Genomic DNA, 71,936 nt, shown 5'->3' with positions numbered 1-71,936 from the left:
CAGTGCTCTTTGCTTAGTAACAGGTGCACTGCAAACACATGCAGTTGGCTATGCATCATGTCATTTTCGAAAAGAATGGAAGATATTTACATTTAGGATATTCAAAGGATGTAGTAAAAACTGCTACTGTACAACAATCTAGCTGGTCATCTTCAGTTAATAGCTATATTTGCGCGGGAGGGTCTGATCCGTTAATGGGGGAGGGGTGGTGGGGGTTATGCACAACGAACTAGAACTTGATCGAACACGTTGCATGCTCACGAGAACAGAGGGCTGGCGTCGTTTCGGTGTGTTCATTTTAAGCCAAGTAGAACTATTCTATTTTTAAAGTTTTCTTTTTTGACCCAACCCAGGTGTTTAATGCACACATGCACTTGTGGTCTTAACCGAAGGTTAATCAAATGTAAGCTTTCCTGCACACGAAGTCAAAGAACAACCGACCTAGATAGAGTGCATATAACCTGAATTTAAACTTTGCACAGGGAATTGGATGAAACATGTGGGAATAGTATCCTATTTATTGAAGTGCATAGCACTTTTTTTTTTACTTGCACTTATGGTGCAATGCAAAGCATGCACTGCCTTGTCATCTCGTTTTACTTAGCCTATATCTTCCTCTTTTAAGTGGAGCATTGTTTACAAGTAGCCTAGTTTACAGAATGCATGCTCCTCATTCACGAATCCTGTGCTGTTTATAAATGCTTCACCTCACCAATTCCTCCTTTCTTTCTTTCTTTCTTTAAGGACTTCTGGCACAGCGGCCTGCACTGTTCGAAGTCTGTAAGGTAAGACATTCAATGCTGATTGTCTTTAAGGTTTTTAGTGTGTGTGTGTGTGTGTGTGTGTGTGTGTGTGTGTGTGTGTGTGTGTGTGTGTGTGTGTGTGTGTGTGTGTGTGTGTGTGTGTGTGTGTGTGTGTGTGTGTGTGTGTATTTTCCCTAATGTTTATGATTTGACAATCCTTTGGGCTCTTTATGTCTTTTCAGATCAGTGCTGAATTCAAAAGAATCACCACAGTCCCCCTGCAATCCAAGCAACTGTTGCTGAATTGGCTGATGTAAGTTTCTGTATTTTTTGCCTGTCTACTTGATGGTTCCTGAGCAGAAAGCCTTTTTTTTACTATTAAGTTACACCCCTGCATGTTATAACCCCATAGAGAGGATCATGATCTGCCTTAGTAGTCATGGTACCAGTACATTCATATGCCATGTTTCTTTTGGTGGCAGTCAGCTTCCCAATGTTGATGCCATTCATAGAATCTCAAAACAAATCAGTCCCACCACCATTTTCGACCGTAAACATGGGACTATTTTCTTTATACTTCTCCCTTGGCTACTATCACACATGCTTGAAACAATCTAAAGCAAATGTGTTCATCATGGTTTCATCAGAGACAAACAGAATTCAGATATGGATTGCTGGAACCATGTCCTCTGGTCTGATGACACCAACATGAACACATTTTTTCGGATGGTGTCAAGCATGTGTGATCTTAACCAAGTGAGTAGTACAAAGTAAACTGTCCCATGCTCATGGTCAAGTAGTGGTAGTGAGACAGACATGGTTTTAGGCGTCAATATTGGAAATCTGAATTTCACCAACATGTACCATGACAATTGAAGCAGATCATGATACAGTCTGTGATTTTAAAGGTGCAGAGAGTGATTTTTTTCAAGTGATTTATTTCCAGAAGTCATGCTGCACAGGTTACAAATGTTTTTTTTTCTTTCTTTCTTTCTTTCTTTCTTTCTTTCTTTCTTTCTTTCTTTCTTTCTTTCTTCCTTTCATTAAGTTGTACAAGATGCACCATTTCTGAGGACTTCTGGCACAGTGGCCTGCACTGTTTAAAGTTCGCAAGGTCAGACATTCAATTCGGATTGTCTTTAATGTTTTTTTGTGAATTACAGCGTTTTATCTCCTTTCTTGAATGTGTGTGTGGCTTTCTCCTAATGTTAATGATTTGATTGTTAAATCCTTTGGGCTCTTTATGTCTTTTCAGATCAGTGCTGAATTGAAAAGAATCCCCACAGTCCCACTGCAATGGCCTGCACTGTTCCAAGTCCACAAGGTAAAGCATTCACTTTGGCCACAACCCTACCCAGTGCACCTTAACAACTTGACTCCTGCTTTAAATTAGCTGTTACCTGAAAGGGGGTGACTAAATATTCCAGTGATATAAGGAGCTGCTTCTCGAATTTTTATATTTAAATTTTGTCGTACTCTGACCAGTGAATATTAGATTATTGCTTAGTACTAGAATTTGAGTTATCTGAGACGAGATGATCTCATCTGAGAAGTGTTGATGACTACCTCCCTGGTGTTCCCACGCTCAGTGTGGAGTGTGACACTAGTTAGTTTGTATGCATTGTGCTATGCTCAACATGACATTGAGAAGCTTCAGTTGAAAGTGAGCAAGCTATCCCACGCTTTCCTTATTCCAATACACTTACTACACAATGCATGTGCAGCTAAACAAAAAGAAATATTAATATCTTCTATGTAGAAACAAAATGAGCACTACAATGAAGGATATAATATCTGAGAGCACTTTGTTGACACATGTTTTTCACTTTTGGGGGGGGGGGTTAGAAATCAGAGTCGACAGAGTGCACCAGCTGTGTTACGCATTTCATTATATTGTCCATTGTATGTATGCCTAGAATATTGCACGTTTTATTTTTAATCATCTTAAGTTATCAGGGAAACTTATTGAGATGGGGAAAACTATAAGAACTTATTATTTCAGCCCCTTGACAGACAAGCCCTGCATGCCATATTACTGCACGCATGCACAAACGCCAGAGAGGTTCTCAATTCATCTCAGATCAGAGAGCAGAGAAATGCAGTAGACTTTTCCTTCAAAGTCTCCTCGCAAGGAACAGTATATACCGTACCTGTATATGCATAATGAAACTTGTTCTCTTAATTGAGACGAACTGATCCTTACATCTCTGTGCTCTGAAACACCTTAAACAGAGGATTGGCATCACTGGTTGTCTACTACAAGCTCCTTGTAGATCCCAGCGAAGGACACAGTAGACCTGGGGTGTTGTTCCATATGAGAGTGAACTTTTTCATTGGCCTGGGCCCACTGGTATTCCTGTGACTCACCAAGTTTCATGTCAAAGTCTTGTCATGCTATGCAATGATCTTGCAGGCCACATAAAATTACTTCATGGGTCACAATTGGCCCTGGGTTTGAGTTTGACATCCCTGCAGAATGAAGGCAACTACACATCTTTGGCTCTGGTATTTGACGACCTCAGGACAATTCACACCAGCGTTAAATCATCATCCAGGTCCCACATCAGAATTAGAACTGAGAATCTTGACAGTGAAACAGAGGACATGCTTTGGACTTCGCAGTAACCTACTGCCCAGCTTAATGTTGATTTATTTGTTAATTCAAATGGCTTGGTTAATTTGTGTTTATTTACTTTTGTCTGTGTTGAATAGGTCATGGATGAAGTTGCCGTAGACGAAGCAAATGAAGACATCACTATTGGAATCTGCTCTGACAGAAGATTGGGCATCCCACCCTTAGGACATTGTCAGTTTTAGTGTATGTCTGTCACACACGTGACACCCAATCGGAAAGGACTCTTTTTTTTTCAGCAACTAAAAAACTGTGAAATGTTTAAGTGAAATGTACCTTTTTTCTAGAGATCTATTTGCTTGTATGCACTTCCAGCTCCTTGCTGGTTTAAGAATAGCACTTGAGTGTGCATATGTTTTGTACATACTGTGTTGATTTTGACCCAAACTAAAGACAAACAAAATACCAAGATTAGACTTAAATAAGACTGGGTAATGACACAAATGTGGTCACCAAAGAGGACAACCAAATGAATGGTGGACTGCCAGATGCACGTGCACATGCATACAGTATACGCGCATGAATGCACACACGCACACCTACTAGTGTGGACTAATGCACTTAGTCAATGAGCTAAAAGAACTGTATGTAGAGTGAATTTTATTTGTGTCCGATGTGTTCACATGAATGCTAATCCAGCCAGAGAGCACTTTTTCACAGCAACCAAACAAATCATTTTCTTAAAGGTGCACTGTGTAGGATGGTGACCAGAGTAGGCAACTATGCTGCACATTGAAACGGTGCTGCCTATTACCAACTTTGTCCTTTTCATGAATATTTACTTAGTAATAAACGAAAATGTGTTAGTATGACCAAAGTTCAGTAAGTTTACTAAAAATCTGTATTTCTAGAAATTCAAAATGGCAGCCAGTGGAGAAGATTCCTCTCTTTCCTCCTCCCCCTTTCATGTATGGAAAGAGCAATTTCCCCAGTCATAACGACAACTTAAAGTTTGGTGGTAAATATTCATGAAAAATGCAACATTTGTGCATGGGCAACATGAAATCTCAAAAATAAACTACTGAAAATAATACACAGTGCACCTTTAAAGCGAATTGGACTTTCTTTTTGTTCACAGACTCTGCTCGTTGTATTTCCTGCTCGTTGATTGGTGTAAGAGTAGCAGTTATTTGTGACTGTCCTTATGTTTTGTATATCTGTGTGCATTTTACATGCGTACAGTGAAAGTCAATACATTTACAAAATTGTGATCTGCAATGCATTTGTATAGCCTAGACCTAATATGTTTACCATGTTTTTTTTTTTTGGGGGGGGGGGGGGGGGGGGTGGATTGAGACTAAAGAATCATGTTACTGAAATGTAGCTGTATGCATGATTCCATCACCTTCAATAAACATGAAAAACATACTTTCAAACTATGTCAAAGTTTTGTGTTTTTCCAACATATTTTCTCGTTAATGGAATACCAATTAATTGTTTAGGATTAAAGTGATTTCATCACCTCTGATTTAGGTGAAAAAAACATTTTGTGACTATTTAAAAAAATCACATTGTTCCAACACATTTTTATGATGCTGGAACATCAATAAGTTGTGTTAGGTTGAGGTGATCCAATCACCTCCGTTTAAGGTGATAAAATCACTTAAACCTTACACAATAAAAATAGGGGAAGAAATCATGTTGACCTTACACAATTGGATTGTGTGGGACCGATGTACACATTAAAATCATGTAGATCCAACGAATATTTTCTTTCAGTGTACAGTGTAACCCTATACAGCAGCATACCGTCAAAATCGCTTGATTTAAAATACAAATAAGGCTTCATAGACCAAACGTTAACAAGTTTGTTCGTATAGAAGGGGTTTGCTTAAAAGAGGGTTTTGTCAGCATAGTTTTGATGTGCTCAGCAGTGCATTCATGCGTTACTTCCGTGTTGTTGTTGCCTAGGTAGGGCCAACGTCAAAGTAGATATTTAAGTAATGTACAGAAATAATATTCACAACAATGGTCAAGTTCATGTACAGGGACCCTGGTGATACTTGCGCCAAAGTTTCACGTTGTGTCGAGATTCAGTAGTTATACTGTATATAATAACAATGTCCTCAGCCGTGCATTAACGCGATTGCAGACAGTACAACTGTAGGATGAGTCTGGATGCTCGTAGGATGAGTCTGGATATTCATAGTATGAGACTGGACGTGACTTTAAATCGCAGGGGGAAAGGACCTTATTAGCGAGACAGAAATAATAACTTAGTGGGCAAAGTTATGTTTTCACAGTATAGCATACTTAGAGGTGGCAATTAAGATTTGACAAGCTAATTTCAAGTTATGACAGAAACCTAACTTCATTCGTTTTCAAAGTGCAGACAGGAGTTTTTGAGAGCATGCCATCATCATGACTATTTCTTTCAAAAGTAAAGTAAAGTCGAAGGGGGAAAAATACATTTACCTCACACAACACGGAGAAATCTCCTGCTTTCCGGTTATTAATTCTGACCTTTATATTCCATAAAGGGGAGTTTATATCCGTGTATGTCCCAAATCCTCCTTTTCTGTCACGAGTGAAACGATGCTGTTTTTTTCTGTTTTTTTTTCCCCTACAGCCATATGCACAACAGCCATATGCACAACAGTTTGTCATAATAATAATGTAATAATATTATAGTGAAGCGTTATTTTTTATATCTGATGATGCTCATTAATGGGAGTGTGGGGAACGAAAATGGCGTCCATAAAACATGTGACCAGCCCAGAACCAATCAAAATAGCTCGAACGTTCGAACCCATAGTTGACCAGACTCTCTTTATATATGGCTCTGCCCCCAACAGTTCTCTATCGCCCCCACGGGCTGGCAGCACCCACATTGAGAAACACTAGTTTACAGTGTACTGATCTCTTCTTCACCTGATGAGCTCGTCTTGGTGCACTCACTGAATGTGTCTCCACCTGAGAATTCTCACCTCATTTGAAGATCTGGAGTGGGATTCTTCTCTGTCCAGGGAGCTTATCTGAGTCTACAGTGCTGTGTACAGTGAAGATCTTCCACTAATCTATAATAATGTGTGTTTCTTCAACTAATGCTGGTTTACACACAGTGTCCATGGTGTGGGGGCGGTAGACATACACTTGTGCTTGACTTGCAAGACACTGCCAGCCACCCAGCTGTTGGTGTGAAAAGACTGGCGTTGTCACAGAGAGAGAGAGAGAGAGAGAGAGAGAGAGAGAGAGAGAGAGAGAGAGAGACAGACAGACAGACAGACAGACAGACAGACAATGTTCCAGAGCTTCTACAACTTCATACTACCCTACAAGTGGTATAAGCCCTGCAAAGGATTTAAACCAGATTCACCTTGGATGATAGTCTCTTGAACAGATACAGTATCACTGGTCCCCAACTGCCTATTTGTGGCCATGCACGATTTGCGATCACAAAAACGTCAGTGATCTCTCCTAAGCATTCACATATAGTTAAATCTTATGCTAACAGTTTCATGACAGACATTGACAATGAGGGAAAATGGTGAAGGGCACATCTGTTGTCTGCTAGACATCTAGACTAGCCGTTATTTATCATTGCCTCGACCTCGGACATCACACCATTCACAATTGTGCGGTGTCGAAGCACTCTCCTCTCTTCTGGTTGAAAATGAGGACAGTTCTCTCCTTCCCTATTTTTATGTATTTATGAGGCCAGATACATTTTGCCCTTTGTTTACTCACATTTATTTTAAGTTTGGATGCCAATTATCCCGAAGTATCATTTATGCAAGGTAACCTACATGTGAGACGTTAACGCAACTCAAGCTCCAGAGAACAGTCACGACCAAAAGAACGGAGGACAAAAACTAAACCAGTTCCTTAAAAATGTCTTGGAAATATAGAGCCAGGTAGAAGATTTGCTGAGTATTCCTGAAGGGCAACGTTGCCTGGGTGCAGCCTGCGCGCCGTGGTGAGCCGCGCCCTTTCTATTAAACCTGGAGAGTCATGAGGCGCGAAGCGCACAGTTTTTTAAGCCGAGTCATCTGAGTTTTCTCAACTCTCTTCTGTTTGCAGATGTAAAGGATTCTCCTTTGCTTCTATTGTATGTCTTTGTTATATCAGCTTTGCTTTGTCTTGCACTCGTAATATTCAAGGTCTGGCTGACCGTATCTGTAGTAAGGAAGTGTCGTATGCGAGGTAATTTATCTGAGAGCAACGCGTCACGCGAGCATCTTAGAACAGTAGGCTAACTTGTCCCACCCTACCCCTAACCCGAATTTCAGAAATGTCCAGGAAACATACGTAGGCAGAATAGGGTTTAATATTCCTAATGGCCCACCTCATCTCCCCGACAGCCCGTAATCTGCACGCAAGGTGAGCGCGTTTCCCTCTGTTCAACCAGAAGAGTCTTGAGTGCTCAGTTATGCAGTTAGGGCACTCTGCCCTCTGTTACATGTGGACAATTCTCCTCCCCTGCACTGTTTTTGTGTATTTGTGATATCATTTTCTTTGCATTTTAGCCTGCTTACTGTAGTATTCTAAATTTGGAGGATATTTTTTCTGGTCTGGTCTGGCCCGCGGCCTCGCTTGCTCTACATTATTTGGCCCTTGGGAAAAGTTAATTGGAGACCACGGCAGTACATGTTAGTCTGCCACTCTATTCCAATAGGGTGACTTGTCTGTGATGTCTGCCACTCTATTCCATTAGGGTCACTTGTTTGTGATGTCATTATGGAGATGGTTCTTAAACCTCACCTGAGTATACAGACATTCATTTAGCAGCAGGTCACTGAAGAGTACAGTTGGAGTACTGTTTCCTCCATTTACACACGCCTCACATAGTATGGTACTCAGATGGACAGCAAAAGTCAGTGGTGCAGGCCAATCATCATACTGTAAGTACATGATCATCAACACAGCATTATCTCATCAGTAAGCATAGGTTTTATAGCTCAACTTCAACATAAAGACGCACACACACACAGACACAGAGAGAGAGACAATAAACAATGTTCCAGAGCTCCTACAACTTTTTACTACCCTGCAAGTGGTATAATCTCTGCAAAGGATTCAAACCAGATTCACTTTAGGATGATAGTTTCTTGAACAGATACATGTTAGTCTGCCATTCTATTCCAATAGGGTCACTTGTCTGTGATGTCTGCCAATCTTTTTCATTATGGTCACTTGTTTGTGATGTCATTATGGAGATGGTTCTAAAACCTTACCTGAGTTTACAGACACTCATTTAGCAGCAGGACACTGAAGAGTACAGTTGGATTATTGTTTCCTCCTGGACATTTCCACACGCCTCACATAGTATGGGACTCAGATGGACAGCAAAAGTCAGGGGTGCAGGCCAATCATCATACTGCAAGTACATGAACATCAACACAGCATTATCACACCGGTAAGCATAGGTTTTGTAGCTCAACTTCAGCATGAACACACACACACACACACGGACAGAGAGAGATAGTGCATTCATGTGGTCTTGTTTTTATCATAAATACCAAATGCTGACATGGAAAGCACACATGAACGCCACCGCTTCTGGTATTTTCCACTGGACAACTCGTAGAATTTTTTGACACACGAGTTGACGAGATGATGACGTATACAACATTTTCAAGATGGTGTCAAGCAGTGCGATACAATGTAACGACGGTAAGCGGTGTTTGCTACTAAATCTTTTTTTTTTTTTACTGAAACAAGTGGGTAGTTTTTTGTGTCTACACAATTTTGTGTCTTTAACAATTAAAATACAACTAGTGCAGAGCCCGTTGGGCCTATTTACCCGGGTTGTGTTTTGTAATTTAGGCCTGTGTAAAAACTGGGGGCTTCCCTGTGCTGTCCTAATGTGCTCCTTCAAAGACATGAAGACATGTTGCATAAGTAGCCTAACTGTTATTTTTTCATGTAAGCTATAATTTTCTACCAGATAGATAGATAGATAGATAGATAGGCCTAGACAGATAGATACCGTAGATAGATTTTTTTTCTCAGACCTTACATAAAATAATTGTAGCAAATCTCTTGACTAACCACCATTAGGCACCAATATGTTTCAGTGGAATCTGAGGTGAATTCGTAGGCCTATTTGTATTTTCACATTTTGAAGGCACAACCTGTCTGTCTGTCTGTCTCTCGGTCTAAATTTAGACTTGCTATCAAAAATCTCGAAAGGGACTCGCGTTAGACTTGTGATGACATAGGCCAGCCCATTTTGGCCAGTCCTACTCGCAACTGATTCTAAATCCGGAAAGATCAGTTCTCCCCGTGGCTGTTTCTATCAGTGGTTGATGCTGTTTGTTACTAAGCGCAATGCATGTAAACTGAATAGCGAAATCAAACATAAATCTAAAAAGCGTCGGGTACGCCATCAGAGGTTTGTGATGCTCACAGACCTATTAGATGGACCGGTGCAGCAGGACCTTTTATACTCGCTGGGACGTGACGTCATCACACCCTGTCCAGTTTCATTCTGGTTTTAACAAAACTGCTGTCTTTGGCATTGTGACGTGGCGCAAAAGAGGTAAGGTTCCTGCCAGCGGCTTCAATGTTGGGTGGACTGCTGATTCCATGAAAATGTTCATATCTTCATTATTTTATGTCCAAACAGCGTGAAACTTTGCGTTGCAATCCACGGTACCACTGCCAAGTCACCTTCCAAGTTTGAGATGTTTTGGTGCTGTTCTGCGGGAGTTACGCAGGTCACAGAGACACCGATAGAACTTTCTTGAATGATTAGATAGATACTTTAGAACTCTGTGTCATATTAAAATACATGTTGTTACGGTTTGTTTACCCATCCAGACACTATTGCTAACTAGCAAACTGTAACGGTACAATTCCATATTTAGACGTATTTGTTTTTATTTTATGTATTTCCATGCTATTGTGCTGTTTTGTTCTTTGACAAATTAATTTCTTCTTGATATTCTTTTTAATATAAACTGTCAGGGGGAGCTAGAATACTTTTGGAGGGGTTGGCAGCCGGAACCGGCAAGTTAATTGGAGACGTTAATAACTTATCTAGTGCTATAAAGGTGAACAAATAACCAGTGTAGCCTATTTTCACTCGCCTCAGTCAAGACTGGTGTTGGGAATCACGGTTAAAAATGTAAGGAAGTACAGTTCGCGTGCCTGATATGCACATCATCACTGCCCTGCTCCTTCCGGGCCTGTTTTTGCTTAATTAATTTTGACAATTTAAATGGTTATTTTAAAGATGATCCCAATGAGTTCATATAATTAACATAAACTGATACTTAGATACAGTAAGATTCATTAAATACATTATCTATTTAACAACAGAAGGGCTGGTATTGACGTCACCAGGAAGTTGACGTGAAACTTTCCTCGTGAACGTTCTGTTTACAGTTTGACAGTTGACAGACAGTTCATTCATTCACGAAGCTAAAGACATGACTATGATCGCCCTCCGTGGCACAATTTAAATCCTACAGAAAGCATAAGTCTGTAAGTGACTTTTTAAAAGTACCGTACATGATTTGAAAGAAAATATGTAATGAGTAGCCTAAAGATTTGTGACTTTGTAAGTAACCTGCAATGTTGTTCACGGTTAGATACTATGTCCGAGCTCAGTAACTACGGCAATGTTCAACTGTTTTGTCTTTTCTATTTCTCTTTAGTTTCACACCATCTTTAATGGAGCAATAAATGAGCACGGCTGCTCGTATCTTCTTCAAGAGGTGTTTAGCTGACTGTTCATTCCTAGTTCAAGAAGAAACACTTTGAAGGGAACAGAATAATATGACATTAAGAGTTCATCACGTAACACCACAGCACAGTTGATGAGCTGTTACTGAATGTACTTAAAACGAAAATTTGCCATCAGTGGCGGAATGGCCTACTGGGACGAGATGACCAAACCTGTCAGTCAACTGTACCAGCGTGAAGAGGAAAGCACGCTGTACACGGAGGACTACAGGACAGTCGTACAGCTGGTCAGCCCTACGAATGGTGATTACCTGGATTTATTTGTTACATGTATAGAATTACAAACTTGAAATAAGTTGTAACAGCCACACAATATTGTAACAGCTATGCCACCACGGGAGCGTACCTATGTTCCCATGCCCCATTGGTCCCACAGCCCACTGGTCCCACGGCCCACTGGTCCCACAGCCCATTGGTCCCACAACCCATTGGTCCCACGTCACTAAGACTTTTTTTCATTATTTAGGCCCATTGGTCCCACAGTCCATTGTTCCCACAGCCCATTGGTCCCACATTGCTTTTTTATTTGAATTTTTAGGCCCATTGGTCCCACGGGACTCACTAGTTCGACGCCCTTTCGGTACTTACCGCTTACGTCATACGACCCTAAACCTAACCCTTACCCTAACCTTAACCTTAACCCTAAACCTAACACTAACCTTAAATCGCTTGTTTGAAATGTTTGATTACCATGTGAAGTACAGAGAGGGCGTCAAACTAGTGGGTCCCTTGGTCCCACAGCCCATTGAACTGTTTGTGATGTGGGACCAATGGACTGTGGGACCAACGGACCTAAAATTAAATTAAAAAATCTTAGTGATGTGGGACCAATGGGCTGTGGGACCATTGGGCCTAATTTTGAAAAAACACAAAAGTCTTAGCAATGTGGGACCAATGGGCTGTGGGACCAATGGGCCGTGGGAACATTGGGCTGACCCCGCCACGACTATTGTAGAGCTTACATGTACATGTAACATTATTTTTACTGCAATAGTTAAGTACATTCAGCGACCTGTGGTTGCATTACAAACCTGCGTGCTGCTAAAAAAAATGACCGCTTTATGATCTGTGTGTACATGTTACATTATTTTTACTGCAATAGTTAAGTACATTCAGCGACCTGTGGTTGCATTACAAACCTGCGTGCTGCTAAAAAAAAGTGACCGCTTTATGATCTGTGTGTGCATGCCTGTCTTATTTCTAGAGTGCTGCTGAAGAGATGCCCCTGAATAACATCTTCACCAGGGAGCACACCCTTTTCCTAATTGACCTGATGAGGGACCACCTGCTTTAAGACGAGGCAGATCTCCCGACCACTCTGAAGGAGCTAAACAACGGGTGAGGATGGCAATGGGGAAGAAAAGGTTTCTGTGGAAGGAGATGGCTGAAGAACTCACTACGCAATTTAAACGTTTCAAAGTCGAGAGGGTTGCCAGGAAGTGGACCACACTGGAGGAGAGCTATAAGAAGGCAGTGGATAACAACTCCTCGAACGGGAAGGCGCCAACTAAGTTCCAGTTCTTCAAGGACATGGGGGAACATCTGGGGGGAAGTCACGGTATAGATTTCCCCATCGTGGGCACTGCAAATGGAGTTGTGATCAGGCGGCAGGAGCCATTAAACCTACGAGGCAACCCCTCTCCTCTCCTCCCCTCACCAGTTCTGAGGGAACACCAACCTCACACCCACCCAGTGCCCGTAAAAGAAAGCGTGGTGGGGAGGAAGGCATGTCAGAGGTAATAAAGACCTTGTGTGAACTGGCAGCACGTCGCCACAACGAAGTCATGGACCAAATTAGAGCAACCAATGTTTCGACAAATGCTGCTGTAACCCCCATGAATCTTTGCACCACATTTACACGCTGATTATTAAGAGCACCACACTTACACACTGATTCTTATTAGTTTGTAGGCACTCTCTTAGCCCCCCCCGCGTTCTTATGGAAGATAGGCATTCGTTACGTTGAAGTGAAGAAGTGAAATTAAATTCCTAATCGCTTGTCCACGGTTGCGCAGGCTGTTTTTTCCCCCCTTCCCGAGTGCCGGTGCCTGCCTGTGCCCTGCCGTCCATCGTCTGTGAGCCCGCTGCGTTGACGCCATCGCTGCCCGTTAGCTCTACTCCCCCTTTCCCCAGAGACTGTTGCCGACCAAGGACCAGACACTGAACCGTCAACAACGGTCATGGACATACTGTGGTGCTCTCACCAATGACATAATTCACTTACTATATGTTCTGTTAAATGTTATGTTGTGTGGTCCGTCATCTTCACTGTTGTGCGATACCTGTTATTGTTGCGGTCCCTTTAAGTATTCCGATGACGTTTCATATTGCCGGCTTTTCTGTCATGCGCGGCGCCATGTTTTTAGTCAGTTACATTAAGTTATTAAACGCGACTCACAAAGTCTTAATGTGAGAAGTTGTGCGGCTCGTTTCTTCGCCTTAAGGCAACTTCCACAATACGGTATTTCTGAATCGAAGGACTGAACATTACTTTTTTCCCCTCAACGGACGATTTCTTCTTTTGATTTTGTTTCCTTTTTTTCCCTGAGCTCAGAGGACTTTTTGTTTTATTTTGGGGTTGTTGGATACAACACACTAGGTCAGGGTTTAAGCTAGTTTGTGTTCTTAAGATACACCTTGGTTTTTGATTGTGCTGTCCTGTCAGTTATTGAGTGTAAATGTTCCCCCTGGTGTTAACATTGGGTACTGCGTCTATCATTTATTATTTCCTGTTGTTTACAAAATCTACTTCCTGTTCTTTCGACCTGTTGCTATGCTTCTGCTGACCTTACTTGATTCAACAGAGTGGAACTATCAGTAAGTACACCTTTGTAAAAGTTGTTTAAGGACATAGTAATGTGGAAAGTAGTCTTGAAAACGCTAAAATGTAGTTCTTGTGAGATCGCTATTAAAGGTGTTAATATGCTAATCGACGATCGTTAGCAACGGTGCTTAGCTATATTGTCAAGCCTCTCACGGTAGGGACACATAGGAGGCGAAGCCAGGCGAAGCGAAGAGAGGCGAAATCCAACCGTCATCAGGTCGTCGCGGCGAATCAAATGGAATGGAACAGTTATGTTGCTAATTTGATTGGGCCGTGGCAGGCGAATTCGCTCCTCATTTGCATAACATTAAACTTTCTTTAATAATTTCGCTTCGCTTCGCTCCTGTTCGCTTGCTTTCGCTTGCCATCGCTTGCCTTCGCCTCTCTCATAGGAATTAATGGCAAAGTTCGCAAATTCGCGTGTATGTGTCCCTACCGTCAGCTCCTGTTAAGCTTTATTTTGCCTTAGTTTATGTCTTGCATTTCACGTATACATTTTTCTAGTTATTGTATTTTTAAACACTTGCTTGTTTACTTACATGTGTTTAGTCCTTATTGACAAAGATATTTCATGTTAAAGTTCGCCATTCACACTTGATTTACCTTACCTCATCTTGTGATAACCTAATAAGTGAAGACATACAGTGCCTACTTACTTGACTTAATTCCTGTGAAAGAAAATAGTCATCTCTTTTAACACCCTGTAACATAGATTTTAACATGTTGCATTCAATTTATTTGTGTAAGCCTAATTTTGTACCCTATATGTTTCATTCTGTTACAGTTTTGCAATGTAATTAAGACCTTAAGAAGATTTCAGTAAAGCTCTCAACTGGGATCCTGCCTTGAGTTTTGATTCTTGTTCGCTATCTGTCAAGCATGCAAGGAAAAATGCCAGGACAGAATATTGATATACACCTGGTATTTTGATATATTGTACATTTAATATATATTGATATTTTGATTGTTTGATCATTTATTTGGTTATGACACACTGATGACATACTGATATTGACACACAGACACTTGTGATAGCTCAACATCAAATACACATAACTCAGCGAACCTTTTGTGACGCCTGCCTGTGACCGCGTTCAGTAAATGTGAGAAATACATGTGTGCGTGAGTGCTGTAGACTGAATGAGTGAGCGTCTTGTGAAATGTATCGTGGTGAGAGCACGGCCTACTAGCCTCTACATCAGCAGCAACTCCTTGACTGCAAACTTAGTCAGTGGAATACATTTGCAGTTAACCATGTATTTTCTTTTATTTTGTTGGTGTTTGTGTGTTTGTTTATTTTAGTTCTTAGTCCTACACCTTCTGTTTGTGGTGCTCATCCACAGTGTGATTCACAATCAACATGCTGCATGTATTTTCCCTCATGAATGAGGCCATTGTACAGTTTGTAAACTGCATTTGTTGAACATTCCTCAGACTGGGTATTGTTAATAATGTTTGCTGACTGCATATTTGCACCTGCCCTGGGTTGGACATCTTAGTACCCAGACTTGTGTACATCAGTGTGTGTGTGGGCCTGTGCATGGTCATGAGCAAGCGAGTGAGTGAGTGTGTGTGGGGGGGTGGGTGTGTGATGGGGGAACATCCAACTGATTTTAATGTCTAAATGTGAATTGTCAATTAATATATTTTTGTTACGGAATCCACGTCTACTCTTTAAATGCAATAGAACTTGTGTGGGGATTAAACCTGTGGTTCTTGTGGAGTCCCTGGGCTGCAGTTCCTAATATTCTCCCAGGGTGGCGTAGTCTTGTTTTGAAGTAAGAAACTTTGACCATTTAAAATGTAAAACTGCTCCTGGCCTTGCCCCTCGGTTATACTTTCATTTGACATACCACAGCATTCACCTTTCACCACATTCATATGACACTGCTCAACATTCACTACACAACATTCACTACACTACCATCATCCAGTTGTTTTGCATTAGAATTAGTGACCTGTCGTGGACAGCATAGTTGAGGATATCTTACAGACTCACACTTTGGTCCATTATAGCTGATGGTTTGATATCACTTTAGCAACACTACATCTCCTTCACCCCACACATACACCTCATCTCTACATTACTACTACATATCTTGTTTTTTTTTTAACACTCCATAGTACTCCATTCGCTCCATACAACATTGAAAAGGTTTATTGAAGGTTGTACAAGACATCCAGGTTTTTACTATACATATTAGTATGAATTCCTAATACCCTCTCCGTCCAATAATAATACAGTCTTTTTTTTTTATTATAACCAAAATCTGTTGTCGTGGGTGGTAGAGGCATAAATATACTAACCAGTATTTTCTACTGCAGTCCTCCTGTGAACCTAGCGACCCGATACCCGAGTGATCCCTTATCTTAGATATTCTTCTTACAGCCCTTCTTATCTTACAGCCCAATAGACAGTTACACTGCGGAATGCACAGGAACAACATTACGTTTTTTTGTTGTGAGTGTGCATTTTTAATGTAATGTGTTTAATCATTTCATTTAATTATAATTAATTTACTTAGAATTATATAATAACAATCCACACACTTCAATTTTATAAATAATTGATAATTCAGTTTATTGAAAATAAATAAACACTACTCATCAAAAATGTTAAAGAAAAAATATTACATTATTATATATCTTATATTATATATTATTAAAAAAATGTGTTTAGAAAAACGTATATATTACATGGTATTTATTGTGGAGATTTTTTTAAAATAATAAATGAGCAACTGCTCCATTGTCATTTGACTTTTTCTCCTTTCCTCTCTCATTCGTTATCATCCTCTTCACAGTTGTGAAGTACACATGCAGCAACAATGTTCTTCACAATTATGTCCACACAACAATTTTGTAGATCACGGAGGCGCCTCCATTTGCACTTTAAGCGGCCAAACGCCTGCTCCACCACCACCCTCCCTCTGCAAATAATGCCATTTTGGCGCAGGTCACCCTCCCCCAATGCCCCATTATCCCTTTTAGGTGTGACAATGAAGGGGAATGTGTTGCCATAGTACGCACCGTCCCCAAGGAGTGTGTACTCTCCGAGCTTCTGTGCATAAGCGGCAAAAATGGCGAAAGCATCATGCACTCTATCAGGTGGCCCGGCAAAAATGTCCAAGAATCTTCCCTGATCATCGACAATTCCCTGTAAAAGCACAGAGTAGTACTGTTTTCTGTTTAAGTAATGGCGAAAGTTTCAGCATTCGCGCATCATGCACTCTATCAGGTGGCCCGGCAAAAATGTCCAAGAACCTTCCCTGATCATCGACAATTCCCTGTAAAAGTGAGTCCAATGAGTTGGCTCTACTCTCACCATGGAAACTGACAAATAATTCGAAACCCCCCCCCCCCCAAAAAAAAAAAACTGGCTTTAAGACCGTGTGATGGTTTGGAAAGTCAGCATTTTTTTTTACCTTTTCACTTTGAATAACTCATTTTCCTGCTGTAGCCGATGAACATCTAGTCTAGTGTTTCTCAACTGGTGGGTCGCGACCCAAAAGTGGGTCGCGGAGGGGTCATGGGTGGGTTGCGGGGCCTTGGTGTCAAAAAAAATGAAATTCACAATTTACAACAATTCAACAATTTACAACTTTTATTTTGATAGGCTAGTGAACTCAGTGTCATCTGTCGTCATAGATACAATCTGAATGTTTATGCAAGATAGATAGCGAGCGTGCAACCAGTCATTCGAGTCTTGGTTACATTTTGAGAATTGAACGCTAAAAAAATTGGGTCGCGACCTAATGAGAGTGGAAAATGGTGGGTCCCAAGACTGTTCCAGTTGAGAACCACTGATCTAGTCTATAATCGTTTTAGCTAAAAAACAGGCCTGAGTCTTAATCTGGTGCGCCAGCTTTAATGTGTAAACAACAACAACAAGAAGCATGTGAACGCAACGCACTTGTAAATACCAGTTTAGCAACTAGATCAGGGGTGTCAAACTCATTTTGGTCCGGGGGCCGCATACAACCCATGTGGACCTCAAGCGGGCCGCATTAGGAACATCAGAGCAAAAAAAAACAAAAAACGTAAAGCAGAGGATTAGTGTTCAGTACTATCACGTTTTAAGTGTGTTGAATATGTAGAAAGCAATACAATACTGATAATCCTACGCAAAATGTCCTTGACTTCATTCATGAATTGCCAACCGTCAATGAATTAAATATGGGACAGTTCATTTTGGCAGGGGGTCTGGGGGTTTCCCCCATAAAAATTTGTATTTCTTATATGTAATTTCCTGCATTTTCACGCATTCTAACATCCCGTTTCCAGTTTGAGCTTAATAGGAACCAATACAAATCCAATTATATTTAATTATTATAATTATATTTAATTACAACCAATACCAATACAATACGAATATTAACATTTTATGTCTATATATGAGGTCTATAATATGTGAGCTTTATCAAATGCCTGTTACAGTACAAATTCACTCTTTATAATAGAAGTGTGATGTGCACTTTACTACATATATACAGTGTAACAGAGGGACCATTGGGTTAATGTCATGCAGGTCTCGATTTTGCCCCGAGGGCCGTAATTGCGCATTTCGGTTATTTCATTTCAAAATTTTTTTTTTTTTTTTTTACATTCGGGCCGGATAGAACCCTCTGGCGGGCTGTATGCGGCCCGCGGGCCGTATGTTTGACACCCCTGAACTAGATAATATCCACTTCGGAAGACCACATGAATGCACTAAGAGACAGAGAGAGACAGTGTTCCAGAGCTCATACAACTTTATACTAGCCTGCAAGTGGTATAAGCTCTGCAAAGGATTCAAACCAGAATCACTTTAGGATGATAGTCTCTTGAACAGATACATGTTAGTGTGCCACTCTATTCCGATAGGGTCACTTAGGGTCCATTAGGGTCAATTGTTTGTGATGTCATTATGGAGACGGTTCTAAAACCTCATCTGAGTATACAGACACTCATTTACAGTTGGATTATTGTTTGATTATTTATTTACACACGCCTCACATAGTATGGGACGCAGATGGACAGCAAAAGTCAGGGGTGCAGGTAAATCATCATACTGTAAGTACATGGACATCAACACAGCATTATTAAATCAGTAAGCATGTTTTATAGCTCAACTTCAACATGAAGACACACACCACACACATGGAGAGTGTGTGTGTGTGTCAGAGAGAGAGAGAATGAAAGAATGAATATGTTCCAGAGCTCCTACAACTTTATACTACCCTACAAGCTCTGCAAAGGATTCAAACCAGATTCACCTTAGGATGATAGTCACTTGAACAAATACATGTTAGTCTGCCACTCTATTCCAATTCGGTCTTTGCACATAATGTCATGACGCTCCCGCGTTTGATAAAGCGGGTGCCCGATTTCCGGTTTAGGGAACCATAGTGACAAGACGCCGGGAAATTTAACCAAAGAGGTTGGACATGAGTCTTAGAAAGGACGGCTTTCATCTCAGCAAGCAACAGAAGCAATATCACGAACACTGTTGTGTGCTGATGTGTTCGGCATCATTGACATAATGTCACGCGTTCCCAAGCGATTTAGACATAGGAAAGAAATGGCTAGTCAACATCCGTCGCAAAAAGTTTGTCCCCACACCCCACATGAGGGTCTGCAGCCTGCATTTCTTAAAGATGTCCTCTCAACGTCATTTCATTAATTTTGCTGTGTTCCCCATTGTTATTGAATGTGTTACGCGTTGGTCCCGTTTTAAAAAAACGTTCTGGTTGCTTTGTTTCAAGCCATTTTTGCAAGCTATCAAGGTGGCTTGTGGAGAACAAGAGGGTGTTCCGGGTTTCTCGTGGAAATGCGTCTCTGATTGGCTCACTCCTCCTGCTCTCATGGAAATGCGTCTCTGATTGGCTCAGTCCTCCTGTTCTCGGAGAGATTATAATGGGAAACAGAGTCGCCACTTCACCGGGTGGTACTGCACTATAGGGGCGCCAACGGAGGCGTGCAGGCTCCATTCAGGGCTGTGCTCTTTCGACAGCGACCCCTAGGCGAGCTGCTGTAGGCATGAGGCTTTTAGCTCTGTGTGTATCTGAGAGTAGCAACCAGCTGATAGCTAAGCTAAGCTAGGTTTCGGGCCACCAGACGTTGCTTGTTTTGCAGAAAAAAAACAAGCAGAAAAAAATGACTCAACATGTTTTTAGAAAAAAGCGTCAACATAAAACGTTGTGAGCAACGCCTTCTTTCGATCTGACGCAACACAGAAAGGCTTTTGTGATTCGCTCGTTTCTCTGCATTATTTATGTCAATTGGGAAACACCGGGAAACACAGCCAGGCGAGGTGATGCACCACTATGAGAGCCTTGGAAGTGAGTTTAACTTGGGGTGACCGTCCGATTTTCAAAAGGAGTGAGTAAAACTGTGTTTTATCGGAAGTTGGCCTTTAAAGGAGCAAACAATTCTGCCAAAAACGGAGTTAAGGAAGAGGCGACTACAGAGAGGAGCTCTCCCGGTACTGTTTCAGTGAAATAATAATACGATTCTGCCACTGAGGGTGAATGTTTGGGAGAAAGTGCAGGTAAACATGCCAGAGCCATCAGCTGACGAGCAAGCTATGGACTGCACACACACACCACCTGATGACCACGATTACCCTAAAGCACCAGAGGCTGCATTCGTGGATATGGCCCTCGACAGGATCAAAGAATTGTAAGAGAAAAACGAAGTCTTAGTAAAGCAATTCATGGAATTGAAGATAAGCCATACATTTGTCCTGGAAAGATTCATCCAATCCGAGGCCAGCATCCGACTCTATACAAGGTAAACAAATACCCCGTTCATTAGTTGACCAACCCAATGAGTTTGTGGTCAAATTGCAGCCTTTTTGTAAATTATCACCTTTCTGGTCTCCTTTTGTAGATTTCCCAATTATCGCCAGTTCATACTTTCTTGGGAAATGGTCGATCCAGCTGTGCATAAGATGGTTTGTGCATCCAGGGCCAAAGCTGCTGAGAGGAGAAATAAAGAGGTGACATCTGTCCGTCCTGCCCACATGGTATGCAATTGTGTTGTTGGTCTTATTATAGACAATTATTTAATAATTCAATCGCACTAAAATTGTAGCCCTATTCTTAAGGGATGCCCTAGCCTACTGATTTTTTTTTTGGCACACCTAACATGTTCAGATAACCAAATGTAAACATTAATGAATTACTTTTTCACACAGGCTTGTGCAGGGTTTATAACATTATTCTCTTAACAAACGAAATAATCACAGAGAAATAGCATTTCATGTTTGCTCATCCTTGTTTAATGTTTACATTTGTTTGTTGGTCTGAAAATGCATGCCAAATGTGCAAAAAGTAAAAAAAAATCTGCAAAACATACACATTGTCAATTATTAGTCACACCCAATACCATCTTGTGTGAATATGGTTTTTGTTTTCTTTAACAGACACTAGGGCCGGACCGATATGGTTTTTCAGGGCCGATAAAGATAACGATATTTATAAAAATGGGAGGCTGATAACCGATATGTGCAACTGATATATAGAAAAAATATTCATAATAAAATTTAATCAAATATAAATTCTGAGGCGCTGTGGCGCAGCACGCTAAGCCCCCCACATTTGGGCTTACATTGCCCACGGGGACCCCGGTTCGAGCCCTGCCCTGCCCCATCTCTATCTCCCAACCATTTCCTGTCTACTATCACACTGTCCTATAAAAATAAAGGCAAAAAAGCCCCCCCAAAAATACTTAAAAAAAATGAAAATAAAATTATTATTATATATTTATAATAGTAAATATTTATATATAATAATAAACTTCTTGTCAGATGTCAGAAAAAAATACAAAGTCAAAATAACATAGGCCCATATAGGCCTGTATATTTCTGTAAATATATTGCACTGGTAGCTTACTTCAAGTAAATAATGCAAACTGATGCATGTATAACCACCTCTAGAATTCAGTTTATTGTGGCTGTGCTGGGCTGCTACTTATCTGCCTCTGCCTACTGACTATAGTACTAGATAAGGGGAGTGATACTGATTTGCCTCTCACAAGACAAGCGAAATACTCGCTAGATTCGGCCAGATTGAGCCTGAAAAGTCGCTAAGTCGCTAGATCATTTTTTTTGTCGCCAGAGGTGGCCAAAAGTCGCTAAATTGGCAACACTGCGTGTGTGTGTGGGCTCATTATTTATACCCCACCTTTTACTGGTAGGATCTGGGAAAACTGGACCTTGGTGACTTTTACTACGATGTTTCTATGTCAAACCGTCAAAGGAAATGGCTTATTTGCATTTTCTGTCAATGTAGTGTAATTCTTTTTTTGTCCTCTTATATTTAGTTTTGAAAAAAGTGCAGCTGCTCCAGCTCTGCAGGGCTCTGCAGAGCCACCCAAACAGGACATGACACATCAGGAAACGGGACGCAAAAAGGACACATCCTTTTCCTCATCGTCGTCCTCCTCTGCTTCCGAGGAGGAGGTTCAGCACAAGGGAAAGGGGAAAGCCAAGGCCAAGCGTAAAGCAAAGCCTAAGAAGAAAGTGAAGAAGCCCAAGACGTCAACTTTCCGGAAAAGAGGTGAGACCAACCCCACTTTGAAGTATGCCAAAACTATGAGAATGTTTATCATTTTTGATAGTCAAAAGCTCTGAAAAGCAGCACAAACGTATTGAGGATAAACAATGACCAAGTTGTGTTATTTTCAGCTATTTGTAAAACAGGCAAACCGGAAAGGCACCGTAAATTAGGGATATTATATAATAAACCCCCCCTAGCCTAGTAAACCAGTGCCACCCGCTCGACGCCAACATCGGCTGCGAGTGGTCTAGCCTCGGATCAGTGAACATCTTAAACACTGTTCCCTGAGTCTGGGAAAACCAATCACAACGCAGAACTGTGTTTTGAATCAAAGCGGGCAGGGTTTTGAGGGAGTGGCGACAGATCTGTGCGACGCGGGAGAAAAACACAACAAGAAAGATGGCAGCGGCTATGGAACAGCCCTAGTTCGACTCAGCTTTGACATCAGTTTTGGAAGAATTACACTTGGGATTTTCGTGGAAACGTTAGCAGGAAGAGGCTCTACGCTCATTCATTTTTAAGGACGTTTTTGCCGTTTTACAGACAGGCTATGGCAAAAGTGTTATCTACCAATTAGTTCCACTGGTAGCAAAAAGGATGGGGCTCTGTGAAAACCCGATAGTTGTAAGAGTTTCGCCCTTGTTAGCCCTAATGGAGGACCAGGTGAAGTAGGCAAGCAATTTCGGACTCATTGCCATGCAACTGGGCGTCGATAACCCTGCGAATATCAGAAGCGGCCAGTGCCATTGCTGTTTGGCAGTCCGGAGGCATGGCTTTTACAGAAGAAGTGGCGAGACATGTTGGGAACCAACGTGTTTCAAGACAACGTCCTCAGAGTCGTGGTGGACGAGGTTCACCTCATTTACAAATGGTGATTTCACACTGAACACTCCGAGAGTATATTTTTACATTAAAAGGGGGATCTTCTCCATGGTCCGCCATTTTGAATTTCCAAAAATAGCCATTTTTAGCTGCAAAAATGACTGTGCTTGGGCCATACTAGAAAATATTAGTTTATTACTCAGTAAACTTTCATGAAAAAAATCAAAATTGGCAATAGGCAGCCCGGTTTCAATTCACAGCATGTCCCTTCAGGACAGTGTCCCTTTTGCAGTTTTTCTCGAGTGCTTGCACACAATTTCTGGTGCTTCGCACACAATTCTCGGGGCCAATTCCCAGCTCCCCTAACCAATGTCGCTGGGCACTGAATGCAGTTCCTTCTTTACACTCACATTTCAGTTTTAAGGCGCGCTCTTTTCGAGCCACTACACACAATTCTCTGGATTGCACACAATTTTCGTAAAGAAGGACCCTTGTTGTCGCATTGAACACACTGTCATTCAAAATACTGGGATCAACTGCCAGGCTGAGTTCACTTCCTCGTCGCGTGGGCAAAATCTCTTCATACCGGTTTGCAATCTGAGGTCGTCACCCCATGGGGACACACATTGCATGTCATATTGATGAAAGGTGGGTGGATGCAAGGAAAAAACACATTTGTTTAGTTTTTGAACTTCAGGATATGTTATACAGGACATCACTTTTATGTGGTTACCCAATATTTTACAATAAATTAGTGCAATTTTTTAAATGTCAGAAAAATTTGTAAAATATATACACATCTGTGTACTCCGAATCTAAAAACAACATTTCAGTATTTTACTACAGAAAAATACCCTCTTTAGTAAGTAGAACACTGAAGAAAATAAGTTTCTACTGTGTTTCAAGTTGGGTATGGAGTTTTGCCTTGTGCATATTGGTGTTCAATGGTTCACATAAGAGTGTATTGAAGTGACAGCTTGTGTATGTCATTTGAGAACGGAATGACCTTTTTAGAGGAGAGCAGTGTTGCCAGATGTGTCTGACCAAATCCCGCCCAAAAGGTTCTCAAAAACCGCCAAAATGCGCTAAATTCCGCCCAAATTCAACAAATTACATTGACTTCTATGGGCCCAAAATGGCTTAAAAAAAACCCACCAAATGGCCATTTTTTCCTGTTTTTGCCCGCCGACGCTCATCCCAAGTAGCCCAATTGGGCGGGCACCCGCCCAATCTGGCAACACTGGAGGAGAGTGCATTGTTTCAGACAAGACGTGCATTTTTCGGAGGTGGTGAGGAGTTTTGCCCGTTGTGTGTGGGGTTTGGAGATTCGTGTGTAGAGTTTTGAGAATTCGAGAACTGATTCCGAGAGATGTGTGTTAGCAGTCGAGAAAAACTGTAAATAATTTTTTGTTTAATATTTTAATGAAAGTGAACATTTGCTTGAATTTTTGGTGTACACTCTGTTATTTCAAGCTTATATTAAAATACTACACTGTTGGAAAAAAACAAAAACAAAAAAAACAAATGGTAATTGGCATGCTCTTAACCACGCCAAGGTGTGTGTAAAGTATATTCCTAATTCGACAGTCGCTCGGGCTTATGTCTCAGTTTTAATGTTGACTATCTGAAGACTATGGATGTTACGGAAGATTTTAGTTTAAATGGATGCAATTTCTCAGTGATTTTGAATGAATTGTCCCGTTGATGCGGAAATTACACTCTGCAGCTAGTTTAGACGAATTGAATTGCTTGGGGCTGAAAATCATACTGTTTTTCAACAGGGGAAAACGTGGCAAAGGGGAGAAGGCCTTCAGGGAGTGTTTTGGCGAGCTAGGACAACTTCGGTCCCTCGTCAAACAGGGTAACTATTGACATTGATTTTTTATATTTCACTTGTAAGTTCAAACACTGATGCATAGGCTACGTATCCCAAAGAGATAACGTGCCTGCCTTTACAAGTCAGTGTGTGACATTGGGGACAGACTCTGTATTTATGGGGAACATATTGAGACGTTTGTAAACACATAATAACCACATGAGGCTAGTGTTGCCAGATTGGGCTGTTTCCCGCCCAATTGGGCTGCTTTACTTAGGATGGCCTTGTGTGAGAAAAAATGGCATTTAGCAGAAAAACCCGCCCAATTTTTGCCATAGAAATCAATAGAATTGGGCGGGATTTTGTGCTTCCAGGTGGGTTTTGAGTAGCCTAGAACTCTAGACGCCCCTAGCGACCGCAAATTGAATTTGCTCCCGGGGGCAGTCTAGCAGACCCCGGTCGTTTTGCGAGGCTGAAAGCGTATCAGGTCTTTTCGTCGAATGAATTGGTGAGAGGGGACCATTCGAACAAAACGTTGGACCATTAGTATAAGGCTGGGGATCTTTAGTCGAGGATGGTCCGTCTACCGCAAAAGCCAACGAAAGGTCCTTAAAATTGAACTAAAGATCCTTAGGTTTCAACTAAAGGTCCCTTCAGTCTGCCTATATTAGAAATGTAAATCAGCTTTTTTAATGCTCATTTTAACGGGTTTTCTTCAGCCTGCCTATATTAGAAATGTAAATCAGCTTTTTTAATGCTCATTTTAAGGGTTTTGTTTATTTAAATATGTAAATCAGCTGTTAAGTTTTGTTTTTTGTTTATTTAAACATGTAAATCTATAAATAAAATGTACTTACTCATTTTAACTGGTAGGGCTATGTTGTTGTTTTTTTAACGTTTCCGTCGTTACATTTTTTGACAATTTACGTTTACGCCCTTACATTTTTTGACAAAATATCTAGACAATATTTGAGAAGCTTTTTTTTTCACGTCGTTACATTTTTTGACAATTTACGTTTACGCCCTTACATTTTTTGACAATTATCTAGACAATATTTGAGAAGCTTTTTTTTTCACTTTTACGCCGTTACTTTACTCCCATCTGCGGGCAGAGAGGCGGGACCAAGCACAGCCTGCTCGCTTTGAATCAAAGCAGGGCGGTTTAATGTGTCAAGAAGTAGGCTATTGACCCTTGTGCTCGCTTTGAATCAGAGCAGCGCGCGTCTAGGCTGTAGACTATAGTGCATCTAGAAGTAGGCTATTGACCATTGAGCACATTGTCATGCAGCGAGTTTTCTGACTTTCCGTTAACTTTTTAGATGCGAAGCACCAGCAACAAGAGAAAGCTGTCTCCCGACACTTTGATGTTTCTGATTCTGAATGACAACAAATAGTTCGCGCATGAGCCAGAAAACAATATAGGTCCTAACAGTGTTGAAAACATTACAGAACCCATGCACCTGTGTTAAGCCCATGGCTACAGTAGAGAGAGAGAGAGAGAGAGAGAGAGAGAGAGAGAGAGAGAGAGAGAGAAGTTAAATCGCTACGTTAACACTGCACAGGAGCGCGTTCTCTCTCCGCCGCGTAAAGGTCTTTGCATGAACAAATGCAATGGTAATTGAATAATAGTTTGCCAGTATTGCAGGGTGTATTAAACCCAGTGTACGTTGAGGTGCAAGGGAGAGCAAGGAAGAGAGCAGCATCTGTGATTAACCGCTTCGAAATGTGTGCGTAAAACCTGCTGTTAACCAGTGGGTTTTGTGAAGTTTGAAGTGTACCGCATTAAAAAAAAGCTTTGTTTGATGTCGTGTTTGTATTTTACTTTGACGTTGCCTATAGTCCTCAGTTTATGGGTATTTTCAGTTGACCCCCTACACGTTTTCTTTCTGTCATGTAGGGTATTGTAAATAAATCGACCGTATTTTTTTATCATTTTGATTTCGGACTTAATTTAGCCCTTCAATCACCCCTCTCCAATTGCAAACTTTACCCTGATAGAAGAGCATTCGCTACCCTGCACACTCGTTAAGCACTTATTGTCTGACTGATTTTGGCTGCTGCGAATAAGGTAGGTCTATCTTATAAAAAAAAGGGTCTGTCGTCGTTTTGGCTGAAGGTTGACACCACGAACCAGATGACAATTGCAGTCTTGCCGCGGGTCTTGAACAGTGCTCTCTCTTTCCGATTCAGATTGCTTCTTCTGAGAAGGCAACTGGCTACCGCAGGAGAGGGGAAAGGTGGCAATATTATCCACAAGCTTGTTGGATAAATTGTGTTTAGCCTATCACAGATGAGGTTCTGGAATATTTTGTAGTGCATGGAACATTGACAAGGAAAGGTAGCTATTATATCCTCGTGAATAGGTCTTCGACTTTTCAAAATGCATCCTCTCAACATTCAACATGTAAATGGGTTATTCTCCAACGCTATCCTGGCAGGAGAATCATTCGTTACAAATACTGCATACACACTCAGCAATTGTGTCTGTTGGTTTTTGCCCTCCAGGTCTTCATAAAAGCATCTACCACCGCTGTGATAATTTGACTACACACCGCTGAACAGTTAACAGTTTTTTAGGCTACTGTATTGACAATTGCAGTCATGCCGCTTGTCTTGAACTGTCTCTTCCCGTTCCATATCGTGACAGCCAGATGAGAAGCGCAAAGGTGGGGGCTATCCGCGATCGCGGAGGAAAGGTGTCAATATCCATAGCCTAACCCTTGAACTGTGGAGCAATTGCATATTGTTTAGGTTCTTGAATACTTGGAATTAGCATGGAATTAATTTTCCATTAATAAGGAAACGTGTAAGATTTATCCTCAATCCTACCCGATAATGTTTTGTCATAGGCCTAATGTTAATGCCCTCCCCAACACACATCCACAGTACAATATTGCGACACGCTTGGCACAATGATAGGCCTACTAAATGAGTTCAATGTTCTTGCAACACTTTTCCCAAGAAAAGTCGGTTTTCATTTCGAGATTCCAGAGCAAATCAGTTGGTACTGCGCTGCTCGCTTGCTGGACAATAAACGTTGAACTGAACCGTGTTGTGTGCGTGTGTGGCTATGTGTGTAGGCTACCATCGCATGTCCATGATCGTCCGTGCTCTTATCATGCAAATGACATGTCATGCAGTCAAGGCGTCCGTTTGATTTCAAAAGTGCTGGCCCGGACAATTACCATAAACCCGAGTAAGGTTTGAAAAGTGCTGGGTACAAGGCTACTTCCGATTTGAGGTTTCATGATAAATAGCCTAATACGCATTGGTGTATTGACGCATAATGTGGCCATATTAAAAATTAAAAGCCATCTGCGCTGTCTTGTTTATTTCTGATATCCTGCGCTGAAGTCATCTTTATCATACATATTATTAATGCAACGGTAACTGAGTGGTTAACCCATCATAACTACATGTAGCCTTGCATAATGGTGCACGTCAATTTGTTGTCATAACTTCGCTCTGTCCCTTTTGATTTCCTCAAGCAATTCATCCCTTTTGTCATTGTCCCTGTTGCAGAGACTGTTTCCTGCAGTGTTTCTCAACCTTTTTTTAGGCAAGACACCCTTTCAATTAATGAAAAATTAAGGCACCCCAAACCAACAAGCCGTAACATGGCATCGCATCCGATAATACACAAGCTTAGAAAAGTAACACATTTGGAGACGTCACACGACCTAGGTTCGAAGTTGCAGCTGACTGGGGCTACCTATATTTACTTTAGGCTATTGTGCGTAGATAGCAGATGAAATATTCCACTGACCAGCATTAACTTATCAATTTAGTCAAATATCTATTATATCATTCTACATAATTTATTTATCAGCCGTTTCCAGGGCACCCCTGAAGGGTTAAAGTATTCGCTAATGGGCATGAAGTCTTGTCATGCAAATGACCTGCCGTGTTCAGGGGAAGTCATCCACCCAAAGGCAACCCTTTCAACAAAGCCACGCAGAGTGGACAGTTGAATGCTGCTTGAAATAAGTCCATAATGAATAAAATATTACGCGCAACGTCTACAAGAGAAGTAATGGTTATTATTACCGTTGCGCGTAAAGATGAGGAAGAGATGGATGGATGCTGTCCTATGGAAGGGGCCGTCAAACAGTCTACACGACATCTTCATTAAAGTCGTTAAAAAAAAGTACTTGTCAACAAAATCATGCCCCCGGAAAAATAAATAAAGTGCTTGCATTGACACGCTGTTGTTTTAATTTCGCATTTCTTTCATGTCCACTTAGTATGCTTTATCCAATTAGCCATGGATGCAGGATCATTCACTGGACTGGACACTATTGTAAGAGGTGAAATAGACCACGATTCAGGAACGACAGACAACAGGAGTAAAGGTTATGGTAGTTTTATTTTTACAATTTCATAAAATACAATTAGGAGGGAAAAACCCCACAATATCCATGCAGCCAGCAGCGTCTGTAAACTGCTATCGTCTTTGAATAAATGAATCACAATCTGGAGACACTCGGACGATAGTAGCCTACAAAAGTTAAGTTAAGTTACACACTCAGTCACTGCTGCCGGACGTTGGCTCGTCGATTACTTAATTCAACTATAACACGCGCAATAGCCTACCCAAATGCAACTTACCTACAGTTCCCAAAGCGGCCGGCCGCACGCAATGGATACCTACTGCCTACGTCCCGGCACGACAGCTTGTAGACAGTTCAGCAGCCCCTGCCCCACCCCAGCGCTTAGCGCACAAGTCTACACTATTGTCCAAGTGTTGTTATTTCAAGAAAGCAAACTGTCACTGTCCGCCGGCCGCTGTCGTGACATCTTTCATTAACACTAGTATTGTTTTAACAAGTGAGGAGTCCGTTGATAGTTTCCTTAAGGGTGAAGTAGCCTGCTCTTTAGGCTAGCGTTGCCTCCTCCAGCCAACCATTCGGCGCACAGTGTTCAGACTGTAGCAGGATGATAGGCTAATGATGATGGTCAGGGCGCACATCAGTGCTTGGGTTGTCTATACTTTTATCTGGAATACTGTCGCCGATCAGATAGAAATGACCCTGTTATGAACCCGAGTTTAGTAGATATCGCAGTGAACGAGGCAGCCTGCAAACAGTTTGAAGCGCAATGTGGCTGTAACACGTTAGAAAGTAGCCAAACTCTGTTACTTGTTATGAGCGTAATGGTGGGGTGGCGTCCGGCCAATGTCATATCCTAAGCGTATCGCTCGGTGCGTAATTCCAAGAGCAGTATAATGAAAAGGAAGAAAAGGAAGATGATGGGCTAGACCCGAAATGTTTGTCCCCTGTCTGTCGGTTTTATTTACTTTTTTCGGCTTTGTTTACAGTTACAGTAGTTTTTGATTCTGCATTCAGCTCCAGTGTGCGACTCCTTTCTTTTTTATATTATGAGCGTTCCACGAACTATCTTTCTTTGTGCACGCTATAAAATGGCAATAAACCTGTTACTATAAACTACTGGTTAACTTTGTATGCTTTCTAATGTTGGTAAAGGCGGGATAAGCGGGATAATGTATTGTCCACACGTGACTACGGAAAATATATTTCCTTCCAAGCGGAATAACAGCACTCCGCCTTCGGCATCTGGGGTGTTATTCGCCCATAGGAAAATATTTTCTTATAGTCACGTGTGGACAATAAATTATCTCTTACCTTTACATTACTGTTGTAGGCCTACATTTTAAAACATTTCGTTGATATTGTAGCGGTGCAACCGACTGTAGTTTTAAGTTATGAGATGGGCGCCAGTAAGGCAGCAATAAGATTGCCGTTACCTTTCCAAAATGAATACAAATCAGTGATCAACACATTAGAAATAACTCAGATCATCACAACGAATATCTTTTCTTATTTTTAGTAGTGCATTTTTGCAAAATCCTTGTTTGCAGACTTGTGCGCTTGGTCTCAATTTGGAACAGCTCACATCAATGTCTGGCTTTAGCGATTCTTGCGAATGGTGATCTTCTCGGCACACTTCATGGTTCCCTCTCTCTTGCTCTCTCGGCTTGCTTCCTGACAGTCTCACCCGCCATTTGAAATTAACCCCATTTTATAGGCTGCACATGTAGTGCACAGGGGGTAACGCACAGGGGGTAACGCTCTCACTCCGGAGGAGGCAGAGGCAGTCCGTTACGATATAGTATATTTATAAAATAGGCTATAAAATAGGCCTAATGATAAAAAAGCAGCCTGAACTAAAATAAAAAAAAATAATAAAAAAAATAGAGACGCACGCACACACTTTCTACATGGTTCGATTTTTGTTTTCATTGCATTGTGGTGGTAGGCACACAAGTTTGATAAAATATAAAAAATAATAGGCTAATAAAATAGGCAGACTACACTAAACGTCTGCCCAGTTACACGAAAGGTCTGCATGGGTTGAACGTAACGTCCTTAATTCTTCTACGAAAGATCCGCAGGTACTGCACGAAACGCCCCATGCCTTCTACGAATGGTCCAACGTTTTGTTCGAATGGTCCCCTCTCAGCAATTCATTAGACGAATCGTCTCGAATTCGCTGAAAGTTATCCGATGACAGGGCCAATCAAATCGCGAGGGGGGCCGGGCTACCTGGTAAACAGGAAACTTTCTTCTAAGAAGAAGCATGGTGGCCTCCGTGCTACGTACAGCACGAAAGTCTTAAATTAATTTAAAAAGCCTGGATGATTATACATTTCGTGGCTGACATGGATTGATGTAATAATACACCATGAACTTGTCGGACACAAATAGATCACAACACATTACCATTTGATGTTTTAAACTAGCTCGGTAAGCTAATTTGAGCATTTTACAGAACCAGATAGTCACACGCTATTATCAGACCACTACTGTAGGTGTAGAATGAAATTGCTGCCCCAATTTCTAATAAGACACATGCCATTAAAACGAGACATTTGGGAGCTTTGAAAGTCTTTGAGTAGCTTACTAAATAGATGGGAATGACACCTAGTCTACCAAGCTAGTGGCTAGCCAACCTGTCGTCAAATACCACAGAGCTAGGTATCCAGCCTTGTATTATATGCCTGCCCCAAATTCTAATAAGATCCATGTCATTAAAAACGAGACATTTGGGAGCTTTGACAGTCTGTAAGTCGCTTACTAAATAGATGGGAATGACACCTAGTCTACCGAGCTAGCGGCTAGCCAACCTGTCATCAATTACACAGAGCTATACAGCCGTTTATTAGTTATGGGTATACAGCTAGCTAGCTAACACTGAACATGCCATGTTGACAACAATCATAAATATAACCATTTAACAAGCCCCAAATTGCTCAACATTTCGCTGGTTGATCAAGGAGGGTCATGTGGTTGAAAACGAGGCATTTTTGAACTGTATAAGTGAAAACACGATTAATTAGGAAACTTGTTTGTGGCTGTGGTCATCACACGCATTCACTGCTATGACGGCTCGAAGTTGCCGCTTCACCTACAAAGGGGTGTGTCGCGTGTACGTCCTGAAAGACAGCTGTGACGCTACACAGAAGTGTGTGGGGATTGGTTGTTCCACCATCCTATTGCGTGGCGTTGAGTGCTAAGGCATTTTGGTAGACAACCGTTTATCCCGCCCACGCTGCCGCCCAGCCCTCCTAGACCCTGGTACAGCTTTTCGCTGTATGGGTCTGGCTTGCTAGGCTAGGTTTTGAGCTTTTTTTGGGCTAGAAATCATCAGCCCCATCTGGTAGCACCAAGATGGATGATTTGCCAGCATCAGAATTCAATCTTATGTCATTCATAACTTTAATAAGAGCTGTTTCAGTGCTGTGGTAGGCACGGAAACCTGATTGAAACGTATCAAGGTAGCTATTAGACATTAGAAAGGCAGTTAATTGGTTAAAAACAATTATCTCTATTATTTTACCCATGAATGGTAGATTGGATATGGGCCTATAGTTGTTTAGTACCAGTGCATCCAGGTCTTAGAGTGGTTCAATACATATATTACTGGAAGGCAGTTTTTTGTCACCAAACTACTATGTCCATGTAATGCTTAGTTTTTTAGATGCGTCCCAGCATCTCTATAAGAGGGTCTGTCTGTCCGTCCGTCTGAAACGCATTCCTTCAATTGTCCGTCTGAAACGCATTCCTTCAATTGTTCCTTCCTGTGGCCACAAGGCGGCAGAGTTGGCATTTTGGACCGGAGCGAATGCGTGCAAGCCAAGCCACAAGGCGGCAGAGTTGGCATTTTGGACCGGAGCGAATGCGTTCAAGCCAAAACGTAGGCCATATGATATGTTACCAAACCGGCAAGACTGATTGCATTGTGAGATAACTGAGGGGGCAATTCAATTTTCGGCATTGTTTTGCGTTTGGACAATGGGAGGCAACTTTATTTTGGTTCGTCAGAGACTCGCGGAAATGACGATTTAGAAGTCGGCAGGCAGTTTTTGACACAGATGTCTGTGCTCGGATAGAGGGGCGTTTGCATTGCATAACGCTCCACGACATGGAACTGTCATTAGTTGACAGGCGACCCGCAGCGCATACAGCTCTTCCTCTAAACGGGGACCTGTAACATTTGGTTAGCTTTTCTCCTTTCATAACATTCACATCGAGGGCGTTTGCATTGCATAACGCTCCACGCCAGCCCGCAGCGCCTCTAAACGTGGACTTTTTTTCCTTTCATAACATTTCACATTTCCTCCGCTTTTGTCCAGTCCACAAAATCGGGTTCAGGCGTCTGTGTGTAGCCTACGAAAAAGGGAGGCTGCCTTTTAATATCCCCAGCGAGTTTACTTCTGCCTTTTCAGTGAGTAGCCTAGTCAGTGTGCGCTGCGCTCTGAAACATGGTGCTAGACAGCTGGGCCATTTGACATACGGTGTGTGTCGTAACTCGTAGGCTACAAAGGGAGGTTCTTTCGTTGGCGGGCTACCCCACAGGTGCTTTCCGTTGCGCTCAGAGAGAGCACGGGAGAGAATGCGTCTTTCGTAATTGCTTTGCAGTCGTGTGAATTTGGTTAACTCTGGCACGGAAGCTCACTGCTTTGTGCCTTGACGGTGAAGCTGGTATTGAAAAATAAGCGCATAATTCACCTGAAGGGTGAACCCATAAGCGCATGATTGACCCAAACGGTTTTATTTATTTATTATTTGTCGATGTTTACATTCTTTCCCACATGCGCTGAAATGGCGTGATACTAAAGGTTGATACTAATAAATGTCTAGTAATTTGTAATGTAGCCTACTTGATCTATGTGACATTTGAAATCATATGGTTCTTTTCCAAATCCAAGAATGATAAGCTTATTATAGCCTAAACTGCAAAAAATAAAGCCATGTCTCGCCATTTTGCTGCCTGCCATATTATTTGCAGTTTCCATGGGCAATATGACCAATAAACAAAAAGTACATCCTCAGGGGGCGTTGACAGGTTAGGAGGAAGCCAGGGGGGCGTTTGGGGGAAAAAATGGCATAGTTGGAACTGGCATAGAGGGACGCATCTGTTGTCCGCCTGTCGGCCTTGTTTAGCCAAAAGTTGTCTCCTTACTTACTGTCATCCAACGAAATATCATAACCGACATTACCTCGGTTTGACTAAGTAATACAAACGTTTTGAGATTGGCGTTCTAGGTTATTTTCCATGCAAAGTGTTCCCTGATAGAGCCCAGCACAACATAGTCACAGATCCTTCTAATAGGTCTATTTCAACTGTGCTACCGGCGCGCTTATCCAGCCAGCACTACACACACATATTATAATTCCTTGTCATAAGCTCAGAAACGTCATGCCATATCGTTTCATACTTAAAGAATGTGACTTGTTTATTTCCAATCTCTGTCCATTGTCATCTTTAGACCAGAGATGTCGCCCGTCAGTACAGCCCGACTCAAAGGGACGTTTTCATCCAGACCTCAAGGAGCTCCGTTTCAAAAACAACCAGTGCCCGCAGTAAAGGTATAATTGCATGAATAACAATATTTCGTTCTATCCTAAATGCAGAGTTGGGCAGTAATGCATTACAAAAGTAAGTTAATTAAAGGACCAGTTCAGTCAATTTCAACATGTAGCTGTAATGCCCACTAGGGCTGTAACGGTTACCGGTTTTCACGGTAACCGCGCTTAAATATGATGACGGTGAAGATAACCGTCTGAATTTTAAAATACGGTGTTATCTCGGTGGGTTACCTTACCGCACACCGTTACACCGGGATATCTTTCATCCCTGACACTCCTACATAGTTTGACGGTGACGAGACGTGAGTGACAATATCTGCATTTCCATAACTCCGTTATAACCGTACAGAATGTTAACAGTGGAATCCGCTTATAGTGGTCACGTTTGTCCGAGGAGCCAATTTGAACACTGTAAGCGGTTGATTACTAAAACCGAATTTGTATTATTTCACCTCTTTTTTGTCTCTACCTGTCTGCCAAAAATGAGCGCTGAGAAAGACGAGGCTTATATGCATTTCGAAGCATAGACCACGCACGGGTCATCATCTCTTATGATGTCAAATAAGCTTGTAAAGTTCCCATTCGACAAACGTCTTCTGGCGAGTTTCTGCACAGTGTGATTCAGGTTGCATGCAAAACGCGGCTAGACTGGGCACTTGAAATTGCTACACCGATAAATAACACACTGTTGCATAGCCTGCTGTACAGTAGTAGCCTAGCCTACAACGTGTTTTTTTGACACAGTTTTAAAAAGCCACTCTATGAACTGCTTGGAATTGGGAAAGTCGCGCTGGGCTTGCTGGCATAGGAGAGATGAGAAGGGCGAGGGGGAGTGGGAGGGACTCGTGGGGAGACGCAGCCTGGAGCAGTTTAAACACAAGGTAGCCTCCTGGGGAATGCCAAGCTTCGCCGAAACATCTCGTTGGCTCGTTTTTGGTAATTTTTCATACGTGTCGAAGAGCCTATGTTTTTCATTCCCAGAATATGAGAGCCATGATTCACGTGCTTGCTGCCCGGTGTCAACTCGTTAGGCTACGTTGGCTAGCGAGACAGAGGCATGTGTGCACAGCCTCATCACTAGAGAGGTTCTGTGTAAACAGGTTGCGTTGCGTCCCCACTCACTAGTCGAGCCATGCCTGCAGTTCACTGCGGTGCTGTCGGGAGAGCACAACCCATTCACTGTATGGAGTTTGCACAGTCCGCATATCTGAAGTTACCGTGACCATCTGTTTTCTTATTTCGGGGAAAAACACATATCTAGTATCTGTACCGGTACATGGCGCATGGCCATATGTGTTTACTAACTGTAAAGGGGTCACGTGAAAAGGCGTTGGTCATATGGAGGTAGTCCATTCGAAAATGCAAAAGCACCAGGGGAGGGAAAAATCTGCGATCGTAACACAGTAAACTGGTTTAGTTATAGCCGGGTTGCACATGTGGTTGAAATACAGTGAAAAAACTACATATGCTCTAACCCCATGGATGCTAGAGGAGCATTTTGACACCATGCATGCTAGGATTTATCCACGTTTTCGATGTCTACTCATAGAAAGGTATGGAGACGCCGTGAAAGTGGGGGCTTGGGGTGAAATTTGAAACGTGACATTTTGTAATAAATTAACAACAATAACGCACAAACAATATGTTCAAATATCTGTAAAGTAGTGCTAAAACATTCTTCAGGGTCTAAGCTTTCAAATACTGTTCCTGTGTTTATTAGGCTACACGAGGATTAGGCTATAAACGATTGCACAATGTAAGGTTTTTGTTCGAGGTTTGCGGTACCATGTCGCCTTTAGTGTCGGCATTAAAAAAAAAAAAAAAAAACCGCGATAATACCGTAAACCGTGGTAATTTTGGCCACAATAACCGTGAGCCTAAAATTTCACACCGTGACAGCCCTAATGCCCACACACTACTCTGGACTTGTCAGTACCTGAGGTTTTTTTCTCTCTCTCTCTTCTTCAGCCTTTTCCGAAATCTTGGTCATTGTAATGGGGGCAGTGCTTTGTTTACATTAAAAAAAAATATTCTCAAAAACATCCAAAAGGTTACAAAACATCAGCAGACAACTAGCAAACAGCGGTACCTCTTGGGAAAATATTTGGAATATGCCTATGTAGAAGAAAAAAAAAAAGTAAACAAACACTGTTCCCATTAGAATAGCTCATATCTCGGAAAGGGCTCAGCTGAAAAATGTGGCATCACCGGACCTGTCAAGTCAAGGGTAGCGTGAGCAATACAACAGCATATTGAAATTGACTGAACTGGTCCTTTAATTACTGTAATGCATTACTTGTTGCTGTAATGCTGTAATATAAGGCATTATGGCAAAAATCTGTAGTTACAATGCTAAATAAATAACTTAAGTTACAATGCATTACAATGACCTGGATTTTAGTGGTATTCAATGTGGTGCGTCAGAAAGAAGCTATTCCTGAACCTGGATGGAAGGTGAAAAAGTCATGACTCATAGCGCTTGATTTACACTTAACTAAATTACCAGATCCATATTTAGTCCTACAGTAACTTACACTACACTGCCTAAATGTGCATATTATAACAGTGGTGGTCTATTACTTCAGGTATCTCGTGCCATCCAGCTGGCCACTCAGTGGCTGTGGGCTGCTCAATGGCCGACTTCCCTGAGCTGCTGCTGACCTCAACACCAATCAAAGGCAAAAGAAAAAGAGTGCAGTTGGAGGAGCTGAGCACGGCTCCATTGAGCCAACTGATCCAATGGATTCCACCTATCAGCCCAGCATCACTGAAATTTCACAGGACAATGTGAGGTAGAGTGTGTGTGTGTCTGTCACCTGTATCCAGCACAACTTATTCATTCACAAAAACTGTGTTCATGTGACCTCCAATTAGGAAGTACCCGTTTGCCCTAAGATTGGCCTTGTATTGATATTTTTATTACTGCAGTATATGTATTACGACATTTAGGAATTATGCCATCCATGTTACTGTGCTTCATCTACCCTTTTTTGCTATCTCCAGTGCTCCTCCACTGTATGAAAGCAGGAAGTACATGGTGTTTGAAGAGAACCTCTTGCAGCTGCTGAGGAACTGCCCAACCTGCATGCGACCATGCCAAATTGACACCTTTGAAATTGGCACTTTATTATCGGTCAAACAGGTATGTATTGTATGTATGTATGCACAAAAAGGGAAGTCTTAATCTTTGTTAGCACATACATAGATATTTTTTTCTGTTTTAACACAGACATGCAGCAACTGTGTCGTAACCAACAAGTGGCAAAGCCAGCCTTTTATTAGAGACATACCAGTGGGAAGTCTGCTTTAATGGGGCTTCGTTCCTTCAGATTCACAAGGTTTCTTCTGTGTTCTTTTTTTTCTTCTTCTTCTATATTCTCATTGTATGTGCTTAGCAAAGTTCAAATAACAAGTCATTGTTATGTGTGGTGTTTCATTTGTTTTTGTAGGTACTGTCGTCACTACGAATGGCATCCATCTGTACCTGCACATTCAACCACCATCAAAGCTTCTTCCTACAACCAACCATTCTTTGGCAATGGAGGGCAGAGCAGCAGCAGATCATTCAGCTGGCCAAACAATGCCATAAACCAATCACATTAGGAGGCGACATGCGAGCTGATTCTCCCGGTTTGTCACTATTAATTAATTGAACTTGACACAGATTTTACAGTGATGAAAACATTCTTCCATCCTGCCATGCAAACCATCATTGTGTGTTTTGATCTCTATTCCCAGGACATTGCGGTAAGTACGGCTCATACACTACAATGGTTCTTGATTGCAACAAGGTTGTGGACATTCAATTAGTCCAGGTAAGCTGCTATCATATTATTGACATGTGTTATTAAATATTGTGTTATTAAAGTCATTGCAGTGAGTGCCCATTATAAATGTGATTATTTCAGAGTAATGAGGTCGGAAACAGACAGAGAATGGAGAGGGAGGGCTTTGAAAGAAGCCTTCATTTTCTTGAGTCGGAGGGGTTGGACATTGGAGCCATAGTGACTGATCGCCACCCATCGATTGGGAAGTTCATGAGGGAGCAAAGACCTTCCATCCAAGACATCAATTGTCAATCACATGCACAATGTGCACCAGCACAACAATGAGTTGTACCCCAAATGCCCCCACCCACCTCTTGAAAGAGAATGGCTGCAGCCACGTAAGCATACATGTCCAACTACAACTTTAAAAAACAACAAAAAACTTTTGACCCATTTTGTCATTACTTCGATGTAATTTCTCAAAACATGTAATGCACAACAACCTGGTCAAATATATTTTGTAATTTACATGATAATATTCATCCATTTACTGAATTATATTTGCTTGTTGTTATACTTGACAGATACTAAAGCATCTGAGAGACTGTGTGACATCCTGCAGTCACCTCGTCTCCTTAAAGACATAGGCTGAATTCGAAACGGGAGGCAGTGACTCGATGACTCTCCTCCTACATAAACAGGTCACTGATCAGTTAGCTGATGAGGCAGCCGTTACGAACGGCACTAACGAGTGTGCCGCCTTGTGCATTCGATGTTACGGCGATTCTTGCGATTCTATGGCGGGAGTTACGTTCATCACGTTAGCGCTTAGCTTACCCATGCTATTTGAACGGTGAATGAACGTCAGACGGCGGAATCGTGAAATAGGCTATAAATAGATCTAGCGACAGCATATTTAGATACTACAATGTTGATTTATGCATTCGATTTTCAATATCTACATACATAAGTGTCAGAATAAAGAGTATGATAAGGTAGTAGCTTGGGTAGTAGCCATGTTTGTTTTTCAGGTTTCCGGTTGAGAGGGAGGTGGCGCACAGCATGTTGGGTACCAAGGCAGCGAAGTCAGCATCTGATGTATCCTCGAAATATTCTCATTACGCCCACAAATGCAGTCAACTGCCGAGAGAGGAAATAAAGCAATTTTTGTTTCGATCCACACTTCATGACTCGATGTCCAGTTAGCTCACTGGAAGGACAGCTCCCTTCCCTGTTTCGAATTGGGCCCTAGAACACCTAAGCCCCCAGTAACAGTCATTCTCCATAGAGGGATTTCACAGCCTAATAATACAATTTGCTCCCAAAAGCAAACATTTCCCCTACTTGGGAATACTATGCAGGTAAGAGAATCAGTACCAGTATGGCACCGGGGCAAACATCAACGGTAGTAACCAGACTGGCAGCTCAGACACAGGGCATGCAACAGAGTCATCATGCCTGCTATTTGTTTGTGTGAAACAAGTCATACCTACCCAATACCAAGCTTAATTCTTGACTTTTTTTATTATTATTACTTTTTTTTAAAATAAATGTGCAGAATTCTACTAGCTGCGCTACACTACAATGAGAACTCAGACAGGGGCTATTCAACGGTTCCAAATGGGGAGGCTGTGGTGAAGTTAAGGTGGCCAAAATTCAAAAAGGGGGAGTCAAAGGTTCCAAAAGCCTTGATTTTCCATTGAAGATATTGATAGACATGCTTACTCGAAAATTTGTATGAATTGGAGGCAACTGAAAACCAGTGTAGCCTTCATCTGATGGTGCAGGGAAGGCAGCTCTGATGGCCCTTAAAACACAAGCAGGGATGGCTACACGATAGCGTGCCCCCAGGTAGCCCCAACACCACTTCACAAAGATGCGATAAGCAGTGTGTCGCCAACGCCTATACAGAAAATGTTAGTCAGAACACTGTAGTAAGAAGAATTACATCATTATACATACATGTCATACATTACCCTGCACTTTACTGCTAAGGCGGTCACCCTGACAACAACCACCTATGACCTTGACACCTAGGCTTCCTCAAAAGATCAAGATTTTTTTGTCTTGTGGATGTTACTCAATGTAATGTAATGTAATGCTCAATGTAAGTTGATTCAACAAAATGTATAGTTTTGTTTTCATATGTGAACATGCAAGGAATAAATAGCCTTTTCAATTATCATTTTGTGTGCCGAGTTGAGTAAGAATGAAGTAAAATTGCTCTTGCAGATGTAATTCTACTTACAACTCTGTTCATGTGTGTGAATATATATATACATACCCCCACCCTGAATAATGATTAACAATATGCCCTATGCTTACTCGTTTTCAGAATGTTATTTTACATTGTCATCGTTGCTAAGAGAAACCGGCCACAATCAAACTTGTTTGCACACCTTCTCCGCGACAACAATCCCGCCCTCTTGATAAACAACCAATCAGATTCACTTAATTCACTCGGGTAAATTCGTGTTAAGTCGTGCTCCATTCGGGAGAATTCTGAATGACGACAGTTGGAACGGCCGTTTCCCTACGTCTTTAAAGGTGGGGTTGCAGATTGACCAAAGTTCTTAGCAGTGTTGCCAATTTAGCGACTTTGTCGCTAGATTTAGCTACTTTTGGCCACCTCTGGCGACAAAAAAAATCATCTAGCGACTTAGAGTCTTTTCAGGCTCAATCTGGCCGATTCTAGCGACTATTTCGCTTGTCTTGTGAGAGGCAAATCAGTCTCCCTCCCCATGACACCACACAATGCATTTTCAGTGGCGGGTAGAGACAGACGTGACACATGATGCACTACGGTGTGGCAGCTTTATGCCGTGTCCAGACCAAGAGCGAACGAAGCGACGGAAGTCATTATTTCTCTATGGAGGGCACGCGACCAGCGCTACCAAAGCGAATTCGCCAGTAGCGAAGCTTCTTGAGCGACCAGAGCGTATTCCAAGGTTTAAAAACCATCTTATCCTATGCTAATGAGCTATGACGCAGTCTGGCGAAAACTGGCGAAAACCAATGAACATCCACAGATTGTAGGGTCCGGGGGTCGGCGGAAACATACGTGTAAACTTTGGTTCCTAGTTCCTACTCTAAACAACAATGGCCACTGAAAAATTAATAGCTGCGGTGTCCGGTTACCCGCTGTTGTACGACCCGACATGTTTTGCGTATAGGGATAACAGGGGTGATAGTGAAAAAAAATCCTGAGCCTGAACTTTTTTCCTGGTCGGGGAGGGGGGGCCGGGGGACGACGGGACATACTGCATGTAGGCCTTATTATTATTCAAACACATTATTCAAACATTTAAGATAATGTTTTCATTTTTGCATTATTTCTATAGTGTTATTCACGAAAACACAGATCATTTCCCTGTTGGTAGGCTACAGCACTTGGCTGAAAGAAACTGACCACCACGTTCAATTCTAGCTGTAAAAACGAATACCAACGTATGCAGTTAGAAATGCATTCTAGGCTTGTGATGTTGCACTAAAGTTATTGAGGTGGGTATTGAAAACCAATGCAACATTTCAACACCAGAATGCATTTCTGAAAACATGGTGCATATTTTACCACATTGAATTAACTGAAAGCTACATATGTAGCAGCCATACCAAGACAGGTCAGTAGGAGGCAATACTACTCCAAAGTACAGTAACTACACTCTGTCCAAAATAGAGGAGGTGATTACCAATTAATTGAGCAATACTTTTAAATGACATGACATTTGCTGCAAGCTGATAAGTTTCATTTTCATTGGGACATTGCTCATATAACTTGTATAGGCTACTGGACATACGTTTAGATAGCCTACTCGTGGCCCCATGGTCTACCTATAACCACAGATTGTTTAAGGGCTGTGCTATAACCCCTGCCTTTCCGTTGTAGGGAAACGCCCTTTAATTACCGGTACATGATATTTAGGGCACAAGCGCATGATTGGCTACATGCAGGCCCACGTTCACATCGCATATTTCGACTCCACGGATGACAGAACCAGTGGTTATTACGGACAGGACAGTATATATAGCCTGTGTGACTACTGCGCGACTTTCGCATTGGGTTGTAGTCAATTAAAATACATGAAAATCACTCGCGTGTACACACGCCCATTACAATGTACGAGTTGAAAAGATAACAGAAAGCAACAAAAACAAAGACAGGACCGAATTAAGCTACATGAAAATAGCACAGGGCGTGAAGATAAGATGAACATTCACTGCATGTCTAGGTGACACCGTGGTGGCCACATGAACGCAAGCCAAGTATTTGAAGTTCATGAGAGTCTGATATTGATAATTGCCCCCTGCCCGAGAGTAGGGATTAAGTAGCCCAGAGCGTGCAGACAATACAACCTGTGCATCGTGCGTGGAATAACTGGATTCGATTACGCAGAAGGGCTACGACAGGGAGCGCGCGAGAGAGAAAGGCTGTGTGAACCTGTGCGAGGCTGTTTGGGGGTTTTCACAGAGCGCGTTGGTTTAGTCAGCATAACTAATATAAACATCTCCCTGAAATCAGTTTGACACGTGGTTTGTCAGGAATGACGCAAAACACCATCCCTCAATCAACAGTAGACCAAAATCCACGAACTCAGCTCACACTAGCCTACAAGGGGTGTAGGCTAACTAGGCTTGCCAAACATTAGCGATCCAAGCATTCCATTGTCATTTGGACATGTCGCAATGCTAGCCGCTATTCCAATGCAGACCACATTTACGCACTACACCTAGAAAAAAAGTATCATGACGGGCATAGCATAGCCTACCGTTTTGAGCATACAGACTTTTTTTGAAAGAACGTCCATCTCCATCAAAGTTTGTCAACATTGCGCAGTCATTTAGCGCACATAAATGAGGAAAATAGACGAACCTATTTCAAACATATACTCTCACTGAGCCCGTTTATGCGCATCAATAAGCCGTTTATGGTCAGGTTTTTGGAGTAACCTGCGCAAGGTAAAATCATTCGGGCCCAAGCCAACATGCCACAGTGGGCAAATTAATAACTAAATGGCCTTACCTTCAAACGTTTTCTTGATCACAGAATTTCACTAGTATTCCACTGACATCCACACGGTTCAACACACCCATCACAACTAGCAAGCCATGTGGATTTGTGCTAACAATAGTTGCTAATTTTTATCGGAATCCAAATGGTCTAGACTTGGCCTATAGTACTTTCTTCCGTTTCTTCAGTATAACGAGATGCCATTTTTGGATTTGCCTCCGTCGACAGTGAAAATATCTGTGAAGGGTAACCAGTAGGGGCCTAGAACTCTCTTTACTGTGCATACTGACAGCCAATCTACTTCTCCTTTCACTAGAACTAGAAGACTGCCGCCAGTGATGTGGTGAGTGACTCAAGAGCAAGACGTAACAAATTGATACATTTTTCAGTAGGCCTAAGATGTCGGGATGATACAATTATGGGCTGCTGCTCATTTGGGTTCCTTTCGCGTCTCTTACAACAGGCTGTTGCGCGCTCATTTATTTTCACCATACATTAATGAAGGCCTACGCGATAGTTTATTATTTTATTAATTTTGGGGAAATTATTATTTTATTTTTTTCTACAGCCACGCTACGCCGGATTTCCGGCGCGGCGCCGGACTGCTATCACCCCTGGGAGAAGCACAAGAAACAGGACGCCTGGATGAAAGTTAGTGAGGTGGTGGGGGAGTGGAGTGGTGAGTTTGTTATTGCGATATTAAAGGATTTTTCAATTTCGCGCCACGCAGTTTTTGCCGCCTGCTTTTGTCTACCCACAATGTGCGTTCTTTGTCAATGCACTCTCATTTCTTGAAAGCAAATATCCAATGTGCAGTTAATTTGCGATCGTTTGTTTTGTTTAGTTTGTTTGTTTGTTTTAGACAAACAATTTGTTTTAATGTTAGAACACGCACGGGTACATTGTGTCTTGTTACTGTGGTCTATCTGCTATTAAAGGGATATGCCACTATTTCGGGGCTTAACCTCTTAACCTACCACGCCCACTTCCGGGACCGTCGACGGTCCCAGTTTTTAAAAAAAAACAAGTTGCAACAGGACGCATGTTGTTATATTCTATTATGACCAATTTCCAGCCAAACTGACCAACTACCCGTTATTAGTATAGTTTCAACTCGGTGCCCATCAAATTTGGGCAACTTTGATGCAGTTGTTAGCAAGAACAGGCTTTAGTTGTTAGCAAGAACCTAGCTTAACATTTCCCAGTCATTTGAATAGGAAGTTGCTAAGTGTTAAAAACGATCTCTGTTGACACATTTAAATGTATTTTTACCACACACAAACGGTACAAATAAAGTCACCAACCTTCAAACTGTGCCAATAAGCCATCCAGTATGCTTCCATAGTCCAAAACGATGTTTATTTGCTTGATCGATGTGACGCTAAGAATGGTGCCTTGTGTACATCCACTTTGCTGCATCATCTTCTCTGACATGTTTTCACCACATTTCTTCAAGTTGTCATCTATTGTTACACATGAATCAAAAGCTGACGATGTCCCCTGTAATATTCCAGAGCTAGTTTTTGGCATGGAGCAACGTGTACGGAGAGGCAGACGTCTGTTTCACCTAAGCACAGCATTCTTGTACGCGTCTCGTAGTGAACCTTTATTTTGGTAGTTGACAAGATAGGCTGAGAGGTCACAAACGCTCACCCAAACTTGAGTGACATCTAATCCAGCCAATAGTATGCTTTCTTCTGACAATGTAGGTTGGTCATTCATCCCGATTGGTGAATCCCTCACGTTTCTGACTGCATGCGTATCTGCCGCATGGTTTTGGTTGTCACAACAACATTGGAGTTGCCGCCTACTCTGCTTGCTTTACGCATCGTAGAGCAGCATTTCTCGTCAGCAATTTCGGGTTTGTACTCCCTAAAAGTGTGTGTTGCCTGTGAGTGTGAGTCGTCTGTGCTTTCTGTGAGTCGAGTGTTGTGAAGACATCATGGATGGACGCGGTAGGAAGCGGTATACTTTGGCCGAAATCCACGCTCAACTTTTTGATGACGGCGGGAATGAGACAGAGGATGATGCGGTGTCCGAAGCTGACAGCACCGACTCAGCGCTTCAGGCGTTTGAGGACGGCATAGATGTCGTCCTCGATTTGTAAGTGATCATTTTGTCACTGTATCGTGAAAGGCATAATTGTGTCACTGCATAATGAAAGTGATAATTCTGCTGCTGAATGAAAGTTTAGAACTTTATTGTCCCCATGTGGTAATTGTGCCAGCAGTACAGACGCTGCAAACGCACCAGATATAAACACTGACAGGAATATTAGACAGCAGTATAGTGAGAATACATTTTATTACATTTAATTGATTCCATACATGAATACATACACAAATCATGCAGTCAGAAAGAAAAATGCGTTCACTGTCAGTGTTTCCCATGTCTTTTACCATTTACAGTATTGAATGGCAATGCTGTTTATCATTACTTTGTAAGTTTATTCTAAAGTGCTTATGTCTGCAACTATATGATTAACTGCAATGTAATGATAAATATACTATAACTTGCATTTTGTTGGTGTAGCCAAGCTAAATGGATAATGGCAACTTATTCAGCTGACATGCAATTAGCAGTGAGGCAAAAAAAAAAAAAGCATGAACTGTCACATTCATTGTCAGTGCACTCCCATGTCCTGCAGCCTGCTTTACTACAATATGTTATGGCAATTCATACTGTCAATATATAGCCATGATTTATTCTTCAGTCTGTCTTTGTTTCACTGCAGGATACACTGTAATGTAGTGGTAAATGAAATGTAATTTTTTGAAAATGTAATGTAAATGAAAATGTAATTTAAAAAAAACTGTTACATCTAAATAAAAGTATAATTAATGTTGTGTATCCTCTTGTTCATACAGTGAGGAGACATCTGACTCGGATGATGGGAACACATCTGATGACCCTTTGGAAGGGACTTCAACTGCCCCACACCCAGCTGCCTCTCCAACTCCTCCAGCTGCTTCTCCAACTCCTCCAGCTGCCTCTCCAACTCCTCCAGCTGCCAGCAGTGTGCGCATGAGTGGCAGGCGCCGTGATCTCCACCCTGCTCCAACTCCATGCCCTCCTCCAGTTAGTCGTGGTGCTAGGCGTGGTAAGCGCCCCTCAAAAGCCTCTGCTCCAACTCCATGCCCTCCTCCACCAAGCCGTGGTGCTACGAGTGGTAAACGCACCTCACAAGCCCCTGCCTCAACGCCAAGCCGTCCTGCGAAGCGTGCATCCCTGGGTCCACCGCCGCAGGACTCCGACTTCTGGCGTGATGCAACGAGTGAAGACGTGGAGCCTCCACCGTTGCCATTTCGACCCAGGCGCCCTCCAGGACCACAGCTGGACCCTCAGGTAGACTACCGGCCGCTTGACCTGTTCTTATTGTTTTTCAGCAAGGACGTGGTTAGGACCCTGTGCAGGCATACCAATCTCCATGCTGCAAAAAGGGCTGCACAAGGACGAAAGAGGAAGTGGGTCGACATAGAGCCGGAGGAGATGTACCGCTTCATCGGATTGGTCATCTACAAGGGATTGATGAAGTTGCCAGAGATGCGGGACGGATGGAGGAAGGACCGCCTTCACAGTTTTCCCTTCCCTGCATCCGTCATGCCAGGGTACAGATACGAGGTAATCTTCTCAACCCTTCACATGAGTGACCCGGCTGTTGATGCAGCAAATGATCAGCTGAAGGGCCAGCCTGGGCACGATGGCCTCTGCCGCCTCAGGCCGCTGCATGATGACCTCCTGACGGCGTGCAGGGCTTACTTCCACCCGCTCCAGAACCTCTCAGTGGATGAGAGGATGGTAGGCACCAAGTCCCGGATCGGGATGAAGATGTACAGCAAGGACAAGCCAACAAAGTGGGGGTTCAAGCTGTTTGTCTTGGCTGACAGCTCGAATGGCTATACGTGCCACTTCTCGATTTATGAGGGGAAGGCAAGGGCACCATCTGGGCAGGGCCTCAGTTATGATGCTGTTGTAGAGTTGATCCATGTCCCGTCCCTGGGCACAGGGTACAACGTGTATGTGGACAACTTTTACACCAGCTCAAAGCTGTTCCTCCACCTCCATGGCATGAACTATGGCGCCTGTGGGACCATCCGGGAGAACAGGATCGGGTTTCCGCGCACACAGTGGAATGCCATGCCGAAGAATGCAGCCCGTGGAGAGCTGCGTTGGATTCGGGATGGTCCACTGCTGTTCGTGAAGTGGAGGGACAGCCGGGACGTCACGATGTGTTCCACCATCCACAAGGCCTACGGGGGGCAGACCGTGAAGCGCCGAGTCAAGGACCGGAACACAGCCGTGTGGAGCATTCGGGAAGTCCCTGTGCCGGAGCCGGTGAAGGCGTACAACAAGTTCATGGGAGGAGTGGACTTGAGTGACGCCCTCATCAAGTACTACACCGTGACCCACAAGACACGGAGGTGGTACATGAAGCTGTTCCTCCACTTTGTGGATATTGCGGTTGTGAACAGCTTCATCCTGCACAAGGAGACCGCACTGGCCCAGGGGGAGACGCCGCTGACCCAGAAATCCTTCAGGGAATTTCTGTGCCTGGAGCTGGCTGACTTCGGCAAGCCACAGCCCGACCCACCAGCAGAGACTTCCAGTGCAGATGTGTCTGCTGAAGCCACTGGTGAGACACCGCAAGCCCAGGCAATGTCTTCCTGCCAATGTCTCCCTGTTCCGGTTGTGGATCAGCTGTCCTCTGATCCACACCTCAAGGCGACACAAGGGAGGAGAAAGTGTGTGCTCTGTGGCATGAAGACAATGTTCAAGTGCAAGGCTTGCCAGGTTGCACTGTGCATTATTGTGGACAGACTCTGCTTCACCACATGGCACGAGCAGAAGAGCACACACTAAATGTATATAGTTGTAAATAGTTCCCCCTGTTCTGGAGTTCCTGTTTTCTGGGGTGTGTGTTCATCGTTCATCGTTTTTGCCTCCTAAAACCCAACCCGTCGTCCACGTCGTAGGAGGGGGTAACAGCACATTGCTTATTTCAATTTTGCAATCGTTCTGGCTAACGGGGCTCTGGTATGGACTGTTTTATAATATGTTTATACTCCTCCTCAAAGACTGAAGCAGGTTTATGAGGGATGATAGGTCCTACTATTGGTTTATTTGAAATAATGGTACAAAAACACAATTGTAATATTGTTGTGCTTTGATGCCTATTAGTACTGTGGACATTGTTATGTACCATCTATGTCATTTTAATAATCTGAAAGTGAAAGCCCTTCAAGTGTTGGATTTTACATGCTGAAAACATGTGCAATGAGGAACTGTGGTGTTTTACTGTAATCTGAAATCTAAAAAAAAGGTGATCTTCACATTTTTGTTGTATATAATGATCTGAAATGTAGATTTAATGAAGTTAATAAAAAGCTGGAGTTGGTTGGATGTCTTGCCCCATGTGTCTGCTTCAATTTAAACTCAATTGTCAATGTGGAGCATGTAAAACAAAAGCTATTACATCCTAAACTCATGGTCTAAACACCTCTCCAAAATAGGACATATGGATAGCTTATATGTTTTTTGGAGACGCCTATTAGTACCTGTGGAAATGGCTATGTAAGTCCTCTGTAATTTCACATATCTACTTCAAATTCTGGATCCCACTTGCTCACAACATGGACATAGAGGAAATGTAGTATTTCACTGTGCATACCAAATAACCATCAATGTACACACTGAAAACAAACAAAAAAACAGGCGATTTTCACATTTTCGGATGTTTTTGTTGTATGTAATGATCTGAAAGGTAGGTTTAATGAAGTTAATAAAAAGCTGGAGTTGGCTGGATGTGTTCTCCCAAGTGTCTGCTTCAAAATAAACCCTAATTGGTCAATGTGGACCATGTAAAACAAAAGCTATTGCATCCTAAAGTCATGGTCTGAAAACCTCTCCAAAATAGGACATATGGATAACTTATATATATTTTTGGAGACGCCCATTAGTACCTGTGGTATTTGCTATGTAACTCCTCTGTAACTTTACAGATCTACTTCAAATTCTGGATTTTACTTGCTGACAACATGTGCATTGAGGAAATGTACTATTTTACTCTGCATCTCAAATAACCATCCAGGTACACACTGAAAACTAAACAAAAATTAGGCGATTTTCATATTTTCGGATGTTTTTTTTTATATATAATGATCTGAAATGTAGATTTAGTGATGTTCATAAAAAGCTGGAGTTGGCTGGATGTCTTCTCCCAAGTATCTGCTTCAAAATAAACCCTCAAAGTTCAATGTGGATAATGTTATTCAAAAGCTGTAGCATCCTAAAGTCATGGTCTCAAAAACCTCTCCAAAATAGGACATAATGGGCTCTGCGGTAAGAGGTTAATACAGTTAAAATCGTTGGCCAGGGTTTATAAAGGTGGTAAAGTGTCTTATTTTTCATGTTAAGCGTTGTCTTGTTTTAAGACAAGTTAAAAGAGGGAGTATGTCGCTAAGCTAGTGAAAGTCAATGGATCCGTGTAGCATGTATGCTACATGGATGCATTGACTTTCACTATCTTAGCGACATACTCCCTCTTTTAACTTGTCTTAAAACAAGACAACGCTTAACATGAAAAATAAGACACTTTACCACCTTTATAAACCCCAGCCAACAATTTTAACTGTATTAAGCCCCAAAATAGTGGCATACCCCTTTAAGCAAAATCGCCTACGGTCTAACATGTTGGTAGAAAATTATAAATGAGTAGTCATAATGTACGATGAGTAGGAAACTGCGTTTTGGTAGTCCTGATAGTTTCAACTAAGTTCCTCCAGCAGGTGGTTGTAAACATACTTCATAGGAAGAAATCCTGGCTATTCAAGCCCCCCTTCCCCACCCCCGTGTTACCTCCTGGAATGATTGTTTTATGAAGTGTGTGTGTGTGTGTGTGTGTGCATTTGCATTTTGTAGACCTACATTTTTTGTTTGTTTGTATCTGTTTGGTAGCTGAGGAGTGTAAGAAGAAATGGAAGGGGTTGAGAGACACACTGAGAAGGGAGAGGAAGAAGGAGAGGGACAGGAGGAGGAGCGGAGCTGAGGGCGGGGTGATCAGAAAGTGGAGATTCATGCCACTTATGGCGTTTGTCGTGCCTTTCATGGAGGACCGCAATACGTCCTCCAACATGGGAGGGGATAGTGAGGAGGAGGAGGAAGAGGAGGAGGAAGAGAATGGCGCCAGACAAGGGGAGCAGGGGCCCTGGCACACAGGAGCAGGAGCAGGGGTCACAGGAGCCTCAGCAGCAGCAGCGACCAGGGCAAAGGCAAGGGCAGGGATCGCAGGAGCAGCAAGGGCAGAAGCGACCAGAGCAGCAGCAGCAGCAGCAGCAGCAGCGACCAGGGCAGGGCCAGAGGAAGAGGCAGCGGCCAGAGCAGGAGCCAGAAGAGGTGGGGGAGAGGATGCTGCAGATTATGGAGGCCATTGCTAGTAGGCCTGCTCATCCACCTCCCGCACCTCCAGTTGAGGATGATGCGGACAGCTATTTTTTTTTTTATCTCTTCTTGAGGAGTTCCGCACCCTGTCTGTGAGGACCAGACAGGACCTCAAGTTTCAGTTTCACCGTTTGGTGTATGAGGCCAAGCAGAACGAAGGTGCTTAGGAGGGACCACAGTATACTCAGTACTGACTGAGTGAGTGAGTGTGTGAGTGCGTGCCTCATTTGCCTTGTTTTTTTTTTTTCAATAATAATAATAATAATAAAAAAAATTGAACTTGGAAATAACTCTTGTTCTTATGTGATGACCTACACATCCAGTTACACAACATTCAATCTGCTAACATGTTATTGTAGTCAGGGCTTTAAATTGACTGTTTTGATCACCAGCCAAAATGGACAGATGATGTTAATCTTATAGCCAAACACACACTCACTAATGAGTCAAAGAAGTGAGTTGGTATTTTCTATCAGCCAAAACGAAATATTCAGTCTTTGCCTGGTTGGCAGGTGTTAATTTAGAGTTAATTTACAGTCTTGATTGTAGTTATACCCTACATATATACTCTGTTGTATAGTATGTCATACTCTATATTATCGTTACACTGGTTACACTGGTTCATAGAGCTCGAAAGTCCCGCCCCTTAGTTCCGCGTTTCACGGGACCTAAGCTGACCATCTAACAACATGGTAGAGAGTAAATATCTTCTGATCTCAGTCATGATATGCGCTGTGCTGTTTAAGAGGCTAGATAAAGATTATTCATGCAGAAGTATCAATGTTTTGTTCCGAGGCCGTCGGCATGAAAAATGTGAAGAAACACAGCTTTCTAAAAAGTTTGGGGGTTCATACGAAAAATTAAGCAAAAATATCAGAAACAACATATATGGAGCTCGTGGCACAACTCGAAGGGGATCGAAATATCATTTTAATACCGCCATTGGATTACATGCTATGATTTTCGGCTAAAAACGCCGTTGAGGTCCCATGAAATCGGGGGAAGTGACGTCACTTTCGAGCTCTATGGTGATTGCCCTCATATTTTCACATTAGCCTATAGAGCAGTGGTTCTTAACCTGGGGAGCGGGCATCCCCTGGGGGTGCACCAGAGATTCCAGGTGGAGCGTGGTGTTTTGTTTGTGTTGAGGCTGGGACCAAAATTCTGCTTGCAAACATTATAATTAGGCCAAATCAAAACATGTTTTGGTCACCATTTAAAGTCATATAAGTATTGATTAATGTCTCAACTAGGAAGAGTCATTGTAATTAATCACTTATACTCGCATACTCGTGCAAAAGTTAAGGTTGGGGGTGCACGGCTTGTCCTCAACACAGGTAAGGGGGTGTTTTAAGAAAAGAAAAAAAAGGTTAAAGAACCACTGCTATAGAGCATGTGACACACCAAATTTGATTCAACTCTTGTTATGCCACTCATGGGCCAACTGTATTTGAAATGCTCGCAGCACAAACACAGTCTGTGGGCCAGACTAGGCCCCGGGCCTGTGTTTGACATCCTTGGTGTAGAGGAAAACACTGTAAGTGGCCAATTGGAGTGGTTCAATGAAATTAAAGTTATTAAGCAAGTGCTGTAGGCCCTAATGCATTAGCAAAACACTTCTGCACACTAACCTGGACAATTTTCCCACAAAGCACCATGAAGCCATGAATGTGCGCAACTAATCTGTAAGTAAATGTGTACAGGTTGACCAAAATGCCTGATTTGCAGTAGGCCTATACAATTAAACTTAACTGTTCAGAGGAGTAGTGAAAGTGGCTGCCTAATATTAGGCCTAAAGTACAGGGGTCATTTTTGGTTTGTGTTCATAGTAGCCTTTGGATGTATAAAATCCTAAGTGGCTTCTCGAATGGAAAAAGATTAAACACATTTTTTTAGACTTACCATAGAATCTATGTGTGGACTTGACGTGAGGCTACAAATGTTGCACTACGAACAAATTTTATCTACAGCCAAACCGTAAACCCGTAGCCTACCTAGGCCTTACTGAAAGACTCTAAAGTATTTTGATAATTAGTGTCATGGAATATGCCTTCAATGCATTTAGGTGGCTCTGAAAAGAGCCTTTGTTTGGCACTTAAAAGTGCCGTTGTGGTGCCCGGTGTTAAGGCTGCCAGGTGACCGCTCCCTCATTGGTGAAGTAAGAGGTGAAGGTCTCTCTCACTCGAATGGCCTCATGAGTGGCGTTGTTACTGCCAACCCTGGAAATGGGCTGGAGGCCCAAAGGTGCATCCACGTCTGGATCCGTGGCAGCCGTCATCAGAGCCGGGTCGTGAGGGGCGTCGCGTCGCAGGTAATTGTGCGGCACACAAGTCGCTTTGACGAGCGCATCCACATTCTCCGCATTGAGCTCGATGACGTGTTTATAAACACGCCACTGGGCCGTCAAGATGCCGAACGTGTTTTCCACTACCAACCTCGCATGGGACAGCCTGAAGTTGAAGGTTCTGCGGCTGCCAGTCTGGTGACCCGGGTATGGTCTCATGAGGTTGCGGCGCAGCGGGAACGCCTCATCACCCACGAACGCATGCGGCTGTGGTCCCAGGTGCGCGGCTCCCGGCAGCGGCGCATCCCCGGGTAGGTCCAGCTGTCCCTTCTGCAACTTTTTTCCAAACTTGGAGTTAGACAGCACCCCACCATCACTGGTCCTCCCATAGGACCCCACGTCCACCACTCTGAAGCGATACTTGTGGTCCACCACAGCCATCAGGACAACGGAATACAGTAGGTGCCCTTGTGGTTAAAAAACAAAGAACCGGATTTCTCCGGGGCCTTCATTACCACATGCTTGCCGTCTATCGAGCCGACGCAGTTGGGGAAAGTCCCACCGACGCCGGAACCCCTCCGCGATGTTCTTCCAGTCTTCGGCCGTCGGAGTAGGCATGTACTCGGCGACGAGGGCATCCCAGATCGCCCGGTTCACCTGGTTGACAATCATGGCCACCGTGCTCTTCCCCACACGGTAGCTGTTGGCGATGCTCTGGTAGGAGTCTCCGGTTGCCAAGTACCGCAGACACATGTACAGGCGCTGATCCGGGGGTATCGGTTTCCGGTAGTTGGTCCGCTGCATGGTGATCAGCGGCCCGACCTTTGACAGCAAGCTGTCAAACTGCTCCACGGTCAGTCTGAAGGCCCTCTGGAATCCCGCCCCGTCCAGCCGCAGCTCCTGCACAAGCCGGTAGCCCTCGCCCAACTCCTCAAGAGCCTGCAGGATGTCATGTACCCACATCCTCCTCCTCCTCCTCGGTCGAGTGCTCTGAAGATGCTGCACTAAATACAGCAGTCCGATGATACAAACGGTGTCCTGGTCTTCCATGTTGAGAATGGTGATTAATGGGGTAGCGACTAAATTTATGGAACGCTTTTATAGCGGGAGAGCATCTCATTTGTTCCGGACACAACCTCAAGAGCCAATGTGAAGGCTGTACAATTGTCAGCGAGATTGCAACAAAACATTTTAACTGGTTACTTTTTTCGTGGTTATTTGCCCATTGCTTTAGGCCAATGTCCCAATAGACTTTCAATCCAGACACTGCTTCAATTGCCGTGTCGAATGCACAGTAGTAAACCACGCACATGGCAATTACGTGTTTTTAATTTTGAATTTAGGCCTATGCCTATTTTTCGGATTTTTATTCAGTTTTTTCCCCTTTTTTCATAGCTGCCTCGGCTATTCCAACTCTTCGTTTGCACCTCCTGTATTTATATGTAATTTGTAGCATGGCGTAAACCTATGTTTTCATAACAATGTGTAATTAAAAAATCCCTGTCGATCTTTTCCTTCTTTGTTCTTTTTCGCGGGGGTGCTGCACGCAGCGGGGCCTTTAAAAACTGAACATTCCAAATGTGACGTCACGAGGGAACTGCGCTACCGAGGCGAATTCAGGAGCGAAGCTTCTTGTGCTACCACAGCTACCTGGTAGCGCAGTTTGCTCTTGGTCTGGACACGGCATTAGTGATATGCACAGGAATTCTCATGCACATGTACATCTGCTTATATGAGGCTACGGCAAGCGATATGGGACAAAGATATGGCAGGAACCGAATGTCAACATAAACCGAGATTACACAATCTTCGATATGGTCACAAAATGTTTTGGGACTGTCATTTATGTTATGCGTACACTTTGAATTAGATCAGAGTCTTGTTACACAGGTATATTTGATTTACCTCAACTGTACCCTGCACTTAAAGGAATAGGTCGGTATTTTGCATTTGGGACCTTAATTATGGTGTATCATACACTGAGCTACCCACCTGTGTCACTTTTGTTTGATTTGAAGCCTTCCGTGAGATTTTGGGTTTGGGCGATATCCACAAACCACCATAGAACGGGAGTCAGCGGGGCACAGACTTTAAATCCGTCGTACACGCATAAACAGTATTTTCTTATTTTATTTAGGGTCATTGGGATGATACAATTACGTTTCCGCCTCATTTCAATATTTAAATCTCCCGGGTTCAGTAAACGAATTAAAAATCTGTATTGACTGAGGTGTGCCACGTCATCTTTCTGCGACGCTCATTCTGACAGCCAGGAGCCAGCCAGCTCTGCTACGGCAGTCGGCAACATGATAAAGTAACAAGAAGCAAACGTTGAAGCTCTCGGTTTTTAACAGTTCTTCGGCTAGAACTTTGCTATGGGTTGAATGTGCGCATATACTGGATGCTGAAACTAAACGACAAGCTTTATGAAACCGTGGCATTTTGCGTTGAGATGGAAAAGGAACGCGCCACACTCTCCTGGATACGAGGCTACGTGTGTGCGGCTTTTGCGCCAAAGCTCTTTCTACCAGCAAAACAAAATAGCAGGACAGAAGTGACAGCGTCAGAAACAAAACATTGCTGTTCCGATTGCTGATGGAGACAACAGAGGTAAGGACATATTATGTATCTTGAGTTTTTGAATGGCTAATCTTGGTGTCGCCTCAAACTAGCTCTCTTCTCGGTGCCTTCATATGGCTGTTCATGCTACCAGCTACAGATAGTCAAATGAATCAAAGCTACGTTTGGTCTCAAACAAAATTGTGCACGGAAAATAGTAGTCCTTCAGTAGGCAAGACAATCACAATCATATGATAAGCCTGTCAAAGCCCTGCACCAAATCATGGAGTAGGTCGACTGTGGTTTTCACTTTTACTGCTAGTAAAACTGACGGCACGTAATTCGACTGTCTAGCCAATAACTGGTAGGCCTACATTGCTTGATCTTCAGGTCATACTAGTTGTAGGTTTTACAGTGATACTGGTGTATTGACACACTTCTTTATTTATTATTTAGAAAGACAGGAGAAGGTCAAGACTCAAGAGCTGGACTTTCCATGACGTCCTCACTCGACCCCTGTGAATAGCAGCCCACCGTTGACCAGCCATCAGTATCTACTGTGCAGTCATTTCCTGACCCGGTTTCTCACTAGCCCTTCGCAGACGAACACTACCACCTGAAGACGGTCGTCTGGATAATACTTCGGTTTGACACCGGCATGGTCTACCACAAAGGTAAACACATCAGGCACACTCCACTGCATTTGTTTTAGAAGTCTAAACAACACACCAGGGTGTATTCCATAGGCGAGTTATCACGAACACATTTTATGTGCAAAAACTGAAATGTCGTTGCAACACATGGGATATGTGTGGCTCAGGGGAAAAAACAGTTATGAGCCACGTTTGTAGTATTTCCCATACAGTACACCATTCATACTAATTATAATAGTTACTAATACTAATATAATATTAATTATAATTACTTTCGTGTCGATATTTTTCAAAGGGTTTTTCCATCCAGTATTACTCTGGCAAAATGCCCATTGCTTTCCTGTCCAATATTATTTAAAAAAAGTCCAGTGGCCTTCAACTAACACCTTTTGACTTATCACGGTGTATCTGGAGAGCAGACAATCTTCTTTATGAGTTTCACATTCTGTTACATTACTGCCATCACCTACTGTGCACTCATGTGATTGGCCTTTACCATTCCTGTTCAATGGCCATACATAATACACTACAATTGTCATTTCTATTTTCCAGATAGACGCCAGACCTTCTGAAAGGACCTAATGGACTGAGTGCTGGAAAGGAGACAACCCCTCTATAGAATAAACTGAGTGTAACAAACACTCCACCACGAAAACTCTCCACTCCAGTCCCAACAACAGACTTGTATGTTTTAGTGCCATGACGGAGCAATCATTTCGGAAGGTCCTAAACCCTATTTATCTAAAATACTTTCTGATGTTTGATAGTGACATCTTGGTTACCCAATAAGACATTTCTTACATTATTACAAGATTCTTCACTTCTTCCTACATTGTTAATGACTGAATGATTACAATTATGATGTACACATTGTTATTGGTCACACCTGCTGACATTAAAGTCCCAGTAAAATCTTCTCTCTTTTCCTTTATGTAAAGAAGGTAAAGTAATGACACTTGAGGCAGTAATGACAAATTGATAAATGTGTAGAATGTATTTTCAATGGCCATCAAATTATATTGATGACCTAAGTTCAAGAGAGTCCTTGTGCACAAGCCCTCAGCAATGCAGGTGCTGATGTGAGGCAGGAGAAGGTGAACAATGAACAAAATTCAAAAGACATTTCACACTGCTTATTGTTCTTTTTCTTCCTTCATTTTTCTGAGCTAACAACGCATTTTGCCCTGTGTGTCAAAATAAAGTAAGAAAAAGAATGGTAAGCAGTGTGCGGTGTCTTTTGAATTATGTAGATAATCTCTTCCTGTGAGTCCAAGATATTGTGCAGGTGGAAGTTGAGAAAGTGTCCCTATGATTGTTACAATGGAATGATGCATGAAATTAATTTACAAATGTTATCAAAAGACATGGAATATTACATTTTCATTTCATTGCATTTTTTTAAAAAATGCATTGCACTTAGCTGACGCTTTCATTTACCAAAAGTGGTATTGGTTACAGTCCCTGGAGCAATGTGGGGTTAGGTGCCTTGCTCAAGGGCACTTCAGCCATGGATGGAGATGTAGGGAGAGGTCAGGAGGGATTCGAACCAGCTACATTTGGTCCAATAAGGGGTCCCCACAATGCACCCAAGATGTGTAATGTCAAATTATGTGTAGTATTACCAACTAGATTTATAACTTCATTGTAATTACTCAATATAACACAAGATGATAAGTCAATGTACACTGTTAACCCAGACATCAAATGTACTAACCAAGACTAATTAAAATGCACTAAAATATATAAGTTTGATGGCATTTCTGAAGAATTCTGAGTATTGACAACTTATTTGAGGAAATAGTTGTTCAGATGAGTATTTTTTAGTTGAATGGATTAAAGTCGTAAGTTTTGGTTATGACCCCGCCTCTTTTTCTTCAGGCTGCAACAACTGGCCTCTACCCAGATGTGGGCAGTTGAATGCATGCCTGCAGTGTGTTTCATGTTAACAGCGTCTGTTGCATTTCTTAAATTGCAGGCAGCACACCTTCTGCTCAAGTTCAATAAGGAGTTTTACAATTTCAACTGACTTGACAATTAAGATTTGATATAGCCTAGGTGGTGAAATGCTTACGACCACTTGGTTGTTGCGTGACTAGGACAACTATTTTAATATTTTTGAAATGCATGTTTAAATTCAAAAGGGTTCAACAAATGTTTTATCCCGTCTCTGAGTTTGAGTTTGCATACTGAGGAGGAAGTTGAAATACCGGTACGTAATTTAAAAAAAGTTTCTGAGTACGTTTTAATATGCGACCTTGCCTCCTCCACTTGCGCTTGTCTCCTCGTCCTGGCTCCTGGCCCCTCCTCCGTGGAGAAAACGATAAAGTTTCCCAGCTGTCAGCCTCCTAGCAACAACAACTTTTGAGGGACTGTTTTTCATTCACCATCCCAATTGCAAATGAGAAAAAGACTCTACAATTGAGCTTTTGCAATATATTGAAATATAATGCTGTTGTCAGTGATGTCATCATGACGAGAAGCAAGTGGAGGAGGCAAGGTCGCATATTGCAACGCACTCTCTATCGACCTATCAGTGACCACGCATCATTTAAACAGTAGAGCTAGTAGTCTACCGACACGAGTATGAAGTCAGACAGCAGTCTTTTCAACTGCACGCGCGTCAGACCAAGAAGCTGTAAAAGAAGATAGCAAAGATTATAGAGCTGTATCCACAAACATATTATCTCCTTAGTTTGTTTATTGTTTTCGTCGACCGAGAGCTGTTGTTATTAGTTGTAACTGAGTTCATTTTACTGGAGGAAAAACGTGCTACTGTTTTGTCCACCTGTTGGCGTTTTGTTTCTCAGCTAAGTGTCCAGCTAAGTTGGCTGATTTCACTTGGTATTGTTAAGTGGGGGCGGAGGGAGGCACTTTTTTTTTGTTAACGGCAAACAGTTGCCATCAGTTCTTAGTAAAACAAATTCTGTTCGGCGGTGTGGAACGANGGAGAGAGAGTTTGTGTGAGACGGTGAACTTTCATCAGCTAACTATACTATACTAGTACTAGCCTGCTAGCGCGAGTTCGCGCCTGAATTAGCACCGCCTCGCCTGTAAACAGTCTCCGACAGTGACTAGCTCGCTAGTCCCACTTCCCTCCTGGATCAACTGCGTGGCTGTTCCTTGGTTTTCGGCTGCTACAGAAACTGGTAAGCCATGTGAACGACCTTTCTTACTTTGTCCAATTAAATCAAATACAATGCTTTGGAAGTGTAAGTATTGTAGTTTTAGCTGTGAGAAAAGAGCACAACTATTTAAACATTACAGACTGAAACATGGAACCTATGCTAGAACAGAGCCAATCCCCTGTTTGCATGACGAATGTCTTTGCACATTTAAATCATTCAATGCACTGAATGTGCACTTGTCCTCCATACACGCTAAAACTTCTGCTCAGCAACCAGCCGTGAAATGTAGGTTTAGCTGTCAATCATGTGGCTTTATTGCATGTTGTTCAGAGAGTGACTTTTTCTCTCACCTGCATTCTGCACATTTAAAAGTACATCACAAAATCAGGTGCCCTTTTAAAGACTGTAACTTTGAAAGTAGTGTTTACTCCACTTTCAAAGCTCACAAGAGTGAAATGCACGGGCAACAGAACTGGACAATGTTTAAGTCAGAAATCATTGGTGGTTATATTCAAAGCCAAGAGGATGACGTTGAACAAGAGCAAATGTCAGATGCAGATGATCATGTTGAGGACAGTGAAGTAACCAGTGGGCATGCACTTGTTGACCTAGAACAGCAGCTGGAACACAATGTAGCTTCTCTTCTGCTAAAGATGCAAGCTGTTTTGCACATACCAGAGAGTTCTGTGCAAGAAGTGATTCAACAGCTTTTCCAAATTGATGAATTGTCAAAGCCAATTCTCCAAAACAGAGTCAGGGCTGTTTTAAAGAAACATTACACTGACATTGATGAATCAGTTGTGAAAGAAGTTATCAATGTTGTGTCAGAAAGTAGCATGGCAGCACATTTTTCCCAAGGGGGACCTTTAGGAACGGCTAAAAAGCCTATGTGCGTAGGGAGTTTCCAATGGTCAACCCAATACAGTACGTTGTGGAAAAGGGCAGGAAAGGGCTTGCATATGTTCCCATTATCCCGATGTTGCAGAAGTTGCTTAACAATCCTGATGTTTTGGACAAAGCTATGTCAGGGAAAGTCCATTTCCCACAAGAATACAGGTCTTATGCAGATGGACAGCACTTTAAGGAAAATGCATTTTTTGCAAAAGATGAGTTTACAGTTGCTCTTAGCCTTTACATCGATGACTTTGAAATAGCTAATCCTCTAGGGACATCAAAGTTGAAACACAAAATGTGTGCAGTGTACTGGCTGATTGCTAACATACCTGCAAAATATAGGTCTACCCTCAATTCCATTCAGCTTGCTCTATTATGCAATACATCCATAGTCAAAGAATGTGGTTATGAAAAAGTTCTTCAACCTCTGATCTATGATGTCATGCTGTTAGAGCAAAATGGTGTTTATGTGGAGCAGTTGGGTGATTGTGTGAAAGGGACAGTCTTGTATATTGCAGCGGATAATCTTGGTGCGCACTCCCTTGCAGGATTCCTGGAAGGCTTCACCGCCAACAAGTTCTGCAGATTCTGCATGGCAAGCAGCAGCGACCTTCAACAGCAGGAGGTATGGTCAGATTCGTTTCAAATCCGAGACAAAGTGTCCCATGACAGGCAAGTGCAGGAAGTGAGGGAGAACCCAGTGCTTAGTCAAATGTATGGTGTGAAAAGAGCTTGCCCATTAACAGAGAAGCTTGAGCACTTTCATGTGGTCAGTGGGTACCCTCCTGACATCATGCACGATGTCTTAGAAGGAATTGTTCCTGTTGAGTTGTCTCTGTGTCTTACAGACTTGATAGGCAAGAACTATTTCACACTGCACATGCTGAATCAGGCCATCAGGGACTTCAACTACACATTTACTGACAAAACGGATCGACCTCAGCTCATTGGGAAAGGATTTTCCACCAAAGGCACCATTGGCGGAAATGCCCATGAGAACTGGTGTCTCATAAGGCTGCTTCCATTTCTCATTGGTCACTGCGTGCCTGAGGGTGAGAATGCTTGGGAAATTCTCATGCTCCTTAAAGATATTGTTGAGCTAACTGTGGCAACGAGACATACAGAAGAGACACTGATTTTCTTGGACTGTAAGATAACTGAGCACAGGCGTTTGTTGCAGTCTACTTTCCCAAAATTTCGTTTGAGGCCAAAGCATCATTATGTGGAGCACTATCCTCAGCTTGTAAGGAAATTTGGTCCACTACCAGAGTTTTGGACAATACGCTTCGAGGGGAAGCACAAGTTCTTTAAAAGAGCCATTCGCAATACTCAGAACTTCAAAAATGTTTCCATGTCACTTGCCACAAAACACCAGAAAGCAGTCAGTTACAATCTTGACTGTAGCTCGTTTTTCAGACCATCAGTTGAGATGTCAAAGGTTAAGACAGTTTCAACGTCAACTTTACCACCATAAGTTCAGGCAGTAATTACTCAAGGAACAGTGCTTGATGCATCCTCTGTCTGTATAGATGGTATCAAGTATCATCCCGGCATGATGCTGTCTTCTGGCTCATGTTCAGGTCTCCCTGAATTTGTCCGGATAGAAAAGATTCTGGCTGACAATGCAGAAATCCTATTTGTTTGCCTGAAAATGACAGCATGGTACTCTGAGCATTTAAGATCTTATGAACTTCACTATAATGATTCCACCCCAGTGTGTGTAGTCAGGATGTCAGAGTTAAATGATGTTTTCCCACTGTCATCTTACAGGGTACAAGGTCAGCTTATGGTGACACTGAGACGATATGTTATTTGCTAAATACTTGTTGGCATAGTGGAGAAGTGGTGCCCACAAATGCCAAACGTTTTTGGTTACCACCAGACATTCCTCAGTGCCAACAAGCCATCTGACAAGACTTTATATAAAATATTTTGTCTGCTATATTGATTTACATAAAATTGGTCTTTTCAAAATGTATTCTCATAATATTCTTCATGGTTTTATTTTCTTATTTCCCTCTAAGTCTCTTGTACTTGTTTTTGTATTATTAGTATTATTGTTGTTGTTTTTAGCTGTTGTTTTATGTAGGACTATTTCTTATAGTGTTTGACATATTCTCAATAATACCGGTCAACATAGTTTGAAGTTGTTTGAGCTGTCTACTGCCTACTACTGGGCGTATTTTATGTCAGAAAGTTGTATGTCAGATGGCGTGTTTGCATTTAGGAAGGACTCGTGCCCGAAAATGTTTTGCTCCAGTGGGTAGCAGTTATTTTACATTTATGTATGTAAAGCAGGGGTGAGGAATTATTTTCATATGAAGGGCCCGGTTCCAATTGGCTCAAGTCCTCTAAAGACCCCATGAACAAGGCAGGGCAGGACTACTCTATTGAAAATATACAATGAATGATAACTGTAAATATGTTTATAACTGTAAATATACCGTTTGGCAGGCCAAAAATATACAATGAGAACTGTAAATAAATATGTTTAAAACTGTAAATATACCGTTTGGCAGGCCAGTTAAAATGGTCTCGCGGGCCAGATCTGGCCCCCCGTGTCGGCGGTTCCCCACCCCTGATGTAAAGCAAGCAAAACCAAGCTCCATTCCTTGCTGTTGTCATTGACACTTAAGAACTAACACATCTATAATAACTGGATTTACTTTCATCTAAATACTTGTCTTTCTTTTTTTTTTTTTTCTGTAGATGGCTGAACCACAGAAATTAACCATGCGGGTTATTGTTACTGAGGGAGATATACGAAAGATGACGATGACCCCAAAGCCAGATACACTTGAACAGTTGATTCGCTGGTTGAAAGATGCTCTTCCAGCAAGTTACAACTTCGCCTTACAATACCAAGATCCCGAATTTAACAATGAATTGTGTAACTTAACAGATGTCTCTGAGCTCCCACACAAGCCAACGATCAAAATCATCCCTGTGATTGACCTAGTACCTGTCCCAGACCAGTCAGAATTATGGAGTGACACTACCAGCCAGGCAGACACAGAGATACTGCCCATCATCATCTCTCCGACGAGAAGTTCTCAGTGGCCAGAGACGTTCGAAATCCCTAAATTTTCAGTGGATGTGGAGTATAGACTCCGGCAAGGTAACTTACTACATTTGAAGGATGGATCCCATCTCAAAGTAACAAAAGAACTGAAACACGAAATCCTCCAAACACTGGCTGAGACCATATACACATTTAAAGCCTACCCACAAAAAGAGGATTGTGCAGCTGTTGCCAAATCCTTGGTGCAAACACATCCATGCCTACAAGAAAAGGGGTCATCTGGCTGGGAAGGATGGAAGAACAGCATCTACTTTAAAATAGGTAATTACAGAACCAAACTGCGCAAGATGGGTCGACTTGATGTCAGTGTCAATGGTGGAAAACGTGGAAGACATACCCCAGATGGTGACCATCCCAGCAAAGACCTCAAGAGGCCAAAAAAAGGGGAACTGAATTTCCTTCCTGATTACCCAGAAGGCATGGCAGGCCATAACCTGGAAGGAGCTCGCCAGTTGCTGGTCCAGGAGATGATGAAAGCAAAACCGGATGCATTGCTTGTGAAGAAGGAGATGGATGTGACCTTTGCTCTTCGCAGACAGGAGGTGGTCAACGAAAAACCTGCCATTAACCTGATGTTACAGAGATGGCCAGCTCTTTTCACAGAAAGTCAGGTTAGTAAGAGTGTTTTTAATACTTGAAATATTATGGCATTTTTTAATTGTAATGCTGATGACTGATCATCAAAAAACTATGTACCATTGGCACCACTTAACGGGTAAGTTCAGCCAATTTCATGAAACGGTTGTATTGCTTGATGATGACTTTTTTTTTTTTTTTTGCTCAACTGTTTGAAATTCTAGCCATATTAATGGGGTCAGATGTTTGTGTACATTTTTTTAACGGTCTTAAATTCAATATTATCCATCTAAAAAGTTTTGCAAAACCAGCAGTAACATTACATTATGGAAACAGCTTTTGATGTAATATTTGGGGTATGATAAGACACATTTCTTAAGATTTAAGCATCTGACCACCCCATTAGAATGGCTATGATCTCAGAAACGGCTGAGCAAAAATGTCTGTGCCATCGGGTACTGACAATTCATGTAAGCAACACAACTGCATGATGAAGTAAGCGGAACTTACCCTTTTATTTGAAAAAAAATGTCTCAAAGGTGCAGCTTTTCATCCCCCATGTGATACACATATCTGCATACAAGCTATAGCCATATTACAATACATTTGCATAATTGTTGTGATCATATCAGATAAGAAAAATGACATGTAAGTACAACTTGACAGTGGTTGTGGATATTTTATTTCTTTCAGGTGTACCAAGAGTTTGGCAGAGTGGTGGGGACAAATCTCAGAGAAAGCTTCTTTGGTTCGCTGGACAGCTATTCTGCAAGCCTGGTCGAGCTCTTCAGGAAGAAGAAAGGCCTCACTGGTCAGCTTTTGGCTGCGCTTTTACACCAAACAAAGGTGAGTTAATTTGTCATGTGTACATTTTGTCCTGTGCATGTCTATTGCTTCCCTCTTCATGTCTATTCTGCCATTTTCTTCTTTTGTCTCTGTGATGTCCTCTGTACTTTTTTTATTCTATGTTTTCTCTTTGTCCTTACCATTAATCTCATGCCTCATTTTTCTAGTCTTTTGTTCTGTTCTCTTTTCTGAAATGCAACATTATTCTCTGTTGAACTACTTCATTTTGATTGTTGTCGAGAAATTAACAGGTATTTCTAAAATGTGTTTCCCAAATGTGAGTATCCTTGTTTTGTATTGTGTGTCTACTGTCTTGCAGACCTCTGAGCCAACAGACAACCGATGCCTATGTCTTCCGGGACTGCCCATCATCTTGGGGATGATCCTTCGGAGTTCTTCAAGACTTACTGCGCAAGTGAAGTGAAGCTAAGCATAACCGTTAGAACACACCCACAACCCAAGTGATGGTCATTCGATTACACTGCATTTTCCTTCGGGAAGCGTAGCCTTTGTGTAATCGAATGACCATCACTTGGGTTGTGGGTGTGTTCTGACTGTTACGTCAACAATCTTAGCTTCACTTCACTTGTGCAGTAAGTCNTGAAGAATTTCCAAGGATCATCCCCCAAGATGATGGGCAGTCCCTGAAGACATAGGCATCGGTTGTCTGTTGGCTCAGAGGTCTGCAAGACAGTAGACACAGAATACAAAACAAGGATACTCACATTTGGGAACACATTTTAGAAATACCGGTCAATTGCTCGACAACAATCAAAATGAAGTAATTCAACAGAGAATAATGTTGCATTTCAGAAAAGAGAACAGGACAAAAGATTAGAAAATGAGGCATGAGATTAATGGTAAGGACAAAGAGAAAAAAATAATTAAAAAAAAAGTACAGAGGACATCACAGAGACGAAAGAAGAAAATGGCAGAATAGACATGAAGAGGGAAGCAATAGACATGCACAGAACAAGATGATGAAAAATGTCAAGTGTACATCTTGTCCTGTGTGTGTGTCTTGCTTCTCTCTTCATGTCCATTCAGTCATTTTCGTGATGTCCTCTGTACTTTTTTGTTATTCATTTTTGTTATTCTCTTTGCTTGTTCTTCCCATTAATCTCATGCCTCATTTTATCTTTTGTCCTGTCCTATTAGGTATTTTCTGAAATGCAACATTGTTCTCTTAACAACTTCATTTTGATTGGTGTCGAGATATTGAGAAGAATTTCTAAAATGTGTTTCCCAAATGTGAGTATCCTTGTTTTGTATTGTGTGTCTACTGTCTTGCAGACCTCTGAGCCAACAGACATCCGATGCCTATGTCTTCGGGCACTGCCCATCATCTTGGGGGATGATCCTTCGGAGTTCTTCAAGACTTACTGTGCAAGTGAAGTGAAGTGAAGCTAAGATTGTTGACGTAACAGTCAGAACACACCCACAACCCAAGTGATGGTCATTCGATTACACTAGTCTTTTGCTACACACACTCAAGGTGTCCCTCACGCAACTCCAACCATACTTTTCTGTAGGCCTGTATCTTCATTAAAACTAAAACTAGAGATGTCCAAATCTGCTTTTAAATTCTTTCAGATTCACACTTTTGAAAAGAGGGTGTGACACCCACACTTTAGACTGTCTCATCTCCACAACCACACAGACATGAAAACAGGTCAGGGGTGAGAATCGTGTGCCATCCAATCAATCACTAGTTCAATGCCAATGCAGCATCATGACAGCGTGCACACAGCGCAGTGAAGATCTTTAAACACATTTTTTTTATACAGATATTAAATTTTGAGAGCAAGAGGCTGGAAGCACTTCAATCATTTGGAGCCATTTGACCATGACAATAACACTGCTTTACACTTGCTTGCACTAACATGGCATGGCTTGCTAAGGGCAGGTAAACTGTAGCCTAGAATACGTCCTGCCAACAGATAATTTGAAATCGAAACTGACAACCCACTAGGATTCAAGCGATTTAATGGGCAGTAACACATACTTCAACCTAATATGTTTCTATCGGCATGATAAAAATAAGGCATGCGCTTTGTCCATTTTTTAGTTTTTTTGATGTGCGTGACTTCGAGAGAGCATCCAGTGGCTAACATCCACACATGATTCCACCAACTAATCGAAATGCTTTCGTCCTCATTTGTACTAAAAGGAATAGAGTACCAGCATCATAATCTCAATATGTAATTGTGCACCTACAATGAATTTACAGTGAGGTTGTCAGCGAACTTGATGTTGGATCAGTTAAGCTGCTACTTTATAAGGAGTGATGTACCTTCCATAAAGACAGCACATTTCAGGATTTGGATGGGATAAATGGTCAGGCACTGCTCTCTTCAAATTGTCTGGGAATCGTATCTGACAAAATGTGTTCAGGTGTGATGCCAAGACTTGAAATTCTTTCAAATGACATTAAAAGGTGCCTGTGCGAGATATCAAGCAAATTGAAGAGGGTCACCCGGGGAGATTCTAGGGAATTCTTTGAATTGACATGGACGGACACTTTTTCTGATTTTTCAATGTAATGGGGGGGAAAAAAAAAACAAACAAACATCATAATCAAATGAAATTGCTTAAATGTTACATATTTGGCTTGGCTGTACAGAAGAAAACTCTTAAGGCCTGGTAAATCCTGTATGAGCAGTGTATCTTTAATATCTTTTGGTTAAAGCATCTAAAGGCATTTTATTGTGGACAGCATGTTATCTAATTACCATGATTCTCTCCTTGTCATTTTCTTTCTCTCTTTCTTTCTTTTCTTAGGATGCAGCTGACACAGCATACAGTCAGATTCCAGTGGGAATCCTCATTCAGGATGAAACCTCACCGCTGAACCCATCTAGAGTAGGAATTATCCTAGAAGGGAATGTGGCGATGGATGGGCTGCCCAACCTCCCTCAGGCATTCTGTGTCCTTTTCGGACTGATTTATGCCTTGCATCTGGACTATCCCAAGTGCATGAAGCACACTTTTAATTTTGTGCAGCAGGTGATGTTGAAATTAGGTAAGAGTCAACTTTCACCCAAAATCCGAACTCTGAAAAATCAGCTGGCGGAGTAAAAAACGGTGTTTCCTAGGTAGGTTCTATGCATATCTCAATGATATAGTATTGATATCCTCATTCTACACAAGGTCTTTACAGTAAGAATTACAATGACTATTTACAAAAAATATCTTTGGTTGTTTTAATACAAAACCGAGGTTTTTATTTACAGGAAATTGTTTCCGTTTTTTGTTACTCTACAGGTGCTGCTCATATAATTAGAATAATATGTAAAAGTTGTTTTATTTCCACAATTTCATCAATAATGTTAAACGTTCATTAATTCTAGATACATGAGCCGCATCTTTAACTATTCCCACAATCCATTATTTAATTTTTGCAGATGTTGGTCTTCCAGCCCAAAAACTCAAATATGAATTCATTTCAATGTTCAAGTTATGGTTAGGAATCTCTTTGTCATAATTACTGACATGATTCATTTGCATTGAAATCTATTTGCCATAATTACTGCCATGATGCATTTGCATTGACAAGACATTCCTAACCAAAACTTGAACATTAAAATGTAGCTTAGAAAGTACAAAACTGTGGGAATAGTTTCAGATGAAGCTCATGTATCTATAATGAATGGACATTTAACATTCTTGATAAAATTGTGGAAATGGAACAACTTTTACATGATATTGTTATTATATGGGCAGCACCTGTACACATCTCGTTTTGAACAAAACTTAAATTCAGACTCTGAAAAACCTGTTTGCAGGGTAAAAATGGTTTCAGCCAGTTATGTTCTTTGCATTGTGTGCTGAAAGTTATTATTGCCACAGTTTTGTGTGTGTGTGTATATACATATTTCAGTGAAATGAGCAGTGTCCACTCCAATGAACAAAAGTGGATTCTTTTTTTGTTTTGTGTGTTTTTTTTTTCTTTCCTTAACCAAAATTCACTGAAAAACCAGATTAAGAAAGCATAATAAAAAAAAAGATGTTTGGTTGTTTTAATACAAAACCAATAGGCTTTTATTTACAGAAAATTGTTTTAGTTTTTTGTTATTCTACAGGTGCTGCTCGTATAATTAGAATAACATGTAAAAGTTGTTTTATTTCCACAATTTCATCAAGAATTTTAAATGTTCATTCATTATAGAGACATGAGCCACATCTGAAACTATTCCCACAACTCATTATTTAATTTTTGCACATGTTGGTCTTCCAGCCCAAAAATACTCAAATATGAACTCGACTCAAAACCTCAAACATTTCAATGTTCAAGTTATGGTTAGGAATCTATTTGCCATAATTACTGACCTGATGCATTTGCATTGAAATCTATTTGCCATAATTACTGCCATGATGCATTTGCATCGAAAAGACATTCCTAACCAAAACTTGAACAATAAAATGTAGTTTAGAAAGTACTAACTGTGGGAATCGTTTCAGGTGTGGCTCATGTATCTATAATGAATGAACATTTAACATTCTTGATAAAATTGTGGAAATAAAACAACTTTTTTATGATATTCTTATTATATGGGCAGCACCTGTACATATCTCGTTTTGACCAAAACTTAAAGGTGTATATACATATTTCAGTGAAATGAGCAGTGTCCTCCATTGAACAAAAGTGGATTCTTTTTTGTTGTATTTTTTATTTTTTTATGTTTTCCTGAACCAATATTCACTGAAAAAACAGCTTGCCAAGCTTGTCTTTTATTCTGCTCAAAATATTACAATAAAAAATGTTTTGAATATATTTGAATATTCTGTTGTTCTTCTACTTATCTAGCTAATTGGTTACAATTTTGTGAATGTAACTACATATTTCATGTGAAATAACTATACGAAACATTTGATATTACAGAAGACTTTCAGTTTGATCAACTTAAAATTTAGTACATTTAACTGCAAATTTTAAATAAAATAATTATTCATAACAGTTAATCTTACGAATGATGGTAAATGTAATCAACTGGGAATTTAGTACATTAAACTGGGAATTTTGCCTACAATAACTATAGATAACAGTTACTTCTGTGGAAGATAGTAGGTTTAATCAATTTGGACTTAAGTACATTTAACTTAAACTTTTACATATAATGAGTATATACATCAGTTGAGGTCACAAAAGATTGTAAGTTTAATCATTAACAATTACTTAGTTTTTCTAGGGCAACCACTTTTCTGTTTTTTTGTAAGTAAACTCAACTTATAAGGTTTTACAGTGTAGAGACTCTGACTCCATCCAGCATATGGTATGGTGGAGATGGATGAGGGTCATGATGCACCTTGGATGACCCTTCTGTACTGTAACCTGGCCGCAGACGTTCAGCTCCCAGGGCGCTGGGCGCTGTGTACAGCATTTCCTACGAGACAGATGATCACAATACAGCAAGTAAGAGGTAGGGACACTTCAGTCAATGACGTTTTTTTTTTTTTTTTTTTGGGGGGGGGGTGGTACAACCACAGCTTATGTTCATAAATAATTGATTAGTATACTGCAATGAAAATGCTTCTTGGATAATCCACTGACATGAAACACAACAGAACAAATAATAATCTATACAATCGTGGCACTAGCTGTGAAGTTACTACTAACGTCACTGACTGACCCCAATATCGACAAAGCTGTCTGGGCATAGTAAATCAAACAGAAGTTACAAATTCCTCGGCGACTTACTCAATTGAAAGCTATGTGTTCCTGCGAGTTTTGGCTATAATCTCCGATTCAACTTCGAAGAACGTTGATACCAGCTCGATTCGTCATGGCGAGAATATCCTCCAGAGTTACTTGGCACCTTCCTAAATAAATAAAGAAGTGTGTCACTACATCAGATCAGTATCACACTGTAAAACCTCCAAGTGATACATGAGATGAGAATCAATTTCTCAGTAGGCTAGACAGCTGAATGTTTTTAATAGTAGTAAAAGTAAAAGCCACCTGTACTTATAAGTATACCCCAGGATTTGGTGCAGGGCTTATCATATGATTGTGATTGTCTTGCCTACTGAAGGAATACTGTTCGTATTTTCCGTGTACAATTTTGTTTGAGACCAAACGTAGCTTTGATTCATTTGACTATCTGTAGCTGGTAGCATGAACAGCCATACGAAGGCACCGAGAAGAGAGCTAGTTTGAGGCGACACCAAGATTAGCCATTCAAAAACTCTAGATACATAATATGTCCTTACCTCTGTTGTCTCCATCAGCAATCGGAACAGCATTGTTTTCTTTCTGACGCTGTCACTTCTGTCCTGCTAGTTTGTTTTGCTGGTAGAAACCGCACACACGTAGCCTCGTATCCAGGAGAGTGTGGCGCGTTCCTTTTCCATCTCAACGCAAAATGCCACGGTTTCATAAAGCTTGTCGTTTAGTTTCAGCATCCAGTATATGCGCACATTCAACCCATAGCAAAGTTCTAGCCGAAGAACTGTTAAAAACCGAGAGCTTCAACGTTTGCTTCTTGTTACTTTATCATGTTGCCGACTGCCGTAGCAGAGCTGGCTGGCTGTCAGAATGAGCGTCGCAGAAAGATGACGTGGCACACCTCAGTCAATACAGATTTTTAATTCGTTCACTGAACCCGGGAGATTTAAATATTGAAATGAGGCGGAAACGTAATTGTATGACCCTAAACAAAATAAGAAAATACTGTTTATGCGTGTAAGACGGATTTAAAGTCTGTGCCCCGCTGACTCCCGTTGTATGGTGGTTTGTGGATATCGCCCAA

At 41.9% G+C, this 71,936-nt stretch overlaps 3 protein-coding genes and 4 long non-coding RNA genes across 7 annotated transcripts in view; all 7 read left to right on the top strand.

Moving 5' to 3' along the window:
• LOC134436850 (uncharacterized) overlaps positions 1 to 4,563 on the top strand; it is a 4,916-nt gene extending 353 nt beyond the window's left edge. Inside the window, exons 2-6 of the long non-coding RNA XR_010032272.1 lie at positions 745 to 785; positions 986 to 1,056; positions 1,792 to 1,857; positions 1,999 to 2,067; positions 3,456 to 4,563. This is a non-coding gene — a long non-coding RNA (uncharacterized LOC134436850). The remainder of the gene's footprint in view (positions 1 to 744; positions 786 to 985; positions 1,057 to 1,791; positions 1,858 to 1,998; positions 2,068 to 3,455) is intronic.
• A 5,952-nt stretch (positions 4,564 to 10,515) lies between these two features.
• LOC134436849 (uncharacterized) lies at positions 10,516 to 11,033 on the top strand. Its single transcript, XR_010032271.1, has 2 exons — positions 10,516 to 10,803; positions 10,977 to 11,033. It is a non-coding gene; the product is annotated as an uncharacterized LOC134436849 (long non-coding RNA).
• A 26,637-nt stretch (positions 11,034 to 37,670) lies between these two features.
• Positions 37,671 to 38,255, top strand: LOC134436848 (uncharacterized). The gene is made up of 3 exons (XR_010032270.1): positions 37,671 to 37,748; positions 37,960 to 38,098; positions 38,186 to 38,255. It is a non-coding gene; the product is annotated as an uncharacterized LOC134436848 (long non-coding RNA).
• Positions 38,255 to 39,370, top strand: LOC134436847 (uncharacterized). Its single transcript, XR_010032269.1, has 5 exons — positions 38,255 to 38,294; positions 38,406 to 38,586; positions 38,695 to 38,771; positions 38,865 to 39,121; positions 39,308 to 39,370. It is a non-coding gene; the product is annotated as an uncharacterized LOC134436847 (long non-coding RNA).
• Positions 39,371 to 44,943: 5,573 nt separating this feature from the next.
• On the top strand, positions 44,944 to 48,591 carry LOC134436773 (piggyBac transposable element-derived protein 4-like). The gene is made up of 2 exons (XM_063186123.1): positions 44,944 to 45,834; positions 46,599 to 48,591. The coding sequence occupies exons 1-2, from the start codon at positions 45,674 to 45,676 to the stop codon at positions 48,589 to 48,591; spliced, it is 2,154 nt and encodes a 717-aa protein (XP_063042193.1). The 5' UTR covers positions 44,944 to 45,673.
• Positions 48,592 to 50,846: 2,255 nt separating this feature from the next.
• On the top strand, positions 50,847 to 51,264 carry LOC134436772 (putative uncharacterized protein DDB_G0294196). The gene is made up of 2 exons (XM_063186122.1): positions 50,847 to 51,127; positions 51,230 to 51,264. Exons 1-2 carry the CDS (start codon positions 50,908 to 50,910, stop codon positions 51,262 to 51,264), a joined length of 255 nt encoding a protein of 84 aa, XP_063042192.1. The 5' UTR covers positions 50,847 to 50,907.
• Positions 51,265 to 60,314: 9,050 nt separating this feature from the next.
• LOC134436771 (uncharacterized) lies at positions 60,315 to 66,591 on the top strand. Its single transcript, XM_063186121.1, has 5 exons — positions 60,315 to 60,336; positions 61,202 to 61,308; positions 63,393 to 64,376; positions 65,035 to 65,187; positions 66,481 to 66,591. Exons 1-5 carry the CDS (start codon positions 60,315 to 60,317, stop codon positions 66,589 to 66,591), a joined length of 1,377 nt encoding a protein of 458 aa, XP_063042191.1.
• The last annotated feature ends 5,345 nt before the right edge of the window (positions 66,592 to 71,936 follow it).

Source organism: Engraulis encrasicolus, chromosome 20, assembly GCF_034702125.1.
Source record: "Engraulis encrasicolus isolate BLACKSEA-1 chromosome 20, IST_EnEncr_1.0, whole genome shotgun sequence".
Classification (NCBI taxonomy): domain Eukaryota; kingdom Metazoa; phylum Chordata; class Actinopteri; order Clupeiformes; family Engraulidae; genus Engraulis; species Engraulis encrasicolus.
This window is presented reverse-complemented; position numbering and strand designations above follow the sequence as displayed.

What these genes read in the sequence shown, in the direction of transcription:
- LOC134436771 (XM_063186121.1), top strand. Translation starts at nt 60,315, where the DNA reads ATGACGTTGAACAAGAGCAAAT. An exon ending in GACGTTGAACAAGAGCAAAT is followed by an intron (nt 60,337 to 61,201) that starts GTCAGATGCAGA and finishes TGTATATTGCAG; the next exon opens with CGGATAATCTTGGTGCGCAC. An exon ending in CGCTTTTACACCAAACAAAG is followed by an intron (nt 65,188 to 66,480) that starts GTGAGTTAATTT and finishes ACTGTCTTGCAG; the next exon opens with ACCTCTGAGCCAACAGACAT.
- LOC134436772 (XM_063186122.1), top strand. Translation starts at nt 50,908, where the DNA reads ATGGCGCCAGACAAGGGGAGCAGGGGCCCTGGCACACAGGAGCAGGAG. An exon ending in GCAGGAGCCAGAAGAGGTGG is followed by an intron (nt 51,128 to 51,229) that starts GGGAGAGGATGC and finishes ATTTTTTTTTTT; the next exon opens with ATCTCTTCTTGAGGAGTTCC.
- LOC134436773 (XM_063186123.1), top strand. Translation starts at nt 45,674, where the DNA reads ATGGATGGACGCGGTAGGAAGCGGTATACTTTGGCCGAAATCCACGCT. An exon ending in ATAGATGTCGTCCTCGATTT is followed by an intron (nt 45,835 to 46,598) that starts GTAAGTGATCAT and finishes TTGTTCATACAG; the next exon opens with TGAGGAGACATCTGACTCGG.